The 71276-nt window shown below is 40.4% G+C and overlaps 2 protein-coding genes across 2 annotated transcripts; one reads left to right on the plus strand and one right to left on the minus strand.

The window, feature by feature from the left end:
• The first annotated feature begins 23981 nt into the window (after positions 1–23981).
• Positions 23982–30693, plus strand: ccnh (cyclin H). The gene is made up of 10 exons (XM_042487578.1): positions 23982–24177; positions 24278–24402; positions 24510–24632; positions 24722–24795; positions 25584–25797; positions 25940–26103; positions 27046–27116; positions 27248–27353; positions 29582–29645; positions 29749–30693. Exons 2-10 carry the CDS (start codon positions 24286–24288, stop codon positions 29773–29775), a joined length of 960 nt encoding a protein of 319 aa, XP_042343512.1. The 5' UTR covers positions 23982–24177; positions 24278–24285; the 3' UTR covers positions 29776–30693.
• rasa1a (RAS p21 protein activator (GTPase activating protein) 1a) lies at positions 30330–58926 on the minus strand. The gene is made up of 25 exons (XM_042487576.1): positions 57682–58926; positions 43619–43771; positions 41689–41824; positions 40666–40736; positions 39820–39937; positions 39499–39530; positions 38281–38333; positions 37933–38083; positions 37696–37774; positions 37266–37389; positions 36956–37112; positions 36691–36778; positions 36211–36291; positions 35266–35423; positions 35061–35137; positions 34765–34937; positions 34499–34658; positions 33581–33723; positions 32946–33061; positions 32714–32800; positions 32510–32577; positions 32333–32421; positions 32099–32176; positions 31233–31367; positions 30330–31133 (listed from the first exon to the last, which is right to left on the minus strand). Exons 1-25 carry the CDS (start codon positions 58230–58232, stop codon positions 31050–31052), a joined length of 3162 nt encoding a protein of 1053 aa, XP_042343510.1. The 5' UTR covers positions 58233–58926; the 3' UTR covers positions 30330–31049.
• Positions 58927–71276: the final 12350 nt, after the last annotated feature.

Below are 71276 nucleotides of genomic sequence, written 5' to 3' on the forward strand. Positions count from 1 at the left end.
AATTTTAAGTCTGACAAGTTGGTCTAATCTAGACTGGTTTTATATTTAATGGTTGAAATAACACAAACAGTTATGTAGCGGCATTAAAATTGCACAGTGTGAGATAAGTTTAAATCACTTTGCCTGTGTGGTCACTTTACCTAATGACTTTCCTCTTCTAAAAGCCAGTATGCCAGCTATTCTAACAAAGTGCAAAGCTCACTTCATACAATGCAATGGTTAAGTGCCAACTGAAGCGACTGCAGCTGCTGCAACTAAAATCCCATTTTAATATGTCATTCTCAAATAAATTCTTAGAAGTTATAAGATAAAATTACATTATAGGATTTGTGGCAGATATTTTCTTTAGTATTGCTTGCATATATTGCATGTAGGAACTTCACAATGTTATAATAGTGACATGCCTAATGTACCATAAATGCAATATGCATTGGAAATTTAAAAGTGGAAAGTTAACACCTCCGTCATAATTTACAAGAGGAATCTGAGAGTTCTGTGGCCTGCATGCAAAAACTCTTAAATTATAGACACACTAAAAATGAACACAAATCAACCAAAAAAAAAGAAGCAAAATCTACTAAATTATAACAAAACAGATGTTAAAGCTGCATTAACTTAACCTAAAAGAGAGTTTCCTTAGCATGGTGCAGAAAAAAGAAAAGAAAGGAAAAAACACATCTCAACCAACAGCTGTGCCCTCTTCTATACAATACAGGGAAAAAGCTTTTAAGGGAATAAGGAGCAAAGCCAGAGTGACATAACCTAGAGGAAAACTGAACACCTTGACCGACATTAGAGGACCCAAACTGAGTTGACCTTTTTCTGCTGCTGGTGTTGAGTTCATGATACAGTGATGAAAATCTGTCTCAAAAGCTTTTGAAACAACTGGGTTTTTGAATTTTATAACTGACCAGCTGACCAACAATCAATGCAAAATGGGATACTTTATTAACTTTGCAATGTACCAGTAGCCACTTGCCTACGAGTACTGACCACACAATCTTGGAGCCACTGGCTATCTTTGTGACGATCATTTAGCCTTTGGGGGCAAAGGTCAATATTTCCAAGGTTCTAGTGTATTGCCAGCAGACATCCAAACAATGGACATAAATAGACAGGTTATAGAGTTGGAGTTTAGAGATGACATGTATGTCTGGATTGTTTCAATAGTTGCTAGCAAATAAAGCCAATAAAAAGCCAAATCATTGTCGGACAGTCACTGATGAGTTCTGAGATTGCTTTTCGACAAATACATTCTGCCTCTTTTGCTCTCTGCATGGACTGTTTACCTGCATGCAACCAAAGTCCACTCAAACTTGATTAATCAACTCAAACTGCAGACTACAACAGGAGGTTTCCTACAGATTCTGTATTCATATACAGCTATCTGTTTACAGAGATTATAAACTACTAATTACCAAAATGATTTAGCACATCAAGGACAGTTTACTTCTAAAATGTAGCATAATGTCATGGGTCAAAGCATGGACAGATTGCTGAACAGGCCTACCAGGCACAGGGGCCCAGAGTGTGAGGAGCTCCCCTGGCCGTCACCTGTAAATTGTCACTCACATTAACATGCACTGACCAGGAGGAGACTCAAAATGACCACAAAGACATGCAGGGAAACTGCACAGAGACACAAATTTACTAGAAAAAGTGGCAAAACAAAAAAACACAACACGACCAAAAAAAACAAAATTATCCCAAAGAGACACAAAAATGACCACAAGTAGATGCAAAAGTACCGCAAACAAATTTACCATAGCCAAACAGCAAAAAAAAAAAGACAAAAAATAAAATCCACCACTGCGTTTTGTTTCTATGTCGGAAAGGTGGTGGGCCTTTTTCATGTGCACGGGGGCCCATTGTCTCATAATCCACTCATTGGTCTAAGAAAAAATTCCAGATTCCTTCTTGTTTTCAAGTTTACAGTCAAACGTGATGCCTTTAACTGCCAAAAACACACAAAATCTGGTTATTTGTCTTCCCTCATTGCTGTATGCATATTTTCCTTGCTACAGTAGCTTCGGATGAGTTCTGATGATGTAATTACACAAACTTATGCTGAATATAATAACGTAATCCCGTCCCATTGTTTGGTATAAAAATATATTATCCAACAAACCATTCTGATGTCAGGGCTGTAATGTTAGCTTACAATCTGTCCCCTTGTTGAAGGTGACTAATTGTGTACAGCTCTTGATTGTTCTCTGTGTGTGTGTGTGTATATATATTTCCGAGGTAACTGTAATTATTGGTTGTTAAGTAACTGTAATTGACAGACCATCTTTTTCCTCTGTTTATATAAGTTTTGAGACGGAGCTGTTTTGAACGTAAATGTGATTGCCATGCATTAACATGAGCGTAACAAATAAAAATGAAATGAAATAATATCACAATCAGTGAAGATCTTGGGTTGAGCACATAAAATATGTAATGTAAACTGTTACACGGGCTAGCATGCTATAATACAGTTAAAGCGACTACACAGTTCAACCATCAGTTTTGGGCCTTGTCTGTGTGTGTTTGTGTGCATGTTTAAGAGAAAGCATGCTCATGTGCTTCAATGCATCTTTGTGTTTCTGACTTTACAAAAGGGAAGTAAATTGGAGCAATCTAGATGCCGACATCGTTGCTTTAGGAGGCAAGGCACATCAAAAATATATATTTTGTCAGTAACATCCTTGCCTAAATCTCCTGGTGTTCCATTACCCAGTGATAGAAATCCTAGTGGGAAACTACAGCCAACTTGGATGCCCCCCTTCCCCTCTGTACAACAAAGCATCTTGGACTAGAGAAATACTGCTGGAAACCTTTGAGGTTGGATTGAATGAATGAAAAAAAGAGAAAATGTCACCAATTCCATCTTCGAAGATTTCAGATAGAGAGTCTGACAATGAAAGTACATCAAAGGGAAATGCAGACCCCACAGTCTTCAAAAGGCACCGTGAGCTGCACATTCAGGGTTATTAAATAGTTGAATATTGACAGGGTTTTTCCTATTTGAGGTGAACGACACCTCAGCTATCTCCACAGATCCAACAGGACCAGAGAGATGGCGAGCACCGCCGAGCGCTCTCCACCTCCCAGCCATTCACAGCAGCCATAATTGACAGGCGAAACCCTACAACGGCTTTTTTTTTCTCCACTCCTCTCACCTCCTCGCCGCTAACTTTGCCCACTGGACCGAGCTGTTGCTGAGCCAATCAGAGGAGGTTTTGTTTGCTGAACTCCCATACGTCCTTCAGCACTTTGGCCCCATTCATCTCACCAAACAATCCCCCTAAGAATTTAACTGGTGGGCAAACACACAGCACATGGGTAATGACGGGGGCACCTTGGCTGTCTGTGTGAATATTTACCCTGTCATCAAAGGAGGGGCATGCATATAAATCTACGCCTGCACTCCCAAGTTCAGGTTCAGGCTTCTGGAGTGCAGGAGGCGAGGAGAGAAAGACAGCAAGTGACTAGTCCTCAGATCTAACGGCCTATGGAATGTGATGGAGCCTTAAACCTATGGAATATGATAGAAAATTAGCTTGCTTTGTAACTCTGCAGGCACGCAGAGGTTGTTTAAAATGTCAGATCTATGAATAAATACATTTGAAAATAAAATGGCACCCTCCCACGCACCAGGACTACTCAACAAGAGATGTGTGGAAATGCTGTAGTGCATCCAAAGCACTTCTACTTTTTTTCCAGATCTAAAGGTTTTGTGCCCTCTCTCCCGCAATGAAATTGGAACAAAGTTTGGTTTGGAGTTTCGTAAAAAGTTGTGACCTTTTTTTTTACCACAGTATTCTATTCTGTTGTTTAACACCTGATAAACCGTCCCTATTCCATTGTTCAACACCTGATAAACTCGATCCGTAAGGGCCAGGAAACAATTCTGCTTAAGAGAGAAGCAAGAAAATAGCTGCAATCAGCCGCTAGATTGCAATGTTTTGTCTGCGATTTGGAAGAGTGGAGAGATTCTATCAGGCTAGTCCTTGTGGCTGATATGCTACTGGTAATACGTTCAGCCCAGGTAAACTTACAATGGGATGAATAGACATTTTATTTAAACTTTCATATATAGCACTCAACAGCTGGCATGGTCTATCGGAGACAAACAAACCGTGCTTTTGCATTTTTTTCCATGTGTAAAAATCACTGCCACAGTTTTCTTTTTTCCCCCCCTCAACCTTGGGCAGATTGTAGCTTTATGCCTACTTTGTGTTATTGAGAAAAACATGAAGTGAATGCAGCTAATTAATAAGGAAAGATGATTACCGGGGAAAAAATTAAATTATTTATTTCAGAAAAAAGCACAAATCAAAGTTCAGGTGTGTGGATTTTGTTTATATTCATCACACTCCCTCAGGATGACTTCAAAATATTTAACGATGTGAGGGGCACACAGTGAATCTTTAATGCATTAAACAAAATGGCTGCCATTCGTCACCACACATGCAGGCTGCACCAAGAGGAGAGGAACAGCACAGATCCTCTGTATGCACTGTACACCAGAGACCGTTTCTCCCTCAAGATCCTCCGCTGCTTCTATCTTTGCTCTCCACAGGAGCAGTGGTGCTGTGTGCGTGTGTGTGTGTGTGTGTGTGTGTGTGTGTGTGTGTGTGTGAGCTAGGGTGGATAGGGTCTTTTTCTACCATCATCTCTCAAAGCTAGCGAGCACGCACCTCTTCTCAGATCAACAAAGCCCTAGTCACACATTACTGTACACGTCGATTCCACAGCAAAAACTCCTGAAAACCTGTCAGAGACCCTGAAGATACGAGCAGGCTAACATTAAAAAAGGATGACCTTATTATAAGTAGGGAACGTCGGTTATATTTTTTCTGGCATGTAGACAGAGAAAAGGTGATAATGGCAGGATGATATGTTTTATTTATTCATTTTGCTGATGTCTATATATTATTCAATAGCTCAGTGTGTTAGCTTCAAATGACATCCTAGGACTACAAGAGGCAAAATGTAAATGCATATCTACTAAGTGGGGAAAGGTGTAAGGAGGAAAGAACTTGTGTGTTAATATTGCAAGATCATGCTATGGTATGAATAAACATATGGAGCATTTACTGAACTAAAACAAACAAAGCAGAATTTTAAACTGTAATCAAAATATTGTACAAAATTTTAAAAGTCTTTGATTTATATGGAATTTATGGCCATTTGTTCCCATTTTCTAATCTGAATGATAGAAACACCTGTGATCACTCCAACAGTCTGACTATAGTGATTAAATCAGTTAATAAAACATGTTTTATTAAAGAAATTACCATTTATAATACTGTCATTCCGTGTCACAATGCAAATATTTTATCCTGTGACCTCTTAAATTAGTTCTCAATTACAGAATGTTAATCCAATTTATTATTCAAGATATTTTACTTAAACCTTTTTGTGCTTTTTTTCAACATTACATTGTTATTCATTTAGAAATAATCAGCAATTACGTGACAATCCTGACTACCTGTCAGTGGCAGCTTTAATCATTATTGAAACATCATCCCATATTTTGTGATCACACACCTTGGTGATTTTTTTTACAACACTAGTTACTGCTGTTGCCCTAAAATCACCATGACATTATTTAACTTCCTTACCCATCATCACAATTAAAAAAAAACAGAGAACAGAATTTAGCTTACATGTAAAATAATAATTTGATCCTCACACACACCTGCTGAGTTGTGTAGTCTCTCTCTCTCTCTCTCACACACACACACAAACACACACACACACACACACACACACACACACATGCACAGACAAAGCCCTTTGTGCTGTCTTCCACACCAGCACTCCTCCAGGGGCCAATACTGTGCTCCAAAGCCCTTTAGAGGGGCAGCAAGCCGGAAAATGACCCCATGCTGTCCCCGCTCGCCTCAGCCCCGCCTGGTTACGCCCGTTTCCCAGGGACCCGCTGAGGGTCCAATGCCCCTAGGCCTCCCTCTCACGCCACACTACCTCCCAGGGCCAAACGTTAACGGGGGCTCCTCACTGCGGACAATGGCAGCCGGGAAACGTGGGAAAGAAATGTCACAAGGCTCTCTGACAACCAAGGTTCGACCCCCTGACCTCCAGGGCTGGTCCCACTGGGCCTCTTTATGTAAACACAGGGTGTCCAAACAAATCAAACCCTGTGTTAATCAGATTCATAACCCATGTGAGAAGATGTAAAGAAGCTGAAGTGTGGAAGCTTAAGATTTGAACGGGTAGCTTCTCACTCATTAGAGTAAAGATATTTTCTTGCATGGTTCTATATTTCTAAAAATTGCTTTCATTTATTTATATGCTAAAAATGGCTTCTAATAAACTTTATTATTTGGATCAGTTATACAAGATTATTCTTTAAATAAACATTAATTCATACACTTGACCAGTAAAGGCTTAAATAGTCTGTCTCTCTACTCTGTCTGTCTTTAATGGAGTCATTAACAGGGTGAGGACAAAGACTGGCCAAGCGTCTTCTGTTTGAACTCCCCATCGCCTTGTAAACAGTCCTGGTCACTTAACCTCTGACCTTTTGGCAGTGTCTCCTCTCAATCCGTCCACTGCCTCTCTCCATATGGGAGATGTAGGTCAAATGAGGATATGGTCAGCCACGCCGCGCCCTCCAAGGGGTCAGGGGGGTTTGCAGAATGGAGTAGACACGGACAGGGTGGTTCCTGAGCAACGGCAGGGGGACAAGTTATTGTGGGGCAGGGGGTTAACGAGGGAATGATAGGCACTGAGCAATACTGGACTCAACCAATGACTCCTTGGCTATTTTTTAGGGATTAATGTAGGTGGCAGTCGTGTTTAGGTTCAAACTATTTTTTCAGCTTTTTTACTGGTTTGTGTGAAATATTAGATTGCTTAAATTGAAGGACACCAGCATTAAAATCTATTTATATTTTAATGGTCCAAAATTATTTGCATACTGTCCTACTTTTTCTGAACAATGGGGTGTTATGCTAATTAGTTAAGAAATTGTGGTATAGCAGACAAAATATTCATCTTGACAAGTGATGCCTTTAAATGACTTGGACAACGACCTGAGCTCCCAGTAAACTGGGCCTCGTATAAGTCGTCTTCTTCACGGGTCACATAATTATAGTGATGGGCAGCGAGGCAGCTGGTCATCCTATTTACAAACAATAGTGCCTAATCTGTTTGCTCAAGGCACTTGACAAGGTCCCACTGATGACCTCATTGGTACAAGAGCACATGTGTGGGTCAGACCACTGTGGTCACTCGAGGTCAGAGTTCGCAAAGCAAACACCACGGCCTCATTCCCAGGAGACTCTTGCTGAAGGATTCCTGCACTAGTTAGTAGACATCATTAGAGACTTAGGCCGGACAAGTGAAGGATTAATGACCCTTGACATGAGCCGCTACCTTGCGGTCAGACATATGAGTATAAAAAGCAAGGCAAATACACTGACTTTTGAAGCAAGGAAGAATAAGAACACATTGAATTCCCAATCCAACACCTGCCTAGATAAAGGTTCATGATAGTAAGCATTATAGTTTGAAAAGAGGAGGAAAAATATGCACGGGAAGTCATTAACAATGCAGAACTGTAAGTGGGAAACCATAATTAACTCTCTAGATGGGGTCTTTAGAGGGACAGTCTTTGAGGATTGCATTTTGCAGCGTTGAACTCAAGGTTAACTATTCAGCATGGAAATAGGGGGCCAGAGGTGCAGCATTTCCTGACCACGAGCTACATCCAGAATTAGCATGTTAATATGTGTTTTGTATCCATATGAGCATTTGCATGGCAGTTTTCATATGAATTAGCACAGACTCGATCGGACTACATTATCCATCCAAAAGCATCATAACCACAACTTCTTGCGCAACAGCTTCCCCACTGCCCTTCCCCCAGCTCTTTCCAGCTTCCATCTCCTCCTCCTCATCATCACCACCATCATCGCCATCATCACCACCACCATGACCGCATACAAACCCCACACTCACACAACTGTGCTATTTATATGAGTATAGATGAGATGCTGCATTGTCCCACGTCTCCTTGTAACCCCCATGATCATAAATCTGCTGCATGGCCTGTGATCGTTTATGAGCACTTTACATGAAGATCACTCTCACAAACAACGCCCTTCAGCCAGTAATGAAAGCCAAACGTCAAAGTTGAAGATCAATGTCAGGTTACGAGATCCGTGACAGGGACTGCTTATATGTATATAACACCATATGTAGAGGGGATCTCCAAACGGATGTGAATGACGAGCAATGTGAGATACAGAGGGATCCATCATGACCCGGGGCATTTTATTCTATATGACACTTAAATAGGGACATGTGAGCACCTTTTTTTTTAACTGAACTTTGTCCATCAAACTGCCATAAAAAACAGAGATTGTTGAGTGTGAAAGTTCATTCTTGACCTTGACAAGATGTTTTACAAAATTGCCTTAAGGTCTTCTTTGTACATTTTTTTTATCCAGATAATTTAACAATGTATAAAATGGCATTGCAAGTTTCAAAGAGCAAATGCATGTCCAGAACATGGTATTATTCTATATCTTTTTGAAGCCACAGGCCAACTGACAATGAACTGAATTACCAGATTGGGACTTGCTTTTAGCCAATAGCTGAGGTCAAGGGTTAACTGACTGAGGTCAAAGAGTCATGAACTTTTGTCTAGGGACTTCTCAAATCAATGAACGGGTGTTGAACATTTGTACTCATAATGGGGGAATGATTAGAGGAAGGACAAGTGTCAGAGGGGTTGATTGGTCTGTGGTCAACGCCGCTGAAAACGCAATCGTAAAAAAGACAACAAAAAATTTAAGTGTGTTTATAAAAGCAAACAAACTGGACATTTCTTTAACTCTACAAGATACATTCACCAAAAAAAGGTATTTTAACTGAGAAGTCAAAGTACACCACTGAAAACCCAACAACTTTAACATCAAAATACACTGTTTGTAACTGCCCTGCATCAAACTTACAAATGTTGTTGGATGTGATGATTCACAAAATAAAATAGAATTTTAAGCTTTGGTTTAGCCACAAAGTAACTTGGTTTGCGTTACAGAAAAATCATAGTTTGGGTTAAATAAGATTTAATGCTGCATTCAATTAAGATCATGTTCACAAGAAAAGACTAATGAACACCTCTCCTGTTGTGATATTCAAGATGTTGTAAAAAGAAATCTTCTGAGAGCTCCAGTTTCATGACTTTGTGTAAAAGACTTCCAATATGAGCTCATGATTTCCATTTGAACACATTATTCGTCAATGTTTGGGAAACATCGTGGTTTGAGTTCAAATTACTACTATGTATCAGGTAGGGGACCTCCCTTGTTATGGTTACAATAAGTACCACTTAGTTAAAGTTATAGGGAATGATCATGGTCATGGTTTAAAACAGAAAACATTGACTTGCAATTTGAAATGGGAAACAAATTATGGTCTCCCGTGTGAAAGTCTGTTTGGTTAACCGATCCATCGACCCTGATCACCTTCCTATGTTGACCTGTCTCTTTGATGACGATATCTGAAGGCAAACAAATCACCTCTTGCCTAAATGACTGATCTTGACATATTTCTTGGGCTAACAAACTTGAAAAAAAAAACACTGCAGAAAAAAACCTTCAACATTTATCAAAGCAATACCTGTTCCACTTTTTCTCCCTCCCTCCAACCTTGAATGCCTGGTGTTAACCTGATGCTGGGACCAGACTCCACCCTGGCTGTGCCCTGGCAGGTGCCAGCTCAGATAAGTACCCCACTTTCAGCCTGGGCCACAGATTAAAACACATCTCCCCTTTGCCCACTTTCATCTATGGCCAACTGTCCAGCCAAGCATACCCTATGCCTCCTCACCCCTGCCTCCTCTTATCCTCTTCCTCCTCCTGCCTCTGCTCTCTCTCTCATGCAGGGGACCGAGAGTGGCATGCAGGGACAAACCTGAGACTTAAAAAAAAAAATAGAGAGAAGAAAACAGGAGGGGAAGGACATTGAGGGGTGGGGATGGTGAGGAAGAAAGGAGGCGAGGAGAAAAAGAGAAACGCACATTGTACTTTTCAAATGGATGGGAAATGATTCGCTGGGATTTGCTGACAATTATACGGTGGGGTTTAATCAATTCGGACAATTCACAGCGTGGAGAGGGCTGATCCCCCAATACAAAGGAACAGACCGTGGGAGGGCGGTACCTGAGAAAGCGCCGGCCTGGTGTAAGTAACATGAGGCAACACTCCCCTCCCAACACATTGCACTGCAGCATATGGCCCCTCTCTGAACTTATTAGCTGGAGGATTAAGGCCAATCGCAGAGACCCAATGGCCTGTGGCTGCCTCTGTTGCACCCTCCCTCACCCCTCTTCACCCCCAGGAATGAGGCTGACTGACAAGGGGCATTGTGTTGGGCACCTAGATTGCCACACCCCTCACTTACTCTGTCATGCGGTGCTGTTTGATGAGGTTATTTGGTAGAGAGAACAGGATCTGACCATTAACCTTACAGCCACAGAACGCAGTGTACATACGCGTAGATAATTACTGCCTCATGTTATATCAGAACAGCTCCCTTCAAATATGTCTACATCAAAATTTTTCATAAGATAATTTTAGCCTTTTCCCTTGACCACCTTCAAATTAGCAAACTGCCCAACTATGGAGTGGATTAAAAGCACCTGAATGTGAACACACAGATTAGCCCTGTAGATATGAAGTCTAATTAGCATCTCATTGCAACTCGACATGCGAGCTCAACATGAGTGCAGACACGCTGAGAGAAAAGGCTCCATTGGCCAGGGGTTGATTATAGGTCCATTATGCACACAGTACTTAGTGATGGGCTGAGAGCAGGAATTAAGAGCTTGATGGCTACTGCGAGGGGACCTGGGCTGAAGTACAGGGGTGTTAGTAGTCAACAGGGTCTCTGGTCTACAGGAGGCCAAGACTGGGGGGAGGCTATACAGTAGTCTCTGGCCTTCCTGAGTATTCATGAAGAGAGATTTGACAAGAGAGGAGCCCCCTATTTAAGCCCTCATTTGATCCGGCAAGCGGCAGGTGATCCTCTACCTCTTTTTGTGTCAAACCACGGGGGTTTGTCGACCCCTCGTGACCTGTCTTACCTGGCGCCCTTCAGGACACCTCATTTAGAGAAGAAGAGAGAGGCTAATTCAGTCCTGGGTATCCACCCATCGCGGAGCTCCACCTGGCCACTGGGTTGCAGGGTCAGCTCCACACTGAGACAGCGGGGGTGCTTCAGGCCTGCTCTGCTAATCCGCTCATATACTGGTAGCTGCTGGAGAACCTAAAGGCTAGAGAAGAAACGGAGAAGCCATCTTCCTGGTTCTTTTAGACAGGATTATATGCCCAGCAGGTGTTGGTCTTCAGGGGCGAGGACTCACGCTTGGAGATCATGAAGGCATTTCTGAGATGAAGGCCCGCTTCCCTCCTGAGACCACCTGTGACCCATGACCTCGCATCGGTAGCGCACATCAACAACTTATGCTGACAAGCGCGATGTGTTTACTGGAGGTACAGAGTTGACAATGTGCAATTGTGCTATTGTGGAAAGCCTCTTCTTCGGTTTATGGTTCCCTCCAAGTGAGTGCTTGTTTGTTTGTTTGCTTTCAAGAAGGAGTTCTCGTTAGGCGAGAGCCGAGCAGTTGATCTTTAATGAGAGGGGAAATCCTCTCCCCCTTCTCCCTGCAAGATGGTTTGCTATACCTTATCTTGAACCCCCCCATCCCCACCCCCTTGTTAGCTTTCATGTGTGTCTCGTCATTCTGGGGTGAGTGACTGCTCCTCAGAGAGACTGTGGCTTTCAGAACCAATGATTAATGCTCTTTGAGGATGGGGGGGGGGGCACTTCTGCACCTCACCTTCTTTACATACAAAGCAAAAGACCCCGCTTTTCCCTACACAAACAGTGATGCCACAGAGAAAGAGTTGGTTAGAGAAACACACACAGGATGCCTGTGCTTCATAGACACACATATAAGTGGGCGTCCTAATAGTCAAATCTTTTTCTCCACCCACCTCTCCCCAATCAACGTTTCTGCACTTTGTATCTCACCTTTTCTGACACTCTCTCACCTCTGAGAAACACCCCGCAAGCCTGGCCTCTCTCATCAAAAGTTTTGCTCACAACAAAATTAGCCATGGTATGGGCTAAAGTGCCTATTTTTAAAGAGTGTATATATCCAGCGCTTAACAGACATAAGATAAAGATGTAAGGTGGGATCAAACCATTAAACAAAAAACACACGATTGCATCTGGATTTCTCGTGATTTCTTTCATTTACTGAATGCCAATAAAATAATCCAAAAGCTTATCAGTGATCACCACTAAATGCTTCTAATGCTCCAGGGCATTTAGCAGAGGCTATTAGATAAAACCTAGAGTAGCATCAATGCAAGGGCAACTGTTAACATTTCAGATTAGCTCCGTGCTGAACCTCGGGGTTCATTTGGCTGCATTTGCTTCCATTATCGACTGAATAAGCAGATCCGGCTGGCGGAGATCCATTTCTCTCCACACACCGTAGCACTCTATCTCCGTCTGAGCCCACTCAAATCACGTTAGCCAGTCAAATCAGGTTAGCTGCTCTTAAGCGTCAAACGTACTTTTAATTCAAAGCATCACTTCATCGACACCAGACTTGTTGGCATGCCAGAGCCTGAGTTGTCAGTGCCTCTGCACTGATCCACATCCACCGGGGTCAGACGGATCAGGATACTGAGCCAGTCTTTGCAAGTCTGTGTGTGTGTGTGTGTGTTTGTGTGCGGGTGGGGGAGCAGGGGGAAGTGAGGTATTTTAGGGTTGGATGAGAAGAGTTACTGACAATCTAGCAGTCCCTCACACTGACATGTGTGTTTGATGGTACACACAGCCCGTCGTCAGCCTCCCTGACCCAGTGCTGACACCGAGGGTCGAGTGTGTGACAACGTGCTGCTGTTTGTGCTGCTGAGGACCACAGTTTGTTGAGGGTGGGTTGGCGGGGGCAAGGCTGAGGCTGGGGGTCGGAGCTGAGGACAAGGGTTGTGTCAAGACTGCCAGTCTTTGTGGTTATTGTAGAGCATGGAAATACACCCACTAAAGTTTGTTTGATTTTTTTCTCCAGCATCTTGATTTAACATTGATTTTCAGGTTTATCCCAGAAAACACATAAATCCAAACAGTGTATAAAAATCTTGACATTTTTAAGTAAATATGCACATTTTGTTTTTGTACAAAAAAAGGGAAAAAGAATGCCATATTTGGAATTAGAGAGTGTCTTTTTAGGACTATACAGATTCGTTTTATCCATACGTCACTCATCATGTGCACTTTGTGACTCTTGTGGTCATTTATTTCTGACCTACTACAAATCCACATGAAAAGCGGAGTTGTTGGCAGCGGTAACACTGTGTCATATCTATAATAAATCAGCAGGGTGAATGCAGAACAGCAGTGCTACAGAAACAGTATTTCACAGCTTTTCACTCCGAGGGCTTGGTGTAGACATTGTTAAGAGTCCGACTACGAACCAAGCCGGATTTATCAACAGACCCCTGCTCTTATCCCACAAGCTGCCTGCCAGGTATGGTTAATGTCCATTTCTATAAGCAAAAAGGGTTCCACAGAGCAAAGAGATGTACAAGGTGCAAATGAAAGAGAGATAGACTCTGTGTCAAAAGTTGAATTTTCTCTTTTCATGTGCCTGAGGCCACACTTGCATCATGTAAGACTAAATAAGACTCCCTGACCATAGAGGAAATAGAAAATCACAGTGAATAGGCTGAGCTGCAAAGGCTTTAAGTGGTAAGAATAAAAGCAAAACTCCTATAACTGTATTTACAAACATATTGCGCTGTGTGCTTTCTCACCATATTAAAGATATTTATGATTCCTGAAGAATCTCTGATGATTTCACTGTCTTAGACATTTCACTAATATCTTGCTAATGTCTTTTCATCATTTCTTTGATTCAGCAGAGGCCATTACACACCATACACATGGAACAATTATGCTCTTGAAAATAAGTGAGACTGCAGGTCGTTCTGACTCATGTATATGCTGCCGCGAGGTGGAGTCAGGTAGTCTGATTGTCTGAGGCTAATAACAGTAGAGTGGGAGGAAGAGGTGCACAGAGGAGAAGTTAAAAAGGCTATAAGGCTTACAGTGGGTGTAGGCGGACGTCTGGGGCTAAACGTGTGTGTGTGTGTTTGCGTGAGAGCACAGTGTAAGTGTAGGCACAGTGTGATACGCTAACCCTATTCTGATAAATGTGTGGGATGTGAGGATCGTTGTGGAGCCCCAGAGCCAATCTGCCCAAGACCCTCACTGTAGCCTGAGGGCCTCCTCAGTGCCTTCCTCTACCTGCCTGTCTCTATTTTCCACTCTGCTGTTATTCAAACACTCCAGCATTGACTGAATAAAAATGTTTTACTTGTACTTTCAAGTGTGTAAATTTGTAATTTTCTTGTAGGAAATTCCACAGCTTAAACTGTGCAATTTTTCACCCAAATTACTCTGAAAATTGGCCTGAAATATTAAACAATAAATACATAATTTGCTCCTTTTTGACTCAGTTAACTACAGCCAAGGATCAAATTCACACCAAACTGACTATTCTTGAAAAGGTAAACCCAGTCAACATTTTTTAAACAAGACTTTTCCAACCCATTATTACCATTATCCTGATGGAGTCCATCATTAAGAGCGGCCCACATTAAGGCAAACGCACAATGCCCTCCTCTGTTGAAGCTGTGAATTAGCTGCTTCGTTACAGCATGCGCACGCACACACACACACACACACACACACACACACACACACACACACACACACACACACACACACACACACACACACACACAAGCCTCATGACAATCACTCTGCAGCAACACTGTATTAACTGCGCTGAGCATCAGCAAATAGACATTACAAACTGTGTGAAATATAGATGACACAAACACTTTGTAAATGTAATTTTTTTGCATTTGAACTGATGAGTGGTGCAATATACAGAGCCGGAATCAAATAAAGATTGCACGAGTGGAAGACGGGAGTGATGCAGAATCAGTGCGTGTGATGGAGCTGAGCAGCAGACAGAATAAGGTGGTTTTGATCAGGAATTTCTCTGGGATAATTGTCAGGATCTGCTGTTTGGAAGATGACTGACAAAAGGGAAAATATGACAGTGGAATTTGTTGAGGAAACATGAAAATGTGTCACACATCCGTCAAACAAAGAAATGCAATATTTATGTATTCTTGAAGAATCTCTCTCTCTCTCTCTCTCTCTCTCTCTCTCTAGACACACACACACACACAGACACACACATGCATATTGTTAAAGTCTTCCCAGCGACTTCGCTACAAATCATTTCCCATGTCGTCATGCGTCTCCATAAAAGGATTAACATGCAAAAAAGGCTGTTTACATAACAATGACAAGAGTGTTTAAAAATACACACTTCAAAACATGATTATGATAAGCATGTGAAAGTTTTAAGAGACCCTCAAGCATATGTGGAAAACCACTTTTATCTTTTACTACCTGTAATGCTACTGATGATTAAAGGACTACGAAAACATACCAACCACTTGAAATAATGATGGTTATTTAATTTTAACATTTGCATGTCAATATGTCCTTGATTCATTTTTGTCTCCACTTTTATCTATTTTTTCTTTATTATTATTATTATTATTAGAGTATAGAGTGTGCATATATGAAGCAAAACTAAAAGAAATAATGTATATAGAAAAAACAAACAAAAAAATTAAAATAGAGAGACCAGCCAAATCCTAAGAGTTAGTTGGCAGGACAACACCACAAAATAAATAATAGGATATGAGATAGGGTAGTAAGTTTTTAATATTATCCAATGTGTGTATTTATTCAATTTTATGCCAAGGCTTTTGTCACATAACACACAAACACGCACTTGCACATATAAACTAACAAACATATTACAAGCCATTGCAACTGAAATTAACAAGAAAGAAAAGAAAAGAAAAGAAAAGAAAAGAAAAGAAAAGAAAGTTGCTGTTTCTTTGTTTGTTTGTTTGTTTGATTTTTTCAAGTAAGCCCGTTGATTAATTAGAGCTATCTGCCCGTGGACCTCCTGGTATAGTTAGACAACCTCTCCTCCCTCACTGCTCCCTCTTTCTCCAACACACTCACTCACAAACACACACCGACTAACTACCTACTAAGAAAACAAAACCCCACTTATCATTTGAAGCCTGTGCTTTGTAGGTGGGGCCCAGTCATTATCAGACCTCAGCAGTGTAGGTTTTTGTTGGTTTTAGCTCTGCATCCTCAATCAATCGCTAACAGGAAGAACTCTAATCAGGGTTTTAATGCAGCTGTACAAGAGGTGGGCCGGCCCATTGTCTAGGTCTGAAAAGGTTGATCGGAGGGGAGTCCTCTCGCGTTTCTTTACATTCACCTGCTGGGCCCTATTGGGTCTCTTTCTGAAAGAAAAGGACAAGGGAAATGAAGAAAGAACACAGTGTGTCCGCTCAACCAGCCTATGGGTTAATCAAGGAGCTACTTGTCATCTCCACAGAGCCTCACAGTTCTGGCCGTTAAGCTCTCCCTGTCTCTTTCCCATGCCAATTCAGACACACTGAGGAGCTGGGACAAGATGAACAACAGCGGGCCATAACACAACCATGAGCTAATGATATGCTACTCTAAAATGAATGTATGAAGCACGAGGAGGGGTGTGGGAAAGGAGGACAGAGAGGAAAAACTTTATGAATCACAGTAGAATCCAATTTTGAAAGTCTGAATGAATGCAAAAAAAAAAGAAAATTAAATCTGAAATTGATCTGAAAATATTGTACTGCAGGAAAATGTGTTTCTTCAGAAACTTATCTTATTTAATACAAACACTAGTTACATGCAAAGACACACAGTAGGCCTGCTCAAACTGCAGGGGAGAATCCACATAGAGGTTGCGAAATCACTGATGCAATGTAACACACGCACACACACACAATTTTCCTCTTTATTAAGGTAATATTGCTCACACTGCAGCCTTGTGCATACACAAATTGGAGCAGGAAATAAAAATTCCAATACCTCTTTCAAAGATTTAACAAATACACAACTTGCTAAGGTGACATAAGTTCACACCTCATCAGGACCTGGGATTTCTAGAAAAATCTCAAAGGAATTATAATACAGTTTATCAAGAAGATGCTGTTTGCAAAGTTGCAGTCGGGCAAAATTTGCTCAGTTTCAAAGCCTTTTAAATGATGCTCTTACCCCATCTAGTGAAAAGAGAGAGCAATTCCCATCATCAATACAAGTGCGTGTGTGAGTGTGAGTATGTGTGTTTGTGTGTTTCTCTTAAATAAATGTCTGAAGACGCCCTAAGAAACAGAATTAAAAGAGAAAATCAAAGTGTTAACATATTCAAAATGTGATGTAAGTGCAGGAGCGGGCCTTATTTGGAGATTAAGTAAAATAAAAATAAGAAAAACATAAAAATGTATTCGTAATATTATCTTTATATTAATTATTTATTTGCTTTCACTTAATATTCCTCACACAAAGACCACAAGAGGGCATTATTTAATCAGGGCATTGTGGAAAAAAATCTATTACAGATTACACCGAAGTAGAAAAAATCTAGAGCTTTAATATAGATGAAGAATAAAACAGAAAGCCTGGAGCATTTCAAATGACATGAAATAATTTCCAAAATTATAATAACAATAGTAATAAGAATTGTTATTATTAGTAGTAGTATGTGTAATTTAACATTAACATTTATGGAATAGCTATAAAAGCTATTTCAAAAAACACCGTGAATTTAAAATTACAATTACAACATCTCCTTTGTGGAAGAAAGGGTTTACAGAAATAAATTACAGAGTCATACCAGTAACATATAACAAAAGTATCAATTGTTGACAGTAAAATGTATGCATTTAGATATTTTCTCCTGCCATACATTTGATAAGATGAGGTTTAACTGAGCCAAGGCTCGAATCAATTTTGTATCAACATGCTTTCTGGAAAAAGTTCAGCCCGACGTTTATGACATTTCCAGGATAAAACGCGTGCAATTTGTGGAGCACAGAGGGTGCTTTGGAATTATGCGTGTACTTTAAACGTCAGATTTGTCAGAGACAATGAAGTCTGGTGACTAATGGCTGATCCACCTGACAGGGCTTTTTGTTGAAGTCCACAGGAAGTCCACAGGAAGCCTTCAGTGCTCTGCAGCAGGGATTGATGCACTTATAAGAATGCTCTCCAACAAAAGGGATGGCGGCAATTAGGAAAACAAAGGAGAGGAGGGTGCCAGTGATTATAGTTGGAGCACTTCAACAGCCAACACCCAGCTTTTACACTGTCAATTAGAGAAACAATGAAGGGCTTCTGAAAATATACCTTTGAATGGATAATATTTGTGAAATATGTTGTTTTTTTTATTTAAACCCCTGTGATTATAGTTGGAGAAAATATGAATAAAAACATTATTCATTTAAAAAGATGTATTTGTGTGTGATTACTGTGTCAGAATTCCTGTTATTTTTTTATAAGGCACACAAGAAAGACATATTTGGCATTTTTTTCCTTTGTCTGTTATTATATCTGTCTGTCACTATATTTGGTTTTATTTCCTGAAATAAACGAGGCATGAAAACGGCAAACCTGTCTGAGTAGAAAATTGAAAATGAACATCGTGTTTAATTCATAATAACTGCGTTTAGGCTCACTTGAGCGTGCTCAATTAACAAAATTCTAAATGAGAAAAATACGCTGCATGCACATGCCGATTCAATTTTATTCACTTGAGTTTTTACAAGCTACATTTAAAGGCTTATGTTGGCTGATTTGCGGCGTTTGAGTGCTGATTTTGACAGGCACTCACTGCAGAAGGTCAGCAATTCACCTGTAAATCCAGAAATTACCCTGCCTAATTTTTGCTGTCCTTCAGGTGCAGCCTGACAGCTTCCTTTGCATTTTAATGCAGACAACCTGATTATTAAATCTTAGAGGGCCTTTTTTTGTGTCTGAAATAAATGATTTGGGTTGCTGGGCAACCTGACTTGATCAAACACGATTCCCCTCCCCCCGTTTTCAAGCTCATAATTCTTCATCTGTATTCAGGCATCTAGTTCTTAATTAGATTAAGATGCAAAAACCCCCACTGCGTGCAAATTCACACTGATGTACAAATCTCTCTCTCACATCACTCACATACACACACACACACACACAGACAGACACACACACACATACACACACGCGCACACGCGCACACACACACACACGCGCGCTTGATATAGCTTTGCTTTAGTGATGTACACACCCATTTAAAAATATAGCAAGCGGGCCGAAAGGGGTTATTTTATTTGCAATCACAGTAATTTCTAATGAAACTGAAAAATATTTGTAAAAAGACGAATGCATCTATTTTAAACATATAAACCAAAATGTTTAATTTCATGGTGAGATTAATTACTTTCAATTGTAAACTTTTACTTTTGCAGCTCTGATGGACATTATATAAATATGAAACAAACAATTATAGAAAATAAAGGGGAAAAAAATCTGCCACACAGATGCACAACACAATCTACAGCCCAAATAGAAGCACACATCCATGCTCGAATACGCAAACACACTGCAGCTCTTTAGTAAGAAAAAGAGAACAGTGCCAACAGACGGTGCCATACATTACTCTACCACCACACTACACATGCACTCATTTCACCCAAATGGCCCGGCTATACGGAAAGGTGAGGACATTGCACGTTGATATAAAGGGTCATTTGGAGGACTTGTTGGAGCTTCGCACTGTGAAGGATTGGATTTTCACCAGAATGGCTGCGCTTTAACATCACTCTATCTGCCCTTCTCTGCATTTCACTCAAAGCTAAAGGTGCTCAGAATGATGAAGTACGCTGTGTGTTTTTCAGTCTGCCTGTGATTTAAAACCTGGCGACCATTCATAAATGAGCAGGAGTTACTTTGTTTTCTAAATAAAACATTTCTAAACTCACCGAGGGGAAAAAAAAAAAAAAAAATCAGGAACACTTTTGTTTGCATTTGTCTTCAAGGTAAAGTTAAATGGATCATTAAATTTCACTCGATTCGCACTGGTCTTACTGTGGAGGAAGAAGTTGTACGCATATAGCAAACCAAGGACAGTTGGATTTGCCATAAAGAGCATGCCATTTTTGCTGTCCCTGGAGCTATGGCTTTGATTGAATCCTGAAATGAGTTGAAATGTCACAAATCCCTACCAATATGCTCGAAATGAAAATTGGCCTTGGGGTTTTAAGGTTCCCATTAAGAGTGTGCTTAACACGTTCTGTTAAGTGTAGTTGGAGTGCATCAAAAATACAACATCATTACATGTCTCTGCACACTCAAACAAAATGTCCCGAAAATTCCTCGATGTTGAGGGAGTCTCTGTGGTGAAGTGCAAGAGAGCAAAGGGTCGGGCCTCCACAGCACTGAAGCCGGAGAAAAGCCAAGGGGCAGGTGGGTTCAAAAACTAAACCTGGTGATATTTGAGCAAAACAGGAGCAATTATCATGTCAAACAGGCACCGAAAAAGCTTGGCAAATCCTGCATTTCTCTGCTGAATGTTTGTGAAGTGGGGAAAAAAAATCTGAACTCAAACTGGAGCACAAAAGATGTCTGAGCACATGTAAAACTGTCTTTTATCACCAGCTTCCTTTATATACATTACAATACATCTGGCTACTTTTATGTCAAATTACTGATACCTTCTGCAATGTTTTTTTAGTTTAGTTTTTTTTTTTTTTTTTTTTAATAATAAACTCTTCCTCTACATCGGCATCTCCTGTCAGGCTGCTAATGCCTGTCTCGCTCTGGATGCACTGATTTGATACAACCGTTCTCCTTCCTCTCTTTCCCTCATCTCTCAGGTAGCCGTATTTTCAGGAAACAGGAAAATGACTCTCCTCGCTGCTTAGTATTCATGTCACGTAAAGTGGGTCTGTGTTCCTCATTTAGTTCTGTACTGTACAGCTGGGGAGCTGTCCGGCGCACGGCGGCAGTATGCAAATGACTCTGGATTTGAATGGAGATGGAGGTAGACACAAAGCTCAATTAGAGACAGAGAGGGAGAGAGAGATGGTGGGGGAGCTTTGAGTGTCTGGAGGGGGAGGGGATAAAAAAAAAAAAAAAACCCTTGGCTGCTTAATGCCAACCTGAGGAAACCAATGTACGGACACATTCAAAACACAAAGGCACACACGGATGTGAATGCACTTAAATAGCCGGGCAGATTTCTAAAATTCTTGAGACAGGCAGCTGATCTCTGAGGGGGGGCTCAGACAGCTCAGCTCTGTGATGCGTTTCGGTCACACCAATCACACCGAGGAGATCCACCATCATCCATATCACACATATCATCAAAACAAAGAGGTATCAGGCAAGCACAGGTGCACTTCCTCTTTTGTTAAAAGCTCAAACAGAGACTCTCCCATGCGGCAAAGGCGGCCATTTTGTTCTTGGGTGTTAGCCGATGCCCAGCAGCAGTGCAAATCACCTGACCCAGCGCCTGCATGAGTGTCCTTGGAGGAGTCTCTGACATCAGCACTGCCACCCCTGGTTGCCACAGCAACCACAGCACATTTGAGTGTGTGAGGGGGGGGGTGTAGGGCGTTTGAGCTGGGTGGAGGGCAGAATAATTAATATGCACATATAGGGAGTTTGAATCAGGATTTAATTGTATTTGTTGGCGTGTGAAGCCGAAATGGATTGAACGCTACAGCAAAAAAAACGAGGAATATCAGAGAAAGTGGGAAAGAGATTAAGCGGGCTCATTGGTCAGAGAAATCATTTGCATCGTTGTCAAGGTTATTTCCAAATTATTTCCTTTCATACAAGAAAGTAACTTTAGAGATGAGACGGTGGGGAGGTGGGCCACGTTGTGGGGATTATCCTGCTCCTCCTCCTCCTCTAGATTCTCCTCCTCCACAACATTATCATCATGAATAGTTTACAAAGCTGCAAAAGCCAAGGTGACGCTTCACACAGCATCAATCCGTCGGTCAACGTCTGACTTTGTGTCCATAAATTGCAATAATTTCTAGAAAGGTTTTCATATGCAGCTGAGAAATAACAGAGTGCAGACTTGGCTCTGGGTGGATGAGACTAACTTGATCAGGGAGGCTCAAAGATCATTCAGCTGATCTGGTGATGCCGCAAAGTTTGATTTCCCACAAAACACCGCCTGTCACATTATATTGGCACAACCTTTAGTCACAGAGACACACATTTTTGTCTTTCCTCCACACCACCTCACACACTCATATTAGAGAGTTTTACCTGCTGCCTCTGTGTCAATAGCATCCAAACTGTAAGTAAAGAGACTGCAGGGTGCATTGACTGCGTCTCATTACTGCCAGAAGTAGAAACAAAAAATTCAACAGCAGTGTAAAAAAAAAAAAATACACAGGCCTGTGTTTTAGGATATTCTAACACAAGATAAAAAGACAAAAATAAGTCATCTACACCACACTGCGGATTTATGCGAAACAGCAGAGGGAAAGGTGTTTGGTTAGACTGACAACACAGACGTACATGCACACAGTCACTCACGCACGCACGCAAGCATAATACGCCCTATCAGCGCGCGCACACACACACGGGCGCACATAGGCTACAGTAAACGTTGCAATGGTCTCATCAATAATGCATCGGCACTTCATGTTTATGCAATTTACAGGGCAAGACCGAGCGATGGATACTGTAGATGTGAGCCCGGCGCACACTGAACGTATAGCGTTTTACAAGCCTATCACAGTCGCAGCTCAGGCATTAAAGTTAAAATCTTTTCCGCCTGTAGAGAAAGAGATTAAGATAATAAAACAGTCCTCAGCACATACCTGTTAAAGCATTATTTTTCTTTGATTCTGGTTTATGCAGGCTTGAAGGGCTTCATGATAACACCGCACTAAGGAAATAAAACTGTAGCTGTGGTGATATGCAAATTAACGGCTCCCGCCGAATGCAAGGGCATTTATTATTCATAAATTACTCATGTTTATGCAAATTACGGTATACGGAAACACTGGTGGGGGTTGAGTGGCTCCGTCTAAACATACTGTGTGATTCAATTTCTGTTATGCTCTTCCATCTAAAATGATCCAAATCCAGGAATTTGACCAACATGGTTATGAAGCAGCTCAGTTATTCTGAAGTTTCACCCAGGTAGTCATGTGAGCTGACGGTGGGAAATAAGGGAAGTGGAAGGAACTGTGCAAATCAAATGTGGGGGAAATCTTGAAAACCTGTATGGGCAGTTAGTGTAACACACCACACAATGTAGACCTATATTTCTGTACAAACCCCTTTTTTTATATTTGTTTTACACGTATGTCCTCCTATGTAGATGAGGCTCTGCATAAGCAAGTATTTTTTTTTATTAAAAAAACTATATTTTTTGCTCCTATATGTGGATAAACCACTATGCAGAGGTGGCTCTGTATAAGCAGAGTATTGATTTTTTTTTTATTTTAATTGATCAGTTAGGTCTATGTAGATATATGTGGATAAACATTTATTTATTTATTTCATTGAATTTCTCGAACTGATTGATTTCTCTGCATAAGTGATGAAGCCTATATTTTTATGTTTTATTTATTTTTTAAATGGGTAACGTTGTATATTAGGCAACTGAAATGGGTTTGGAATCTGTAGTTGGCTTAATAGTGATGAAGACAACAATTAGTATTTTTAAATGAATGCAGTGCCATGTCATAACTTATTAAAATGGGTATGGTAATTAAATCATATTAAATTAATGCCACGTGATCTAAATGCAGCCACCCACCGCTTTCATGAGATACTTTATCCCACGAAAATAAGAAAAGAAAACTTTATATAATAGTTCTTCAGTGTGTGTGAGTGTGTGTGTGAGAGAAAGAGCGCCGATAAACACATTTTTGTTGCGCACCGTGACTGTAGCCTACATTACGGTAGTAGCGCCGCGCGTCATCAAGTGGCGACAACGTTAACGCAAAAGAGTGGCGACGAGCATCTAATTCATTTTTGTGCTGGATTTTGTATTTTTTGAGTAATTTTTAAGTTCCACGAGGAATTAAAGAAGCTTTTTTTGTACACAGTCACTCTTGCCATCTCACTAAATTGTCGTCTTCTTCCGCGGTAACCGGTTTTGAATGGACTACCCTTTATAAAGTCCCAAATAAAGTAAGTTAACTGATGCTAGTATAAGCTTTTCCTCGTTATTTTTTGACACTCTTCTTGTTTTTCGCTCCGTATTTGACAGTTTTGCGTCCCTGTCCCACAGACGCCGCCATGTTTCACAACAGCTCACAGGGAAAATACTGGATTTTCAAAAGTGAAGACGAAGTTGAGCAGAAAAGATACAAGGCCAACCACAAATTCCGAAACAAGATACTAGAAAGTGGGAAGGTGAGCGAGAATAATCAAATCTACCGCCAAACAAGCACAGGAGTGGACTGTGTGAGAGTTTACTTCACCTGCTGCCGTGTCTCTGTCTCTGTCTCTGTCTGAATCAGCCCGCAGTCAGTGAGTCCAGGTTCCTGGAGCGACACGAGGAAGAGGTTTTATTCCGACACTACGAGAGGAGGATGCTGGACTTCTGCAACGCTTTCAAGCCCGCCATGCCAAAGTCTGTGGTGGTATGTGTGTGCTGTCTTTTCACCTGCGTGGAAACAGCGTGACCTCACTGCCGGTACATATCTGACCCAAGTGTGTCTCACCTGTGCAGGGTACGGCTCTCATGTACTTCAGAAGATTTTACTTGAACAACTCCATCATGGAGTACCACCCCAGGATTATCATGTGAGTACTTCTGATCGGCCATATTTCATTTTTGGAATATGTTCTTTTTTATTTATTTATTTATTTGTTTGTTTTGAATGTCCAAATAATCCTACCTTTTGATAACAATGGTAAGCTAACAATAGAAAACTCTGAAGCTCAATATCTTAAAACTGCCCCAAATACACATGGAGCCTTATTCTACAATTCTACAATTTCATTTAGCAGACGCTTTTATCCAAAGCGACGTACAACATAAGCAAGAATTTAGACTTAAGGAAAAAACCCCTAGTAAGTGCAAAAAGTGCTTCAGGTGTGATTGGTCACAGGTATTGCCGTCTAGTGGCAGAAGAAGTCCCCACCCCTTCTTTTTTTTTTATTTTTTGGAAACCAAAGTAATAACCACCATCATAATTCTATGATGGTGTAATGTGTTTGTGGCAACATCTGCAAAAGTGGTTTTAGCTTTACACACATTTACTGTATGTAGCTTTTAGCCAACAAAAATACTTAACTGCACATGCAAGTTGAGTGATATTATTCGGCGAAATAAGTTGGTTTAACTCTTAACGTGACACGCACTTTAATGAAGTTCATACTCGTTGACTGAAGTTTTCTGAAAATGTTCCTTTCTTTGGCTTATTGTCGATAAAAGAGTGATGTTTACCATTTAGACAGGATTACATTTGCCTTATGTCATTTTAATCATCAGCTGTTGCAAATATACACATCAGCAAAACTGCTGAAAAGCATGTCGCTCAGCCTTGTTCTGACCAGTCTACACAACCTTTTCACACTTCCTGTTTTAGGCTGACGTGTGCATACCTGTCCTGTAAAGTGGATGAGTTCAACGTGTCCAGCACCCAGTTTGTGGGTAACCTTCTGCAGGAGACCCCCGATGGGCAGGAAAGGGTTCTGGAGCAGATTCTGGAGTACGAGCTGCTGCTGATCCAACAACTCAACTTTCACCTGGTCGTCCACAACCCCTACAGACCCATGGAGGGTCTGCTCATCGACCTCAAGGTAAGCGGATCCCCGAGAGATCTGAATATTGCTCTTGTACTCATAAACTGTCACAGCGCTAACCTAGCTCACTTATGTAGTAGTCCGGATTATTTGTCCTGTCTCAATGAACCATCGCCTTTTCGCACATTTCATCTCTCAGACAAGATACCCCACGCTGGAGAACCCAGAGTCGCTGAGGAAGAGTGCCGATGACTTTCTGACACAGGCAGCCATGACAGACGCAGGACTGCTGTTTCCTCCGTCTCAGATCGCTTTAACTGCTATTTTGAATAGCGCCTCAAGAGCCGGACTCAGCATGGAGAGGTGGGTCCTTAGGCAAGAAAAACAAAAACAAAAACCTTAAAGGAATACTTGATATCAATTATTGGCAATGCATTGTATTGAATTTGTGAAGAAAATGTTTTTCTCACAAGCCTCTAGTGGACAAAGACAAAATTTGGAGGATATTCTTAATGAAGTCACAGGAGGCCGCATTTAACTGTAGCAAAACTCACGCAACTGGTGCAGTATAATCCATGTCATTTATCCAATCATATGCTCAGTACTTCCCAAACATGTGTTTTTGCTAAAAACTTACTATTTAAAGTTGAACTGAAAGCAAAACTTATCCACGCTTTCTCTAAAGTCAGACTCCACTGACAAAAAACAGTAGTTTAACCTCACCTGTGACAGGAGCTGCTGGTCTACCTCAATCAGTTAGCTTGTGTTGTGTGACGTTAATGTCATAAAACGTTAATTGGGATTCATAAAAATCACACAATAATACAAAGCTAACACAAAGAGGAGGCAGAAGAAGACTAGCAGCTTCTCGTGTTCAAGAGGTAAGATTGCTGTTTTTGTCACTGGAGTCTGGCTTTGAAGAGAGTATAGATAAGTTTTACTTTCAGTTCAATTTTAAATACTCAGGCCGAAAATTCATGTGTTTGGGAAGTACTGAGCATACCACTGGATAAATGACACTTAGATCATACTGCACGAGTTATGTGCCTTTTTGTAATTAGATGTTTTGATACAGTTTTGCTGTTGTCAAAAGCGGACCCCTTTAAATGCAGTTTGTCAAGAATTATTTGAGTTTTTGGATTCTTCTTTCATAGTGGAGGCGTGCACAAAAATGAAAGTTTTCTTCACAAATTCAGTGTAGCATTGGGGGAAAAACTGATATTAAAGTAGTAATTTTGGGGGGTGAAGTATTCTATTAAATGGAAATTTTACTGAAGAAAAACGTTTGTTGTTTTGAATACTTAGCTACCTGACTGAATGTTTGCGACTGAAAGAGGACAAAGAGACTCTCTCAAAGATGTATGACTCAATGAGACGTAAGTGAGCTGCACCTTCAACTTGACACCACAAGATGGTGATAGTGAGCTGTTTTAGGCTTCACTGTAGTGCGCAATACAGAAAGCGTCTGAGTCTGAGATTTAAGTAAATGTTTCCTGTTTTCATCCAGGGATGAAAACCCTCCTAAAGAAGTATGAACTTCCCAAACCAGAGGAGGTGAACGCTTACAAAAAGAAGTTGGAGAGGATCCATGTTGAATTTGCCAGTACAAGCAAGTAAGGAGATGAGTCATCTGCTTTTGTTTTCTTTGTTTTCTGTTTCCAGTGATCACAGAAATCAACATAGTGTCACACTATATAATATGAAAAGGCATAATATGTGACTTAATTGTGGATTTGAGACACCATAGTGAATATTTTTTGTTTTTTTAATCTAGTTCCTATATTAAGACATATCAAGTGTAATATAAATTTGAGCACATTTTTAGCTTCAACATTTAATTTAGTTAGATACAAAATTTACTATGTTGCAGTGCATTGGTGCTGGTATCAGAGATGCTGTTACTATCCCCCAAACCCAAGTAAACAACTCAAGTTTTCCGTTGTCATACGTAGTAACAGTTTTATTTTAGCCAGGTTGTCGTATCTAAGATGCAAAAAGGTTCAAGGTTCAGTATCAGGTAGAAAAATAAAAAGGAACACATTATCAGCTGTATGAAATACAGAAAGGAAGTACAACAGCACGCCACATTCCTACCTACATCATCCATACCATGTAGCACAGCTCATCTTCTTGGTATCGTTGATGAGGAGACTTTTCGGCTCATTCGAAATCACGCATCTGTCGCCAGCGGTCTGTTAACACTTGGTGAGGTTGGTGAGGTCCGTGGTATCTTTAAGTGCAACTACAGTAAACAGTTTGGTAAACTTGAGCTATGACAGGCACAGATTCAGACTCTGCAGCTGCTTGAGTCATCAGGAGGCACAGCGGGCCGACCCTTTATGACTTTGAAGTTGATAAATCTGTGCATGGCATGACTTCTCACGATGAATCTATAGGAAAACAGTCGGTGCAGATGGAGGTGTACTGAAACGTCACCCGTGATGGCAGGAGAGCAAGAGAGAGACTGCAAAATGCATGAAAGCTTTTGTTCACACCCCAAGGCTTAGAGGGAGTTCAGGTGATGTTTGTTAGAGCAGCATATATGTAGGCCCACACACTAATAGCAGGATCCATTCGGGGTTAACACATGCACAGGACAGGTTACAGATATCTCCTACAAATCTATCTTTCAGCTCTGGTCAGCTAGATCATACACAAACACCTTTTACTTCTATACAAGCCTAAGTATATAATATCAACAAACAAAGCAGCATATAAAAATGTAACAAGTGGTGCTGCTTGGTAGTTCATACACAAAGACGATGGACGTCGTTAATGGTTTTGAAGGAAGAGCTTGTAAAATCCGGTGGCGTGGGTGAGCGGATGGTGTGTAGAAAGGGAGTTAAGGCTTGTGTCATCTTGGAGAGAGGTGCTGTGTTTAAATTCCCTGATGACAGCAGAAAACGCTACTTCAATGCTTTGGATTGCCTCCCCTGTAATCCTCGCAAAGTTTTGTCCAAGGAAAGGATCGGCTGATCAGGGCGCCATGTTTGTCTGGTTTCCATATCGATCAGCAACCAGTCAAACTGAGGGAGAGGCAGGCATACCAGGATCAAGGAAGTTCAGACATTTCTGCAGTTGACTGTATCTCAGGTCCAGTGTTCATAGAAATCATCTCCTCAAGGTCTTCGGCGACAAGGCTTCTTGTCAAATTTCAATCAGTTCAACACGTCGTCGTGTCTGAAGCATTTTGGGAAGGGCTTTGGAAGGACAGTATTCAGATATGCAGCAAGTGGTTTCCCGTGGAGAAGAGCCATATTGTGTTTGAACTGCCAGGAATTTAGGCCACATGCTTATAAATACAAACTGACTTAAGTCTTCAGTCGGACACCTCACGGGAGGAGGCCTCGCTTTGGCTGGCTGGCTGTGTGGTCTGAATACCACACTTTGATTCTCGGGTGGAAATCTGTAAAACTCACATTACCTGGATGGCAGCAGCCAGTGACATGATGGTGCACTCTGTCCTGTAAGATAAAGTGGACATGTTTGTGAAAGGCACATGCTTGGAGAATCACTTAATTTTTCGTTTGTATTAAAATGCGCATCAGTTTTTCTGTAAATATTCACACACAGTGTGAATAATTCTAAATGAAGTTACATAACGCTTGACAATGAAGAGACATGAGGAAACTACGACTACTAATGGTGATCATGAAGGCGTAGTGGAAACTAGATGCCACATTATTCACCTAAATGAGGGTTGAAAATGGACTTTGTCACAAACGTTGAATGTAAGGAACAGAGTTCACCAACAGTTATGGCTTGCAAGGATAATTCTGACTGAAATATTCACCAGCATATTTTTGAAATGCTCAAAAGTGAAATTACTTTTGCATTGCAGCAAACGAAAGAGAGGGTATGAAGAAGATGGCCATGTATCAAAAGAACCACGTCTGGCAGAAGAGGTGAGACAGTATTTTGCAATACAGCCCCACATTCAAAAAACCTAGTTAAGCTACAAATTTCTTGTAAAAATCCCTCTAATATGAACCTTTTTTTTAATTGCAGGACTGGACTGACGAAGACCAGTTATGAGCATTTACCCCCAAATGGTTCTGGATCCAAACAAAGTTTAACAAAACAAAGTTGTTGTATTAGTTAATTCCAATATTAAACTTGCTGGATGATGGCGTTATAGAAAGCACAGGGTGTCACAGACAGTTTGCTTCAGTGTAAATGTTATATTTACATTCCTACAAGACACTATCAAATCTTGTGTTTGCCTTTGTTCTGCAGTAAGAATAAAGATATTTTTCTACATTTTGTGTCTATATGTTTCTGCATGTTAAAAAACAGAATATAATGTTTATTACACATGATACTGTGTGCATGTTTCTCCACCTTTGTCAGGGGACAATGAATGACTCCATAATCTACTTTACAAAAACTGTTTAATAAGTGCATGCATGTCTGATACAGTCTGTACTATTCAAAAAAATTATTTACTGCTGTAAACACTTTCATTTTACTTGGTTTCTCTGATTAAGTGTCTTGTCTGGCATTGAGAAGTTGCAAAAAAGACTTAACCAAATAATCAAAAAATAGCTGATACAATATGAGGAAAAGAAATTCAGCTCATCTCACTTATATACTCATGATTCCAGCAAGAGAATTTATTCTTAATATAAAATAACCATACTTTTCTGAAAGACTTTGTTCCAATCTAGAAAACAAAGAAAGAAAAAAAGAACAAATAGTCAGAAATGCTAGTTTCAGCACTTTGCGGATATTGTCACAACCTTAAAATAAATCAGTCAATTACAGTATAAAAAGCATTATCGCTCATAATCCAGTTACAAGAAAAGGGGACTGAGAGAACTAGCTTCTTCATGTCAGTTTCCTCATATTGAGCAGGAGGGAGGGGGATACACTTTGGCAACCTGTGCTATCAAAACACATAGTGGGTACAAAGAAACCTCTTGAAATCTTAATATTTGGCCCTCATGATGAAGGTAATGAAATGTACCCGAGTCAGAATCGTGAACACAGTTTATGAGGGAAAATATGTTTCCTGTGCATACAGCTGTCAGTCAGTGGTGCAAGTTTCTTTTTTCTTTTTCTTTTTTAATTTATGTTTTTAAGTACTGCGTTGGTTGTTGTACTCAGCTGCTGTTGTTGCATAGCTCTCTTGTGGTGAACCGGACAAGATGGCAGGTGGGTGGGTATGGGCGGGACTACTGGAGGACATGATGGAGGGGTTGCCATGGTGATGAGGGTAGAGCATGCTAGGTCTCCCCTGCGCTGCACTCCGGTGGTGGAGGAGACTTGACGGAAGGATGGGAAGATGAGAGGAGAGGAGGAGTGCAGTACTACCTGTTGCTGTTGGACATGGCATACTGAGCCTGCTTCTGCTGGAGGAGCTCTGTGATGGCCAGCAGCTTTTTCAACACATGCTGCAGACAGGAAACAAGAATTACATAAATCTTCCAAAAAGGGGGATAGCATTAATCATCCTGTGCATGCATGGCTGTGCATGTCATCAGCGTTCTGACCTGCTGCGCTCCCCTCTCGTTGCTCAACGTCCGGAGCTCGTCTGAGTGTGTGGCACAGACCTCATGCAGCGCAGCCAGGTCCCGGGACAGGTCTGTCTTTAAGTGCTCTGTGGTTTCAGGGAGGTCAGGGACATTCTACGAACACAGTGGACAATTTTATAAGACTGTGAAGTTTAGTCAGCAGTCAGGGTTGGCAAAGAAGACAAAGGGCATTTACATATTAGGTATGATTAATTCATACCGCGCATGAGTACATTTGCCCCCCTCTCTCTACTCCCCCGCTGCTCAGCTGTCACATTAGTAACGTTCCATAACAGAGGTACACTTGTGTTATCATCGATGTGACATTTTTGTTGTGCTACAGTGTAGAAAAGGGCACCACACACAGAGGGACACTTATGCCCCGGGGACCAGCCAAGCATCGAGGCAAAACTCTGCTCCTGGCCAAATGTGGAGCTTCTGTGGTCGGTTGTGAAGCTCTCCACCTCCAACCAGAGCTCTAACTATAGGTCGAAGATGGCAGCAAAGCCAGATCTGGGTCTCTCTGCAATGGGCTGCACTGCCATCTGATTAAATTTAAATTGTTCATAACAGGTTAAAAACTCCTTCTGGTCGTCTTCAATAGTAGTCTGTGTTTTAGTACAGATGGTAATGCGTACTGTATCGGAGTACACATGAGGCATGTTTTTTTAAGTGGAATCATGCACGGTTCAGCATACCATGCCCGGGTACGGCACAGTATTCACATTAATCAGATGAACTGGACTTTGTGATCAAGTGTATTCAGATCTAGGCCCGGTCCCTGATGTAAAAGCTCTCTGAGAGACTTCTGATGATTTGATCAAACTGCAAAGAATGTTACTCACCCCCAACTCGTCCAGAAACATGATCATCCTGTGCTTGTTGTTTTTGATGAAAGGGTTCACACCCTCCATATAGGGTTCCTGTTTGAGATTAATTTTTTTTTTTTTTTTAGAATGAGTCTATTATAACTTACAGGAGACATAACAAACAGTAGTGCAAATTACTCATCTGATGTAAAGCCACTGTCAAAATTGTATTCCTACTGCATGATATTGCTACAAGTATATTATTCATACCTTAGCACCAAATTCAACCAGGTTGGCCAGGTTCTGGACAGATTTTGCCACCAGGGTGAGGGTCCTGCCTGCTGCTGATGATGGAGGGTCTGTGAGAAGACATGGAAGTACAAAACAAACATTGTAACAGGCCACGTGGCAAACCAGGATTTTGAGGGCTTCTGACTGGATGCTCACCAGAAATTATGTTGAACAATCGGGGATTGAGGATGGCAGGACAGATCAGTCTTAGAAAGACAAAGCCACTGGAAGAACAGAACAGAAGTCCAGGTTAGACAGAATAAAAACGAACACTTGATAAAGATAAAGATACAGATAAAGCTGACAGCTTTTTTTATGCTCAAAAGAATTATGTCCAACATTGACTTTTTGTGTGTTTACCTTACAACCCTTGTCCGCATTGTGGTGTTGGTGGGCCATTTCTGCTGCACAGACTTCTGCAGACAGCCATAGATGAACCTCAAAGTCCTGGATGGATCATCACAGAGAAACAATGACTGTATTGGCTTTATTTGACTTTTGGCTTTATCTTTGTGTTCCAACAGTCTGTTAAAATGATTCACCAACATAAAAGGACAAAACTGTGTGTGGGTAAATGTGTGTTCGTTCTTACGGTGGGAGGATCTCAGCAGCCATGAAGATCTTCTCTACCAGCTCAGACAGGATGTTGAGGAGATGAGCAAGGTTCAGATTCACATCTTCATTCTTTTCCAGTTTGGAGGGGTTCAGCTTAAAACAAGTAAAAAAGAAAGAGAGAGAGATGGGAGGGTAAATAGGAAAAACAAATTAGAAGGAATTCAAATTCACAATCAATGAGATAAGAAACTATTATTCTACAGTAATCGGCATTTTGATACATTCTGTGTATCTGGTGGAAATTGGTCAGCCACTAGTAAGTGCATTTGTGATATTTCCCATTTTTGACACAGGAGAAGTGAAGAACAACAAAATAGCTCATGCCCTGACTAGACATTCATCTCAATGGGTGTATGAACTCTATAAGAACTGCAGTGTTTTGAAATATTTATTGCAACTAAGGCTCACACAGCAGCCTTGAGACCTCAGCTTAGTTGATGCTGTGTCACTGTTTTTCTTTGCATCAACGTTGCAGACCTGCAGAGCGACTGCACTGATATGATATAAATGCCATGTATTGAATGTGGTACCACAGATATGCGCAGGGGGAAATAACTTAGATACTTGTACTGCCGTGTGTAAAGAGAGAAAAACCCTTTTGTAGGCCTTTACCTCACAGGACTGCTTGCTCTCCATGATCTTGAGGATGGTGTCTTTGAGAGCGTGGTGAACAAATGGCGTGGCCGTGGCCTTCATGTACTGCTCCATCAGTGTGCTGGCCAGTGTGGTCGCTCTGAATAATGTTGTGGCTTCATCTGGCAGAAGTGCACAAGCAAAGAAGGTTATGCAAGTGTATAAGCGCATGGTTTTGCATATTTTTGAGCTGAAGCACCTCAATGAGAAAATCAAAAAACAATAAAACTGAGCCCTTTGAAACACAGTGCTGAGGTGTTGATACGGGATTGAAGGTTTCAGCGACCATTTACAGTACATTTACCGGTCCATTTTCATGGACAAAAGTTCAAAGCTTTTCCATGACTTTTCAAGGACATTAAATAGAAAATCCATCTCCTACTTGCACATGGTTTTCAAACATATCACTCTAGTTTATTCAAACTGTTCCAGCTAGCTGGCACGCATAGAGGGAGACACAGAACGGAGGGAGAAAATGAAGCGTGTGTAAGGGTAAACTAAAAGTCACATTAACTCATATTAGAGCTACTAAGTTGCATCATGGAAGCTTCAGAAAATAAATTGTCTGTTACGTTACATTACATATACTATTCATGGAAGATAACTTACAGTTTCATTACACTCAACAAAAATTTCATCATGTTTCAAACATTTTCAATAAAATTGCTAATTCTTTAACTTTTCCAGGACTGGAAAATGTGATTGTGAAATTTCATCCTCTTTTCATCATCTCCAGGTTTTCCGTGGAGGAGTTACACATAAACATTATCATTTTATTTAACATTAACATAATGTGGGTTCCTAAAGGAAAATATAAGCATATCAAAATAATGCAGCAATGCTTTTTGTTTGTTTTGAATTCTTTGAAATTATTATTAGTATTGCTTTCTTTCTTACCCTCCATGTTAATCTCTCTGTCGTTGAGTGTCCTGAGTAGAGGGGCTTCAGCCTTCTCATGTCTAAAGATCCGCAGAAGGAGGCTTGCCAATAAGGTGCGGTCCTGACCACACACATGGGCCAGAGCGTAGATGACATGGAACTCTTTCTGCAAGATCATCTGCAGAGGACACAAGACAATGATATCGTTGTCATTTTAACTGAATAACAGAGAAGCAGACAGGGGGCAGAAGTTGCAATCAAAACCACTTTTTGGCTGATCAGACCTCTTTAAATTCGCTGTATTCCTCTTCGGGCATGATCTTCTCCATGGAGTAGCGGGCACGTACACGTAAAGAGCCTGGCTCAATGCCCTTCAGAGGCACGTGGGAGCTGAGAGGGAACCACTCATCAATCATCTGGCCTTTCTGCAGACGGTTCAGCTGGCAACGCATGAACACTGAGGGGGAGAGAGATTGAGGCATGAAAAGGTGGAAGAAATGTCAAACAAACAAAAGGTGATGAGGTTAGTGCAGAGACTTACAGAGATTACTTTTGTTTTAAAATTTACAGATGTACTTACAGATGTCACTTTCTTTGCTCTTTTTTGTTTTGTTGCTCAGGCTGATTTCAAATCGGTTGATTTCACTCGACAAGTCACTAAAACAACAGATAAATATATTTTAGAATTGTGTAAACAATTTGAGAAGAATAAAATGTAAATGGAGCAAGAGCTGCGGGAGAATCCAAGGGAGGAAAATATGCATTCAGATATGTGACAGACTCACTCAAAGATGAACTCCTCAGTGAAGACGGGGTTCTGCCCCTCTCTCGGGTGCGTCTTAGCCACCTGGACACTGTTCAGGTAGATGTTACAGTAAGGGTTGGTGAAATACTTCACTGGCAGCTTGTGGGCCTCCTCCACATACAGCACCAGGCTGCTCACCTAAAGAAAAAAACAACAGGATTCAGCACACAAAACACATACATATGCATAACACAGCATACTGTATATACATATGAATTGCATTTTCAACATTATGAACTGAAATATATATTTTATAAATGAATACCAACAATGAAGAGAACATTTCAGAGAATGAAACATCTCAAGAGGACAGCAAGAGACCACCCACTCCTGATGACGCACCATCCCACCTCTGCAGAAAATGTGATCTTTCCGGTTCACAATACTTTTACATGAGTGTGCTTACATGGAAATGAATAACACATTAAAGAGGCTTATCACTGTCACTGCATTTAGAACAGGGGGGCAGTGAATGAAGATTTGCAGCCTCTTATACTACTGAAACACAAAGCTATATTTCTTCATGGCTCCAGAACTGAGACACCGGTGCTGCTGCCGTTGTTTGTATTAATGGTAGGTCACTCGTCTGTGCAGGTAATTGGCGGGACTCAATAACCAGCATGAGATGTATACATGCAGCAGTATGCTGATGATGTCTTTCAGACTATTCTGCTCTACTCAAACTCAAATTTGAGAAGCACCAAGTATGAAAATGGACAAGTCTGCCAAGGAAGGTCCCTTAGTCTCTTATTGTGTGTTTAAATAAATGCACTTAGCCACTAAATTTGATTAATTCTGACCTTCAATTTTTACAATTAGTCAATCCTGGGGGTTTTACACCTGAGTGATAAATACCTTTTTACTGGCTTGTTGAATTTGATCATCGGCTGCTTTACTTAGTCTACATGGCTGATGGTATATGTACCTGTCTAAGCCTCTTGTTGGAGGTTGGCTGAGTGGTTTTCCTTAAGTTACTGCAGAAGGTTTGAAGGCATTTCATCCAATCCTGCAAACACAGAACACTGTCAGAACATTTGTAAAACACAGCTGTGATGGGATTTGTCTCCGTTAGAACTCACAGCACTGTAAACTGTTCACATACTTTGAAATTATTTGTTTTCTGAAAAATAAAATGATTAGCTCTTCGTCACATGGAGAGATCCTGATTACCACTTCATTTAACTATACAATAGTGCTCTGTATTTGAAACAGAATCAGTTCAGGCTTGATTTTTTTTCTAAATCACAGAAACAGTTTACAGCATTTCATTTCATTTTTGAGACAGAGCACACAGTAGTCACTAGGTTTTTGGACTGGACATGAGGACAAACAAGATGTGCATGTAATTTTACCCTGTTTGATGAGACAGATACCAGTGACAGGGCAAGGGTGACCCTGTTATTACCTGTGCCTGCTCTGGAGCTTCCCCCGCAAAGTAGAATATGTACTGTTCCTCACTAAAGTGCTGGACGACAATCTGGAAACAGTGTGGCCTGAAAGAAGTAAAAAAACAGAAGAGAAGAATGGTAAGTACTTTGTAATGTATGATACATCATTTTAAAGAAATTGCTTTTATGTGGTGTCTGGGCAACTGATCACTCAGAGCTGAGATACAGCACTCCCTGACAATTTTACAGAATTGGACCAAGAACACAACTTTGACATATCACCTGCCAAACAGACTGTCATGGACGCCATACACGGAGCACACACTTAGGTCTATCAGCCCTTTGGGTTTGGTGGCTCTCTTCTCACTCTCAAAGTAGATTAGCTGGGCATCGTTACCCTCCAAGATGAAGTAAAGGTTCTTCCATCGTTTACCTTTGCCTGAAGATGAGAGGAACCGACAAACAATTTATAAAAATTGGAGATCCTAGCTGACTTAAACACAAGACAGGACTGACAAATATTGTGCATTATAGAACAGGTGCCACTAAAAATCTCTAATAAAATGCTATACAAGAAAGATGTTACATATACCTTTGTTAAACTGGAGGTAGCCTTTCTTGACAATGTTTTTGTAGAAAGCGTCTTTTGTTTTCCGCCTGATAGTGTTATAAATTTCTCTCCCATCCACTGTGTCACTGAGAACTTGTTCTTGGTGCTGTGGTAAATACATAAAAAAATCCAGCCATTACACAACCATCAAATGAAAAGACTAGCTTACATTACAATATTTTTTGTTAATTAAGTGCTGCAGCAGAGATGTTTTAGATTTTGTAGAAACAAAATGTCATCAAGAACTAGTGCTGACATCAATATCTAGATACTTTGCATGCCAGTATAGGTGTGCACAATGTGAACATTTAAGTTTTATAAAAACCCCTTGTGAATTGTTAAGAACCATCCCATTAACTGAAAAATATAACTTCAAACTGGCTCAATAATACCTATAAACATTTGTACGTACCTGTACTGAAACTGGCTCTTTCAGGTTGTAGCCCTCAACAATCTGCTCTTTCTTGTAATGATCGATAATGTCATCAACACTGCCAGTGAGAAGAAACAAGATGCAGCATATCAGTAACTGTCAAAATACACAATACAAGCTGGCTACAATTTCAAAAATGCTGCAATTAGTGTATAGTTTATCTTGATATTATTCTGTTATAACGACCACTAGAGGCATGCACATTGCCATACATACCTGTTGTAGTACCTCCCCCCCATCATGTACTGATTGTTAGGGGTAGGGGAGATCTTAAACCTTTGGATGTTTTCATTGGTGCGAAAAAAGAGGGAGTAGTCCCCAGGTGTGTTGTCTGATGGTCGGACGAGAAAACTGCACACCTGGCCAACTATGAAATGAGATGCAGGGAGTCGGGGCAAAAAATTTAAAGCGTGGGAGTAAGAGAAAGGTCTCAGTGCATGCTCAGCATTATATTTTGATAAACAGACTCAAGTGTTCACAACATATTTCTGTCAAATAGAATGCCTTTAATTAGATGGACATTATTAATCACTTGTGACATCATCATGCAAAGAGAAATGGTACCTGTCATCAGCAGGTTGTAGGCCTCTTGTTTGGTGATCTTTCCGTGATACCAGCTGTTCAGTTAAAAAACAAGAGCAACCAAAGAGAAGGTGCAAGCAATAGAGTTAGCTCAATCAACAAAATGCAGATGTTCGGTAGAGCCTACGGCTGCAACAACATATCTAAATACAGAAATCTTAAATTAATGACTGTTGGGGATATATATTTGAATAAAATTATATACTGATATTCGCAAAATTAGTTAGGGTCTATGTATTGCCAAAAGGAATTTAAAAAGCTTCCATCTGACCACTTTTTAACTTAACTTCTATTCTCACACAGGGCCAGTGGGCATGTAGCATGCTCAAGGCTGAGTCACTAACTCGATCAAACTTGAAGACTTGCCAAAGCTTAACGACGTGATAGCTGAGGAGACAGTAATGACACATACTGTCTCCAATGTACTGTCATGCTATGCTGAAGGACAAAACAAACCAGCTTGTGTAAATGGAGGCAAACAAAGAGGCTAAACTAACAGGGTGGATATTACCCTGTGATAACATGTTGTCTAAACCAATGGTTCCCTACTGGTCCGGCCACGGGGTCCAGCCTTTGTCCTTAGTCATTAGTTCAAGGTCCACACATTAAATAAATTACCACATATTTAATTTTATTTCACAAAATGTACACAACACCCAGGCTTAGAACACAATGAAATGAAACATACTGCAAGAATAAAGTGCAATTACTTAAAACTTAGTAAATAAATAGCCCTGCAACCAAGGAAGTACATATTATTGCTTCAAGATCAGTGATGCAAAATCGCTGCAACCCTAGCCTATGAAAAGCTGTTCATAGGCCAAATTATACCAAGAACAGGGCAATAAAAGAGCAGCTGAACAGCAGGAAAAAAGCACTTCAAAATAAAAGCCCTGTGTCAGAAATTTTAAATAAAGTGTGTTTTTTACAAACTTGACATGTTTGGGAGTCACTTGCAGTCCTTTTAATAATGGACCCACGACCCACTTTTGGACCAACCAGTTAGGGAACCACTGGTCTAAACATATCAGGGAAGCATCCACCTCCACAACATAACATTGAGTTAGAAGTTGCTGCATCATAGAGAATCATAACTAATGGGAAAAGTATGCATGTGAACTTTTACACCCTGCGTTGAAAGCTTGCACTTGATCAAGTAGTTGACACTAAGAAAGGTGAGATCTGTGGAAAACAACTTACGCTTTTCCCTCATGTGGATCCTCCTCCCGCCCCTGAAAAAAATATCAGAATCAGAAATCTGTCAAGACATCGCTAACAGACCAAAGACTGCAGTTTTTGTGACATCTATGGATCGTGTATTGCATTCATATATATCACTACCCTTGGTGCTATGTTAACCAATCTTTGGTACATATTGTAGTTACATCACGCTGGTTTCTTTTGATCCACACTCCAATTTACTTTAGGATACCACAGTTCATTTTGTGTTTAATCCAGATAATAGTCTTTGGTACACATCTTCTAAAAAAATGATAAAGCTTTATCTTAAGCTGTACTTACCACTTCCTCTACCAGATCCTCCACAATGAGGCCCTGCTCCTCTGTGCGAACATTGGTCACCCACATCCAGCCATCATCCAGTTCATTGTGAACAATAAACATGTCCCCTTTCAGGAAGCTGAAGATACAAGCAAATCAAAATGGACATTTAAATATTGTCAAGATTGTCTAAAAGTCTAAAATAAAAACTTGTTATAATTTGACACCATCTCTCTCTATTACACTTTTGCTTTGTCAAGGCATTATCATGTGAATAACGTGAAGGAAATTTGGGATCAGCAGATCTATAACTTAAATTTTCCAGCTGAAGAAACCGAAACCGTTTGTCTCATAATTTGGTGTATATAGTAATAGCAGAGCATTACCAGCAGGGGTCTCCTCTGACTGATAACATTTGAAGTAAATATTGCATGTCTATCTCCTCAGTTAAGCTAGTGGCTGGCTGGCAGACTCAGGGTTGAGGTTGACTTTAGACAGATGTTTATCAGATTTAGGAAATCAGGGATAGCTGGGATCATCAGTTAGTGTGCCTACTGCAGCTTAATGATAGGGACAAGACTGTTTTTCATTAACAAGTCAGATGATGTGCTTTCCAGGCTGCTGTGATGGGAAGAGCAGCCCTGTGACAGGCCAAGAAAAAAAATTAAAGGGAAACTAAGCTAGTATTATAATCAAGTACTGTATTTTTAAGCCCAGAAAATAATCAATGCTCATCTGTGATCCAAAGATTATGTATCATATTTACTGGAGTGCTTTTAGGAAAGCAACTGGTTGGATATAAAAATGTCACACTTCATGTATAAGACAAGGGAAGTCTCTTTTGTACAGTAATACACAGACACATACCTGATCTCATCAGTATCTGGCACTTTGGTGTATGGAAGTATGGCCCTGACTCTCCTCCTGTCTTCTACAGGCTGTGGAAACAAGCACACAAAGAATAAAACTCTCATTCTTAGCCATGACCTTCCAAAGCCACATTCATGTTAAACCCCCCAATTATTCCACAAAATCAAGTATTCTACTACAACTCCCACTGGGACATATCACACTCTGCTAAAAAAAAGGTAATTAGCATTAGTCTGAGCTTTGCCTTAAACAGTTCTGAATACTGCCTGAAGGCAAAGGAAAAGGGGGAAAAAAACAAGGAAACGAGGTTGACTTCAAGTTAACTCGAAAATGTACATTTTTCCCCCACTCATCTTTTAATTCTCAAGCATTTTATTAGGTTAAAGACTTTTACCAGACTACATTTCAGGAGATTGGGTTTCCTTTTGCATACCTTACTGATGATTGTCACTGTATTTGCATGACTTTGGCATATTTAAAAAGTTTTGAATTCAGTTTTGATCTCTGGGGACAGTTCTTTCCTATTCCATTCAAAACAGCATAAAAGACTAATTCACTTCAGTCAGGGAGATTTAATGCTGGAAACAAGAATCTGCCAACTGCACTTTGATCAAAATACTATTATCAGCTATAAGCAAAGTCTATTTTCAAAGAAGCAAATCCACTTCATGGTTTAATCCAACAGAAAAACAAATCAAAACAAGGTGCCCCTGACATTATGTAGAACTTTGAAATAAAACAGAAAGTGAATATTTAATATTATACAATTTCAGGTCACATCTGATACCCCTCTGGCTCATAATATTTAGACAAGGCATATTTCACTATATTTATTTTTAAAAAAACAACTACAAGAGGAGAAAAGCAAATATCAAGTAATGTCATGTGACACAAGCAATGAAAAGAAGTATTAAATAACGTAAAATTGTAAGGCAATGCTTCAAAATTTAAAATATAATGGATACAATCATTAAAAAGTATTTTGTAATGTACTGCATGGAGCAATGGAGTCAGTCTCACCTCTGGGGGCGCCACTGGCGATAGCAGTTTCTCTCCTTTTAGCAGGCAAGACACATAGCTGTAGTAACCGATCAGGTCTGATAGAGAAGAGAACCGCCGCCCACCAATGTAATAGTCCCCACACATGGCAATTATCCTGCCGAGAGAAAACACAACAATGATAGAAGTCAGCACAGGTTTTTTATAGACACAAGCCAATCGCTGTGCAGTGAGTGAAATGGAAAAGGTTCATTTCTGATACATTTGATAGTAAAATAATCTGGACTGAGTCCTGCTACACTGCAGATGAAAAGAACGTATGAACTAAAATATAACATAAATAAACAGCTGGACTGTAATCCTTAAATATCAGAAAATATTAAATATCTATCTAAATATCTATACAAGAGGAATTTTAGACAGTGAAAGAAAGAGATATTGGCCTGTTGAATCCAGCTATCATGATCATGACATTTGTAATTTGTGACTGAAAATCACTGCAGTTGTTGACTACAATGGTTTGGTGAAAGTCCCGCTCTAAACCATTTCCCATTGCAGAGTCACTAATCCTAATTCTCTGCTCATCAGTTGAGTGGATCTCTGATTGAGGGTTTATAATATACGCATTGTGCGATTACTCATTTGCTGCATGCACAATGAAAGGACATCAACCTTTTAAAACGTAGGTGTCACGCAATTAACCTTATGTCCATGACTTCCTTACAGAGGGGCTACTTTCTTCCAGCATCAATGACATAATGGCTCCACAATAAACCAATGTGAGTAAAGGAGATGATGTCACTGATACGTAATTAGAGAAGTGCATTTTCTGGAGAAAATGTCTGTGATTTCTCAGAGTACAAACCTTTTCCTTTCTAAGGTACAAAATTAGAGCCAACAGGGAAAACATGAGCAGTAGTGTAGAAATACTATAATATGCTATAAAATTACAAACAGGGTCATCAAAAAATAAAACAAGCGTTAGGAAGAAAGAACCTAAACATTTGAGGGAAATATGTGCTTGTGCAGTCAGGGGTAGTATGATTTAGAAACGAGGTGGGAGAGTGTGACCAAATCAGCACAACACTGCCACGTTAACTTATACTTAGTATTAAATATATACCAAGGAATGCAAATATCTGGCTGCTACCTTTTATTGTGAAACATTATTCTGACGAGTCATCTTTTTGATTTCTTATTACATCCCCTCTTTCAGTAAGCCACTCTAAAAAGCATTTACAATATGTTTTAAGTAGAGGATGTTGCATATTTTGCCCTTATTTGGATTAAGAAAGAGCATATCTTCACCATTTATACCTGAGCTGCAGGGTATATGTATCCTCATAGTGAGTATAACATCTCCACTGGGGGGAGGATGAATAACAATGCCTAATCTGCTTTGTTTTAGTGACTATAAGGTTGTTAAATACTCCGGGGTATTGTTGCTAGAAAAGTGTGCTGCCTTCATTCTTTTGCTTCATGGAGCATAGGGGTGTGACAGTTTGTGTCGAACCTAAATATTTTTACTATTCCACCCACAAAGATCTCTTAGTTGTAAGGTGTTAGCATTGCCATGCTAAACAGCTAACTCTGTGGGAGCTTATGATAACACAAATGATTCCTCGAAGACCCTCCCATTTTATGTTAATCCAATGTTTGGGATCATTTAGGTTTCCCAGTAAATTATAGCAATAATGAATAAATAAAAACAGTTTTACTGGAAAACATTTCATCAGCACCGTGTTTGAGGTCAAATCAAGTCAGGTGAGGTTACATATCTGAAAACAGCTACTAAAAATACGCTAAATAATTTGCAACAGTACAGCCTGAATGTGTCAATGCAAAAACCTTCTTCTCCCTTAGGTATTGAAGTAGGCTCTTGCTGCTGAGTCAGACCGGGCCCATCACTGACATTTAATTATTCCTGCTTGTGGCATTTACCCCGTCATACCTGAAATGGTTGACCACGTTGGTCACACTGAGGAAAGACAGGACAAAGGAACCGGGCCGGCGGTCACTCTCCCTGATGAGGTAGCTGCCAGGGTTCCGGGCCTGGCGCAGCCGCTCCTCAGCGATGGTTCGGTCTAGCTTGCCATGGTACCACCTGAAACAAAAAGACAAGGAAGAAATATTTAGGGGAGGGGGGCAGTAGCTGGTACACGCACACACACACAAAAACACATCTGAATGTATTGCTATGAAATGGTGAATTTTTTGTGACAAGGCAAACTATGTTGAGATGCAACTTAAAGGAACTGTGTTACTTGATGTGTTAGCAGGGAAGTACACATTTCTGTTGAGCAGTAAATACACCGTAAATTCACCTGCTTGACTAATCAAATTTAATGGAGCACTGGGCAAAATGGCTAAAAATGTTAACACGATATTTTTTTTTAATTCATATGATGCTTTAGTTAATACACTACGTGTCATTTCTGTTAAATTTATCAAAATTACAACAAAAGAAACCACTTATAAACAAACACAAGAGTTGTGGCAATACCACCTCCTGAGGTAAACATAATGAGAGGGATGTGATTTATTGTTTGAGACCAATAGACTACAGAAACATGCCAGTAAGGCATTTTAATCAGAAAAAAATTGCCTAATACATAATACTTTTAAGAGGATGATGTAACACTTTAAGGACACAGTGCCTCTCTTAGCAAACATCTAATTATAGAACGACACATTTTTTTAAAAAAAAATCTTCACAGTCTAGTTTTGGGAAATAAATCCAAACAAAAACTATGAGTTTGCAATCGCAAAACTTGAATTGTAAAAGAGATAAAACGAGCACCTTCATCAGCATGCCTGGTGTCATGTCTTGTACTTAATAAATCTCTACTTTAACCACAAGAACATCATGCTTCCTTTCATTTTCAAAACAATTCTGAACTCTTGCTTAAGAAAATGAGTAAATAAGTAAATGACTGATAAAAACATTATTGATAGAATAATTGAAAATGAAATCAGTATTTGATCTGAAGCTCAAATAAATTTTACTACCTACTTTCATAAGAGTACAAACCTGGACAGAATCCGGAGGTCATGTATTCTTAAAACAAATGAAAATCCAAAAGCTTTTATTTTTGAGTTTCCACCACACCATTTAAGTCTTGCTGCTTGCTGAATTAAACAGAAGCCTTAGGTACAACACTGGTTAAAATTTCAGCAGGTGAGGCTGAACTTGACTGGGCTATGCCAGCTGGGGTAAAAAATTAACACGCTTTTCCAAATTTAGGCCACTGGTGCCTCTCGGAGCGGAAGGCAGTGACTGGAAAAACATCCAGCGGTGAGAAGATGAATGAGGCACCGCAGTAGCTCTTTTCACAGGAGACCTAAAGGGCTCCCATCTGGTTTAGGTGAGTAGAGGTCTCTACTTGTAAGGAAAACGCAATGAAGTCTGCTATCATGGAGTAAGCTGGAGAGGGCTTGCCAAAGAGGAGAGGGAGAGCTAAGTGTCCATGAGGGGGCTTTGGGGGGATTTGGGTGATAAGAGTATTGAGGAGGGTGATCGAGAGCACTTGGAGAGTAGGCCCAAGCATCCCTTAGAGGACTGGGGAAGCTGGGGGAAATAACGCTGAAGGAGAATAGAAGAGTGAAGAGGAAAGGTAGATGGCTGTGAAAGAAGAACGACAGGAAGAAAAACTGGGCACACAAAGTCAAACTAGCTAGTTTCCAATCATTTCAACATAGTATGTTTTAAGTAATTAATGCCCCTACAAACATATTAACATTACTCATTAAGGTTCCTATAGCTTCATCTCTTTGGTTTACAATCAGAGGTGGGAAATATTGTGCATTTCTGACCTGTTTTCAGGACAATTTTGTGCCTCTCTATCTGCATGTGAGATTCCACCACTTGGATTCCCACCATGATGAGTATAAGAAAAGGAATTTATTAAATTATTATTATTATAACAAAAAAAAGATGTTACCAATTATTTTGAGATTTTACAATGCAATATCAGAGAAAGAGTTCATACAATCCTACTTCCAATGTCTGAGTATTTTTAAGACTTTTGAGAGATTAATTTAAGTCAATTTAATACCAATTTATTTTCAGATTAATGAATTCAAGAAGAAGACTTTTTATGGATTAATGAGAACCCTGCCATTATATCATATTTGGAGACTCCTATCTCACACAGCATGATAAACCTACACATTCTCTATATAATGACATTAAAAACCAAATAAAAGATACTTGGGATACAAATGCTTACTGCCACTGTTCTTTTGAGCAACTCCGAAATCGACTAGCACCAGTTCATAATATTTTTGGATTAGTGTGTGCTATATCTAACAGGCACATTCAAGATTACTCACCAATAAATGTAAAATAAATTTTAAAAAAAACATCATGAAAACAACGTCTAAACCTGTGCCAGATATTTGGATGTTTTCCTTAACTTTGAAATTCAGTCTATTAAATGACTACAGCTATCCATATGTAGATAAATCTGCAGCCTCCAGTTGAATCCTGTGCCTAAGCCTCCTTTCAAACTTTTTCATTAAAACACTACTGTGTCACATTTATAGATATAACCATTTGTAATATTAAGTACAATAGAATTACTACATGACTGAAATAGCATCCAATTCATATGATCACATAAACTGCTTCACTCAAAAAAAATGTTATTATTTGTTTATATCATTGTACTAATGGGCTTGAAACAGAGAAATCTGCCGCTCTGCAGTTTTTGACCTGTTGTTGAGATCCATAACTGGGATTGGGATGTTGGGATGTTTCAGAGTGAAGAGACCAATGATGTGACAGTCTGAGAAGGTTTTCACTAATAACCTCAACTTTCAATCTATTTTCACTTTCACCAACACCCTTTGCACTTTGCACACGCATAAACCAAAGCAGCAAGTGCGCTGGTGGGCTGATGATATCATCAGTGACAGCAGGTCCTGGCCAAACTCCAGTAAAACTGTGGCTTGGTCAACTAGTTCAATCATAATATAGTTGAAATTTCTTCAGCTATCGTGTTGCAACATTATGGAGGGAAGCGGCAAAATGTTGATTCAAACTGATGAACACCCTGAGGATGTGCATCGTGCTGCCAGACTGCCTGCTGCTGTTGCTGTGGGTTAGTCTGTGGTACACACGTCCAAGAACTGCATCAGCTAACCTATTTTGGGCTGTCTAAAGTTGCAGGCGAAAATTTAAAAATAATAACATATGCCCTTTACTATAAAACAAGAAGAGCTATCCACCAAACATAGTTTGACCAAGTCACATCAAGTGGAAAATCTGTGTGTTAACTTTCAAACAGCGGGGTTTTAAGACTGTAAGGAACCCAACAGAGTAGAGGGCAGAGGTGTGAAATATCTTACACTGTTGTTTTTGAATCAGCCCTCTCACTGTAGTACTTGTGCATTTACATCTTTGGTCTAAAAAATAGCTAAATGTTAATCTTAAAAATGGTTAACCAATAAAAATTCACTACTGGCTTTATTCTACAAAACCAAACAGAGCACTGATAATATGTCTCAAGCTACCTAGCATGTCTGAAAGAATGGGTCACTAACACATGATTATTTTTGTCAACCAACAACCATACGCATTGGGCCTAGACACACCTTTATTATTTATATTTATTATTATATTTCATCACAAATATGCTGAAAGAGTGAAAGGTTTCTAACAGGAAGTGTGGACTCGATTACCACTCCACAATTTATCCATGTTGAAGGCAGAAGAAACTCCAAATCTAGATTACAGAGGCATTAATTGTATCGGTACCTTTACATTGAGCTCCTAGAAATACATCATAACTTTGCTCAATTGCTGTTTCTTCAGTTTAACGTTCTCATCTCTAAATGCCTGTTTATAATAGTTTCACACAAAACTGAATTTTTAAAATATGGAGTACTGATGTTCCCTGAATGTTGCCTTTGATAAACAACAGAGAAGTGATTAATAACCTTGGTAGAGTTGATAGACCTGACCTCCGTACACAGCTGAACAATACAGGGGTTCTTACAGCAGAAAACTCTCCATTTTGACTGTTTTTCCTCTATAGAAATTCAAAGCAATTTATTCCAAGTTTAGATGAAAAGGGATATTTGTTTGCATAATGCATTTCAGTCAGAACACAATATAAAACAGTGCTTTGTTTTAGTGCAAGATGCACAGAGGGCTTCGCTGTTGGTGTTTTGTGAAGCTCTGCAACAGGTAAGTTTCAATTAAATGTTAAATTGTGGAGGCAGTATATTTGTTTGTCACCTACTATATTTTACTGTTATACCGCTCTGGCTTTGGGCAGGCGAGTAACAATAAACAGCTTGTTGGCATCGCTTAATTACTGAATACCACTCTGACTTTATGCCTAAAATAAACACAGAGTAAAATACAGCCCTTGTTAGGCTGTTCACCAGATTGCTGAATCAAGCAGGTGCATAAAAGCCAGTCTTGTTTCTTATGTGTATTTTTATTCAGTCGCTACTGATTTTCAGTATTCAGCACAAACAAACTCTCCTGGTTTATGTGCTGGGCGAGGCTGCTTTGGTGTATTTCTGTTTATGGTTGCTGTTCCTCGCAAAGCATACATTTTATAGCTACAGTATTTCTTTTTTGCTTCACCGTTGTATGTTATGTTTCCTGTGTTGCCATAGAAACCTCAGCCATGAGTATTTTTTGTTGCACAGTGCCTTGAGGTCATCTGCATTATTTACATATATTTAATTTACTGCACAACTAATACACACACCCCAGTAGTCTGGTATCTGTAGTTTCAGAGGAGAGTCGGAATAAAATGAGCTGTTTTTAAAAAGTGCTTAAAAAGGTGTGGTACTTTAGATGCACTGTCTGTCATACGGACCTATAGATTTGGAGAAAGCAATTTAGATTTAAGTTTCCTATAGCTCTATGAATGAGCTCTATTATTATTTCTTAAATTACAATGTCCATGACAACAAGGGACATGAGTGAGAAAACTAGGCGGGAAGGGTGCTATGATAAACAGGCTATGAGCATAAGCCATGACAGTGGTAATATGATACAGTGCTACTATCAACCTGAGGAATGCCCTGTCATGTCAGTACATGAACTGCGAGCAGCACAGTGACGTCCTGGTTCGCTCCACTACTGACGTTCAACTCAAGATAAGACAATCACCTCTGAAAACAGTTCCCCGGCAGTCAACTGAAACAGGATAACCGAGACAAATTAATAGATAGAAAGTCTGAACAGATTTTTATGTATGGTGTTTTGGCAACTCACTAACCTATCACAACTATCTGTTAATGACACCATACCAAAATATGCTTCAAACTGCTGAGGAAAGTGAACAGGAGGAGAACAACAATGCCATCTTTCACTACTCCAATACCCATATCCTGGACGTCAGTCTCACACAAGACACCTATTTAGTCACTTCATTATGAGACAAGCGCCAAAAGCAATCTCTTCAGCTGTGTTCATGAGCCTACAAGTTACTAGGTTAAGTTAAATACATAGTTCAGCTAATTGTGTCATGCTGTCAAGAACAATATTACTGTGCGTTGCAGAAATTGAACATGCCCGAGCTTAGTGAGCTTGGGCTAGATGCCAGAAGGCTCAAGCAAGCATGGTCTCATGGTTTATTGTGTATACAATCCTTCTGGCTATATTTTTAAGGCTGAATGCCTTAAAAATATTGCATCATGAAAGCTCTGACAAGACTGGAGTTACACACTGTTTGTAGGTTATACCTGTGGTGCTTAGCTGCTGTTTTCTTATAGTTTATAGCTTTTGATCTGGAAAGAACAACCAGTGGCACCATGAAGCCACAGAAAGCACATGGAGTGAACAGTGTAGTTTTTTTCTTCCAAGTGGAATTTTACAGAATATATTACAAATTACAGAATATATGTACAATTCTCTGAGAGAAACTGCACAAAGATGGGCAATATAAAAATTTTGCAGGACAGGACATGACAATACTTTTCGATGAGAAGAAGAGAGGGATTATTTCCACATATTAATTAAGTAAAAAACTATGTTTGAATGATTTTAAAAAATCTTTTTCAATCGTACAATTCTTTAACTGGACTGTTTTATTTTAAACGTCAAATGGAACATAACTAGCCTAACTTTTGCTATAACCAGGGTGGGAAATCAACTTTTTTATTCTCCTGCCTCAGTCAGCCACTTGTATATTTCATTAGCGTTTGGCTGGTAGCTGGTGCAAATTTCCAACCTTGGCTATGACTACACAAAGTGAATGTGAGGGCACTGACCAAAATCATTCAAGCCTAACTATTCTTTAAAAAGTAATGACACCCAGAGTATGTTAAGTAGAACTTCACCATTAAATAAACATTCGCTGATGGATAACTAGAGCAGTTGGACATCATGTTTTTGTAAACTACTGTAAATACTGAAATTAATTCAAGGAAAGCAAAGATTCTATTTGTACCCATCCACTTTGAACACTGCTTTATTTTTACCACATTCTAGAAATATCAGACAAACTGTTTTGTTTTTTTTTTTGTTTGTTTGGTTTTTCCAGGGGCAATAAGACTAACAGGACAGCCACAGGTTGCTGTGACTTAAGTGAGTTGGACCTTGTCTCTCTATCAGTCTGTCTCATTAAGCTCTTTTGTGAGCTCTTTTGCTCCGGCTCATGTCTCTCCTCTTCATATTCTTCTGCCTTGATGGATGCAGCTGTACTCAAACATCTCCACAGACGTACTGTCAGCCCTAATCAGTGTCAAAATGAATGAAACATTGCATTACTGTACATAAGAAATGCACCTCAGTGGAACTGGCGGCTTTCTATAGGAGGTACCGAGTACAACATGTTTTCTACACACGAGTTTAATGCTCAGTAAACGCCGCATTTACATTTTTAAATAGAGCCAGTATATTCCTTTAGGTTGTCTTGACATGAAATATTATCATGCCTGTTACATAAATTTAATATGACATTTCCCTACTTCCAAGTGTCAGGTCTGTGAATTATTTAATTAGACAGAACTGTTAGATTCCATTATGGTGTAAGTGTTTGGCTATCCAGTAAAGACTTTTTCAAAGCCAAACTTAAAGGACACAAAAAATATTGGTCAGATGATCACAGTTGGCTGAGAGACCTTCTCATATAAAATAAAGTCCCTGCATAATTTTGAATAAATGAACGAGCTGATTTTCCTTTTAACACACAATATTTTAAACAACTACAATCAAAATGAAATCCTAAAATTAGGAGGAAAAAAAAATCATAAGCAGGAGCTTGCAACTGTTTGTACCAGCACATTTTGGGGATGGGAGATAAGAGTTGCGGGGTGATTTGATGCCCCACTTACGCCAGATTCGCCCTCTGCTGCATCTCCCTCCTGTCTCTTGGTCTCACAAGGTACACTCACTCCACTGATATTGCTGCTGGCCAGGCAAAAACTGTGAGCTTCGATGTGGAAAGCAGAGCAAAGGTAGCTGTAAATCCGCACAAGGCATGATGATGTGACCCTGTTGCCACCCTGATACAGTCATCTTCCTTCTCTTGTGTCAGTTAGCAACATCCACAGAAGCAAGATAACCAGGCGGACACAGAGATGCAGACTGACAACCCACATGCATTTAGTTGCACTGACTAAATTGAGGAAAATTGGAGGACCATGTCAGGTTCCATTATCCTTTAGACGCTGTTCTAGGATAGTTGATCTCTCAGGAACTGAGGCAAACTAGTCCTGTCCTCTTTGCTCCCACTTCATCCTGCTCTGACTTTCTTGTCCCCTCCCCTCTTTCTCTCTCATAAAGCCACGCATCATGAGCATGCTGCCTATTGGTTTTTGAAGCAGTGGGACAGCGAGGGCAGGGAGTGGCATCTCACTGAATGAATACACATTCATGTGCTGCCCATGAACACTCAAATACACATTAGAGGAAACGTAACATAACCTTGTGACCTTTACTGGTCTTGCAGAGTAATTTATATACACCTGCCTTCAACCATGCTTAAATATTAAACACACAATGATGAGACCCTTGCTCACCCTCAAAATTTTTAACTGGTTTCAACCCCAAACCAAGCATTTTTTCAGTAAATGAACAAACGCCAGAGCTTTTAATGTAAACACAGCATGGCCCAAGCACTAACCAAGCAGCCAAACAACTATTATGTAAATTGTGATTCCTTAACCATTTACTCATGTTAGTGTGCTCAAGTTTCCACAAAGGAAAGGAAAAAAAGTGGAGGGCTGGTGAGACCTGACAGCAGCTGTTAATTGGTTTTCTTCTGAATTGCACACGATGAACTGCCACAGCTTGTTACCTCAGTCAGGGCAGGAGAATGACAGCACCGAGGGGCACACTTAAAACGTACAGATTGAGAGATGGAAAAGGCCTATCCATGCATCTTAAGCCTTGCTCAGCCTGAATGCAAACAAACCATCATGATTTTAATGCCCAGCCAGAGACATTGGGACCAAGGCTGACATCTCAGCTTTCCTGCTGTGAATCAGCCTCCCTGAAATAACATCATTACATCAGTGATAGGCTTCACAGCCATCTACCCATACAGTATTCCTCCTGTGTTTTTGATTTCTACAGACGGAGGCGTCCAGTTCAGAACATTCTCTTCCTGCAGAATTTAAGCCATAATTTCTTGTCACGCATCCACAAGACACAAAGTGCATCTAAATGTGCTACACTAGCTTTTACTTGTGTTGCTGCTCTAATGTAAAAGTAACAATGCAGTGACAACTGTTAAAATACACCTTTATCATACTTGTTTGTGAACCCATGCCTGTTGTGCTAGTCCTATTGTACTTGGGCTTGACCTGGCTGTAACATTTTCTATTAAAAGAACCAAACCGATTCAGCACACCTAACTAATTTGAAAAGTCATTCAAGTCAAGAAGTCCCGGGTGTTGTCAAACACAACTGAAATGCTCCTGAGAATCCTGTTAAGGTCACAATGAGTTGCTCAGAAGTCTTAAAAACAGGATGTAGGAGAGAAAAGGCAGGGCAGTGTGGGTATTAGAAGGGCATGACAGGACATTGCATAACACAATGAAAATGCATGGAAACCATAGGATTTGCCTTATCAATGCACAAAAAATAGCTTACACTTATAGAAGTGTGATTGCTATTTCAATCAATGGGTCTAGTAAGTCTAGCCAACCCTTAGCATGTGCATCCCTCACTATCGCCTCATTCCCACTAAAACCAAACCTGCAAACACCCGCTAACATCTGGCTTTTTAATGCAATGGGAATGCGTTCAATTGGCATTCACACCTGGGTCAAATGACTCTGCAGCAGTAACAGGTATTTATTGCCTCCGGCTCTGATCTGCATTGATGGGAACACAAAACCCAGGTGAACGCACTAATTTCAGCTCCCTAACCAGTGAAATGCAGTGACATGTCGCCACTAATTACCCTTTGTCTCCACCTAAGCAACGCTAAACCACTGATCCAAATTAGTCTGCACCAGGTTTTAAAGTCAGACTGAATAAGTAAGAGATATATAAAAAGAAGAGACCATCGTTAAGTTTCCATAGACCTCTGTCCATGCTGTCTCCTCCTGTTTATCTGGTCTCCGGTCCTTCTGTGACGTCACACGGACACACTGAAACAAAACCCCATACACACACAAAAGCCTAAAGCCTATGGGAGAGGGGTATATAACGGTTGGAAGTATAAGAGGGCAGTTGTGCAACAAGATGCAACAAGATGCAAACACAGTTTCATAGATGCAGTAGTCTATGTACCTTTCCAGCTAGGAGTACTGCAGTAATTTTAAAAATGTTCAGCAAAAAACTGTGCTGGGCTCAACAGTCATCAACACTCAGTAACGACTGATCAAATCCCGTTAAAAAGGCCCTGCTTTGTTATAAAAGTGGTGCAACATATTGGTTCATGAGAACAATCTCCATCAGAGAATAACTTTGTTAAGCTACGTGACATTTTCCTTGTGCCATTTCACAATTCCACTGTCTCTGCCTCCCTACACATAGGGCAATTAGGTAGTGTCGGTACTCAATTAACAAGGCAGTTAAGAGTTGTTTCCACAGCCAAGTGCTAAAATCATTCATACAGCCGCTGATCTTCAAATCCAATTTTCCTTTCCTCTTCTACTCCTTCCTCCTACCACCACCTCCTCGGGGAAACCCTTTGTGATTTGAAATCCTCGCTAATCTTCGTGGAAACTCAAAATCAACGACTCATTTCCCAACGTGCTGTTTGTTTAAGCTCATGCACTGAGCCGGAGGTTTTCTAATGGCAGCAGGAACGCACACTGTTAGGGCCACCTGACATCTTCGCTCCTGCCCCTTAGTTAAGCAATCATCAGTGTGAAATTCTTATGGCATTGCTGCCGCCATTGTTTATGAATGACACACTGTTGTACAGAGGTGTGAATGAATGCGACTGCTGTTTGTCTCTCTCTCACTCACGCGAACATTTTCACTCTACCGCACTCTGCAAATGTGCCAAGTTTAGCTTCCACAGACACTGTGCAACACACAGTGGGACCACTTCCAACAGTGTGGAAGTTTTCCACCATCACTCTTCCAACATGCACTTTGCAGGCTGCTAACATAACTCTGAGGAATACAAGATCAGTCTTGGAGCCCGATTACAGAAGGCGTACACAGCTAGCTACACAGCTGAAGGGAACAGGGTGAAATTCAGAATCATTCAGGGAAGTCAGCTGTGAATTTAACACCCATTGCTGCCAATGGACAATTTGCCACTGGCATATGCTATTATAAGCACAATGGAGGAAATAAAGCTCCTTCAAAACAAGACAAATTTATGCATCTTGTCTTACACATAGACTGGATGTTCACATACACAATGTGACACATGATAACATGATTTTATGCCAGAAAATGTGTTCATGACTTTGAGTTTATTGCCTCCAGGCCAAATCTAAAGCTATGTCTATGCCTGAGACACATTTGCTTGAAACCCTGTACATTAGATCACCCATCATCCATAGAAGAGCACCAATGGATGAGACAGTAACCTCGCAGAGAGTCAACATCTCATCTCTGTCAGCGAATCAGTGGCACATCCTGAAAGAGAAGACAGACCCTTGCCTTAACTGGGTCATCATTACAATGGAATGGCAGCACCATATAACTCCTCTGTTCTTGAGAGGTTTCCACTGCAAGACAAGAGAATGAATGAGGGCTGTGTGTCTAGCTACTAGAAGAGCCTGTGTCTGGCCTTTCCTATGTTACCTTTGACAGGTGATGTGATGTGCACACTATGGCTGCCCCTTGAAAGTCAGAGATTCGAATAATCAAGTCAGATTGTGCTGTGCAGTGTGCTTCTGGGGATGTTTTGGTACCCAGATTTTGCTGTGGAGTGAGTGCTTTTGACTTTCTTGCTACTCTTTGGAGCTGCAGACATGCAGGCAGTGCATAGACAGCAGCACAGAGGATGAGAGAGGAGAGACCCTCTTCTCAGTAGTGGTGAACTTGCAGCTCACAACATCTTAATATGATACAGTCTCTGGCTTTTGTTTGACATCTGTTGTCGGCAAAAAATGTTGTTGCACATTTACGGCCCGTTGTTAGTGCCGTTAGTTTGTTTACTATCTGACGTGAATGCTGCTGTTAGAGCAGCAGTTTCTTGCCACTATCCTTCAACAGATCTAAATTCAGGTGGGTCATCATACATTTCACAATACCTATTGGGAAACTGTAAGCTAATAATAACCATAAACTTTAAAGAAATGTGGTCCAGCTTTCCGGTGCATTCATCACTACTATAAGCAATTCACCAAAACCACAAACCCAATATAGAGGAAAAGCTTGTGTTGCATATGTGCCTTGCACAACTTGGTTGAGTAAAGCATCTCAGGGAAGGCATGAGTAAGAGAGTGAGTGGATTCATTTTGACTCTCACCAGCATGCGATATTATGTGTGATAGTGAATGTGGCAAATAAACATTTGACTACAAGACTCTCATTGTGAAACAAGCTAGACCAAAGAAAATCAATGCCATTCATGCACAAGTGACAACTGTTCCGCTGCCTCACTGGCAACCCCGCAAGTTGATAAACTGGAATCCAAGTGCAAACACATGAGGAAGTCTGTATTCCCCTGGCAAAACTACCACTTCCACAGTAGCACTATATGTGAAAACTTGGATTCGAGCATAGTTAATTTCATTTAGGGTTGTTCATTACCAGTATGGGCAAGACTGGTGAAATGCTGGCCTTCCCCTTCTTCTGTATTCTGACAGGGAGATATAGAGTGGCTCCTAAAATAAGAGCTGAATCCACACTCCAGGCCCAGTCACTTCCATATCTTACAGTATGAGGGCCAGAAATGACAAAGCTCAGCAGTTCTCTAATGAGACTGTAACAAATGGGAGGGCCGTATTTAGGTTATTACAACACCAGCACACACACGCGTTTGGACATGTGCTTTTGTGCATGCCTGATAAAGTCATAAAAAATGCCTATAATTAGAGATGCAATTCTGGAATACAAAGCACAGGATGCATTTTCCATGCTACAAAAAAAAGACAGATAACATACTCTGTTTTATGCTTGACACTATTTTATGCTTGCTTCACTTAATCACAAAAAAAATATTATATTTCACACACATAATGTTTGTTTAGTCTGAGGACTGCACATTTTTATCTCCAAACCCATTCTTATTTCCCATGTAGCATGAAAGAGCATAAAACTTCAATTAAAATAATTAGGCAACTACTTCAGTGACATACTAAAAACAGGTGTTTTGTGGGACTGCAGTGTACTGTACCAATCACAAGTCAGCCATAAATTACTTGATTAACCTCTTAATTACTAATGTAAATGAATAGTTGCTTAACCACTGACAAAACTAAGAGTTTAATTAATTAAGAATCTGACAGGAGCTTGACTCAAGCTAAACTCAGTTCAGCATATCAGAGCCCATAATGCTGGCATGACACAACTGTTTTTTGATACAAAAGGAAAGGCACATATTAAAATGTTGCTTACCTAGATAACACGCACTGACCTCACTCAGACTGAGATGGGTGCTTGTAAGCTGCAACTCTAAATCATTCAGTTCAGCTGCATACTCTTGCCTTTCATTCTTGGTAAAACTATTCTGCCGATTGTTTCTTTTTTTGCTTGTTTTTTTTTTTTTTTGCTTTGATAATAGAGCATCATGCACTTCTGGACAATCAATACACCATTTACATTGGATAAATTATTGATCAATACTGTGGTAATTGTCAATTTACAGAAATGGCTAAAACTGGCAAGCTTATTGCATTAAATGTCCCTTTAAGGTTATTAATATTAACTCTCAAAATATGCATATGGACACAAATGCAGTGCTGCTAGCTTCATCTTGAATAGGAGTATAACAATTTGATTCAACAACAATTTGACTTATTTTGGCTGTTCTCAAAGCTCAATGTATCATCGAATTGAACATTCTGCTACCAATTCAACTCACTCTGAAAAATGTAAATATTTCAGAATAAAACAACTTCAACAGGCTAGAGTTGCAAGTTTAAAGTGTGACTTCCCTTTTCACTTGGCATGTCTTGAACTCTCTTGGACAGACAATGTGAGATTTTCAATACTTACATTCTGGTGTATTTACACCAGGTTGCATTCGAGATATGTCCAAAGCTTAATATTGATTGTTTGGGCTACCTTTTGTTATTATTGTACGATTCCATGTTTCACTTTAAATATTGACTCTGAAGCCATTTACTTGCATTGTGCATGTTCACTGTATTCTTTATTTATATCTTTGTAAGGAGACTGAGAAATAAATATTTGTATATCCTCATAAGAACTTTGCTAAAACAACATATCGATGGTAGCCTAGGACCTTTGCACAGTACTGTAGTACTGATTGTGGGATGTACATGTAGATCATAACAGATGATAGCTGTGAGTAGTCAGTATTGAATCTGCAGGAGTTAAATTCACACCTCAAAGTGCATGACAGCAGGAAGGAAGTGAACCCAACAAAAAGTACAGGATGCTTGAAAATGTTGATTTCTAGGTGTCAATGAAGAAGCCCTAATTTTCACTGGTAGTATACTTACTGGTTGGTGGGAGGTGCAGAGAGGGGGAACACCACTTCTTCTTCCTCGTATTCCGGTCCATCCTGCATGTCGCTTTCGTCCATGGTGCCACCGAGCACCCCGCAGCCTGGAGGGGGAGGAGGAGGTGGTGGCAGTGGGGGGAAGTCAGTGGGCCCATCCGGGCCTGTTGATGTGGGTGAAATCCGACTAGATGGACCCTCCGAAGTGGGAGAGCAGCAAATGCTGCCCCCAGTCCCTGAGCTTGTTCCTTGGAAAACTGAATGTCCACCTCCTGCTCCGCCACTCCCTATTGCGGAAAGCGCTGGTCCGGTCATATCCCCACCAACGTTAGACATGGGATAGGTCATGCTCGTGTCGGGAAGTGAGTCCGGAAAGGTATTTGAATGTTGGCGGAGGGCTGGTGCTGGTCCTTGTCCCAAATCAGTGACTCGCACTCTGCTCGACTTGGGATAGTAGGGGAAAGGGGCCGTCTCCGGGCCTCCTCCGCCTGCCACCCCTGTCCCTGTCGTGACCGAGCCCGTATCCTCACTGCTGACCTCCGTAGCCATCATATTAGGACAATTCGTAGAGGGGAAAAAGTCCAGAAGGGAACCTGCCCTTCCCCTCCGTTCTTACAATACTCCTTCAGTGTTTGGGCTCTGGGGAAACAACACCAAAAGTTTCTCAAAACGCGTTTAGCTAGCCAGCTAATGTTAGCCGACAAGCTAACTTAGCTCACTTGGCCACACTAACGGGCGTTAGCTTCGCCTCGCATTCGCTAGCTGCCAAGCTAACGCTAGCGGGATGGCTAGCAGCTTCGAGACACTTGATGAGTTCTTGCTCGCTATGTCTTCATTGTTTCCTGAGTTTAAAGTTCACACAGAAACGCTGTCTTAAAACTAACATCTAAATGCTTGAAACAGAATATAAATTTACCAATATTTCCTGTTATTTTGTTCGGACTTCACCCTCCGCACCGGGCAGACCACTTGTCGGGGAGTGTTGTTTTATTGTCACTGTTGTGTGTAACCCCCGTCTTTTTTCCAGTGTTGTTGTTTTCTTTGCTTGTGAGTTTCCAGCCGTCTCGGGTAGAGTCCACAAACGTCCCAGCCTTATCGCCTAAATCCCCGGAGCGGTGTGTTGTCCTGTGCGAACTACCATGTCGTGAAGCAAAGTAAATTATTCTTGCGTATACAGGCTAAGTTCGCCTTTATTTCTGGGTTTCAGGGCTGGTGGCTTGCCCGCTGCTGCGCTGCTTTCTCTCCCCTCCCTCTCCCACTCCTCTCTCCAGTCAGCGAGCAGACACAGCCAAGTGAGCACAGAGCGGCACCGCTTCAATCCATGACATCCTCAATCAGTGCTCTGAGAAATGGGACTTGTATCTAATACATCCATGACTTGTATCCTTGATGTAATAATGTCCCCATTGCTCATAATACAGCTTCATACTGTTATTTTTTTTTTTTTGTCAGAGGGTAAGAGATTAGGGAGAAAACAGATCTGGAGCTGTTGGGCTTTAGACAGACAGCACATTTATCAAAAACAGGCTTCTTGAAACTTGGCTACTTGGATATTTTCCTTGTGTCTATAGCCTATGATGTTATGTTGAATATGCTACCCTATACACACAGTATATATTGATACCTTTGATCATTGCCTTTAACAATAAACCCCACTGTCACTCTTTTTGGTAGGTCGAATTTTTGGTGGAATTGTGACATAAGGTCAAAAGGGAGGCTATTACTATAAGGGGTTTATTTCCTCATTTCTTCATTTTTGCCCCCCCCCCCCCCCCAAAAAAAAGAAAAATCATAGCTGTAAAACAACATCATCAAAATTCCATAAAACATGCAACAGGAAAAGAAAAATGTGCATGTGAAATTATGTGGAAGTGAAATAAATTGTGCAATAAATATGCTCACATTAGCCCAAATCTGTGATAAAACATACTATCCCAATTGCTCAAATTTACCAAAAAACCCCAAAAAGGTTTGGGTCAGTGTACACAACAAGGTATGTCACGCCTCCTTGGAGCATGATATATAATAATAATAAAAAAATAATAATAATTATGATGATAATATATCAATAATAATAATAATAATAATAATAATAACCTGCTTTCCTCTGCACAAGGATAGGTAACGCACCCTCAGGGTAATTCACCCTTAATTTGCAATTTTGTAATCTTGTTGACTGTACTCTTTGTGCTGCTTCAATCTAAAGATCCCTCCTTTTGGTTGATCAAGCTTTTTAGTGTACTGAATTGTCATCATTTAGTTTTCCTGGCGTGGCACTTTACATAGTATTCTTTCTTTGTGTCTGACTGCTGATGACTAAATGAAGTATGCACATGGTCTGGTGAGAGTTTTTAATTACCACTTTGACACACTGCTGAAGACAGTCTGAATATAGCTCTGGCTTTGTGACAGAAAGTTTATCTTTGTCTATTTTAGCTAGACTGAGAAATTCATTTTGTTAGACTGGCGCAGAGTGGTTTCAAACAATGCAGTCAGAAAGCAGCCTATAAGGACAGTGATAGCTTTACATTTTCTGTGGGTGTTTATCCTCATATGGGATATCTATTACACAGTATACATAGTTGTCTAGTTGTTGGACGGTGTAACAAGCCAATTGTCCTAAACATGTGGGCAAGGCAACCAAGGTTTTTTTTTGTTTTGTTTGTTTCAAGCCAAATATTTCCCTGGCCAAGTCAGATAATGTCCCCAATACAACTGAACACCAGACTGAAGACAAAAATGCCCCTGAAGACAAACAAGAAGTGGATATGGCTGCAGTGCAGGCCTGGCAGAGCATTACCAGTAAAGATAAGAAATGTCTGCTGATGTCTTTTGTTAGTCGGCTTTGTTATAGCAACCACTAAATAAGTGTGAGTGCAGTTTTCACCTACCATCTGACCACACGAGATATTTATTTTTAGCTGACCTGTGCATGGTGCACTTCAGCATAGAGTGAGCAGTGATCAGAAGCAACATTAACCATCAGGTGTTACATGGCACATGACATCTCTTTGGCACGTTTAAAGGTTTTTTGTATTTTATTTATAAATTGTAAATAAAGTTTTCATATTTAGAATATAGTTTAACAACAACATTTAAAATTGCACAGTTGCCTTAAAAATGAACGAAAGGGAAAGTTTATTTAGGGGATACATCAGCAAAATCAGTGGCCATAAACTAACACCATCAAGGCATTGCACACTCGCTCTTTTATATAAATTCTGATCTGGGAAAGCCTTAAATACCTGGTTAAATATTTAAAATTTCATTTTGCAGGCTGGGTTAATTTTGAGCTTCAGTAAGTTGGCCATGGGTTAAACTTGACCTGATGTTGAGAGCAGTAGGCCACTGTTGGTCTTCACTCACCATCTCCAGTCCTGCCCCCGGTGCAGCTGCCATCTCCATTCCACCTCACACTGATCCTTCTCAGAGCAACTGGCACTGTAAAAAAAAAGAAAAAAAAAGACAGAAAGATGTGTGGCTATCCTCCTTCATGTTCTCATTGGTTGCTGGAGTTTTATTCTGTCTAAATCTTTTTCTCAAATTAAGAACCCTTGTATTTCTGTTCTCTTCTTTGATTGGATCCTGTCAAGACAGACAGAAAAATGAGGATTTTCAAGCTCTCATGACAAATGGCTCCTACACGCGCTATTACAGAGGCATTCAGGACAGGGTGTAAAAAATGCCATTCACCGGGAGCACACCTTGCAATCCCATGGGTCACTCAGGGAGCTGATGCCTATGTTCTCTGCTACAGTGCAGGCTTCCCCTAAGTCCTGTGACACAGAAGGTCAGTGAACTGTGAAATCTAAAGGCTGACATTGACTTGACATGTAACCATAAAAGCTACTCTACTTGAAACACACAAATGCTCAGTTGCAAACACGCAAACAAACATACACCATAGTCGTAGTCGTACACCCAGGCATCTTCATTAAGCATGCAGGGCACTCCGGTGTGAGTGGGCTCTTGAGGTGGCACAACAACCTGCTCTCAAGACACCATTGCACCTGCATTTACTGTGAGACCATACAGTACCTTAGGTTTAATTGCTGCTAGGTCCAGTAGTATCCAGACCTCATATGGCCTTATTTAGAGGGCTGAGATCATCCTCTGTCCCTGTCTGACAGTGAATGTATCCTGTGGCTACTATACCATACTGAGTGTAATGAGATTGCAGACAGGATGTGGCTAATCGCCTTTACCTGGTAGACAGACGATTCAAGAAGGTCAGCTTCATACCTGCTGAGAGGTGGAGTTACCATTAAGCATTGGCCCTGTGTGTGTGTAAGAAAAAGGAGATTTCATGTAGAGGTTAACATATCATTCTCTTTCTTGCAAATCTATATATAGACATAAGACTCAACCTGAAATTACTTCATCTGATGTCTTAGAATACAATTTCTTAGATTGGTTTTCATTTCATATTACCCACATTTACTGTTCTTTTTTTACTGACTTGCAATGTAGATAAAATAAATTCCTGCCAGTCCAATAATTAACTTATTGTTTCAGCTGTACTTGTACTACAATTTCATTTGCTTTGTACGCAAAGATCTTGATTTGTGAAGCTATGAGTAACTCCAGCTGTCAGATAAATGTAGTGAAGTACATTATTTCCCTCCAAGATGTAGTGGAATAAGAAGGCTAAAGTGGCATGAGGCCAAACTAAAAATTCAAAGTACATGCCCAGTACATTTTTTTCAAAGATGGTCTCCATCACTGAGGGTCGTTCTCATCACCCTAATGTTTGTTAAAGTGTTTGTTTTTTTTATAATAATTTTGGTTTTAATGAGTTACTGATATATACAAAAGGGGGATTTTCCGGCATGACTGACAGCTGTGACAGCCAATCTGCACGCTCACATTCAATGGAGCTGCTCGCAATTGGTCGGATGGTGTTTTTGCTGGAACTTCCCCACTGCCGATATTGCTACTGCACAGAATCCTGCTCTTAATGACTCTTCCTACATAAATATGGGGTACATACATACAGTTAACACAGACAATAAAAAAACCACAGGTTGCTTTTTCCCCCTTTCTCCCCGACGTTGGTACCAGACCTGACAGAACAGTGACATTAAATAGGCGAACCAAGTCCAAAATCTCACCTCAAGGGTTTAACCCATGTGCACATGTGTATTCTGGGATTTTGTCTGTATCTGTGTACACCTTCATGTCTTTGTCTTCATTTCTATTTCTCTTCATGTGTGTTAGAATGGGAGCTGGGCCATGGCTGATGGTCTGCCAAAGGGAGAAAGAGTGTGTGAAGGAGAGCGGCAGGCCAGCCTGGCTGTTCTGCTCTGTTTCACCATAACTGCGTTGTCAGATTTGAGGATGGGCACTGATTTGAGTACCACGGGGGAGCCTGACTGGGTGTCAACTAAGGGCCCTCATCCATATTAATAATCATATTATCATAATGCTTCATTGCCCTCAAAGGCAGCACATGGGAAGATCTCCACCCTCCTACGCCTTTAAAGACAATGACTTTTTTTTGCATTCACAGACATGTTTCCTGTGATATGAGGCAGTGGTGTCCTGTTTTTCAATATAATTAAATATAAGCTCCCTTGCTTGCATTGATAAATGTGATTAAATGATCTATTTCAGGTGGTCATCGGTTCTTGATTGTGACAGTCTGAGCGACAAGGTATTATTTTCTTTCTTCTCATTTATGACAGTGAAGTGGGCAGACATCTTGAAGCAACTGAGGTTCGAGCGTGTGTCAGTCGTCTTTCATCCTGTGTGGTTAGGATGTGAGTAAAAGTCATACATTAGAAACTGTAACACAGCAGTGAGCATCACAGGCTATACATGCACGTAGACTTCCTTTCTCAGTCTCTCTTTCTGGCATCATTCTCACACAGACCACAAACACACACAAAATGCAGCTTCAGCTAAATATTCATAATCTGTGTCACCTAGATAACTCCTCAGTGTCTAATTTAAGTGCTACAGTGGGGAGTGTCGGAGGTGAGGTACGAATATTAACACATATGTTCCAAGTTCCTGGGTCAGTGCACAAGCCTGCTTGCCTCTTCTTCCTCGAGTCAAGAACAGGATGCTTGCAGGCACGTGAGAATTTGTGTGAATAAATCACCAGATTAACATAAAAGTTTAAATAAGGGAGTGAGTGACACATGGATGGATAGCGTGAGCAAAGGTCCACAGGAGTCATGGGCTTGGTTTTCCAACATTCCTTTCATGGGATTCATGAAACCTTCCAATGCCATGTCCAATGTCAACCACATACTTAAAGTTTAATATCATATGTGAATTATCAATGAGAATTTCAAGATGTGACATGAAACCTCAAGTTATCTTCTTAAAATAACTCCAATGAGCATGTTTCTGAGAATATGTCTCAATCTCATCCGTGCTCGGATGTACAGCAGTCTTTGCTAATAATACCCATACATCTGCGCACAGTAAAATCTGTTTCAGTAATCTATAAATTATGTTTTGGAATATGTTTTGTCCATATCCAGGGCATTTAAGATTCATGTTGTCAGTGCACTGCATCATGATATTTTTTCCTCTAACTTTCTGTTGCTAGTTCCAGTTTTGTTTTGTTTTTTTCTGTGACATTTAATCTGGTCTGTTTGGTATACTAACAATTCACATGACTTCAGTTCCTCCTTCGCACAAGATGGGTATTATGCAGTAGGTCTGTCTCTGAGCAGATCTGGTGTGTGTGTATGTATGAGGTGACATTTTATTAAGTGTCGTGGTGCATGTAAAACAGAGAGCGTGAAAGAGACAGAAGTATGAGGCCTGCTTCATATTTGTGTCTGCGTGTGCAGCACACGCTTGCATTTGTTTTCCTGCCTGCACACTTGTCTTGTAATATTCTAATTGGTGCCGGATGAGACTTCTGCTGGCATTGCCTCAATATGTGCAATATGTGCCCACCCTACCTCCGTGTGTCAGTGAGTTACGAATGTGTTGAGCAGGCCACAGCACAGTCTGCTGTTCTACACCTCCTGCAGTCCCCAAAGGGAGTTGGAGAAGGCAGATGGGGAGGCCACTGTGGTGCTTTATTAGCGGATAGCTGCAGGTTGTGTGTGCGTGTGTGTGTGTGTGTGTGTGTGTGCACACAATTAATGCATCAACTTGATCACAAAACAGTATGAAAGAGCAGAAATAAAGACTTGATAAATACCGCAGAAGATCAAGTCCTACATGACTGGTTTACTATTTTCCACAACAATAGACACCAGAAGACTCGACTCTGCCACTCACAGTAGCAGCCAGTGGCGCTCGGACCAGGAAAGCTCTCCTAATTTTTCTGTGGTGCAGGGGGCTGTTTTCCACTTTCTTTTTTCAGAGGGCAAGCGGGGGAGTTTGCAGCTGCCACTCGAATGCACATATGGGCAGAGTGGTGGTGAGATGGGGGTGGGGGGGACAGAGAGCACATGGCCCCCTCAGTCACACTTTCACAGAGGGATAGTGAAAATAAGCAGCTCTTTGCATGCACAAATTTTCAATTTGTGATACAAGGATAACTTTAACAAAAGAGACTAAGAGTAGAATTCCCAATTTCATAAACACCATATTTGACTACCAGAGCTACTTGAACATGATCTGAACTCAAGGTTGCAGCACTGTTTTGGGGAAAATCAACATTGGTGCTATTGCGGTGTTCTTATTATTTATCTCATATTTACTGACAGCATCAGCAATGGCTTTTCAATATTTCTCAAGTAAAAGCAACGTATCACATCACCAGATAGCACCAACAAAGCTGCAAGCAAGAAACACACACACACACACACACACACACACACACACACACACACACACACACACACACACACACAATCTTATACTTCTATCTTTATGAGGACTCCTACTGTCAACGTGCATTCCCAGCCCCTAACCTTAACCATGGCTACTAAATACCTAACCTCAACCCTTAATCCTAATGAAACTTGAACCTTAAAACCAAAGCCACAAACAGGCTTGTGAGAAAAGTGAGGATCGGCCAAAATGTCCTCACCCTCCAAAAATGTCCTTCCATGTTGGACCATGTTTTGGTCCACACTATGTAGCAAGTACAACCCTCATGGAGTAAAAAGGGTCAACTGGGACATATCAGTTCCAGTTCGGGAAAGATCACAAGTCTCTTGCCATTCATATATGTATTTAGACCTGATAAGTGTATTATTTTATATGCTGTATACATAAAAAGTGAATATGTAAATACATTTGCATGCCACTGCTTCACAAAATGTTTCAAGCTATAAATGTAAATTTGGGAACAACTGAAATGATTGTGTAAATGTCAAACTTGAGCATTGCCTAAATCTAAATTGTGCATTGTAGTGCCATGTCATATTGTTTGAAAAGATGCTTGCCCAGATGGGCTCTGGAGGGAATTAAGAGCACTCAAGCACAAGTAGAATGACAACTGATACTCCACAGACAGACTACTATTACAACTAATGGACTGCATCAATAAGAGAAGATACATTCAGCTTGAGGTTAAACCCCCCCAACATATTTTACAGATTCAAGTTAATAAGCCTAATTTACTTGGCACCCATTCAGATATACGAAGCTCACAACTTCCCATTTTATATGACAAGCCAATTCCACTTGTTCTGAGGATTAATATTTGCAGACGGAAAAAAGAGCCTGAATATAAAAGGGGGAAAGTGAAGGATGAAGACCTTCCACGATATGAAAATGCACTGTGTGGCTCAGCGCCCATGTTTGAGGTTGATGATCAGATGATATCACCCTGGCACCAATGGTCTGGGCGGTTCCTTTTCCCGTCTGGGGTTGCCATGAGAGATGGACAGCAGCTCCCAGGGGGCCAATGAAAGGGGTTGTTATTAGAGGCACTTCCTGTAAAAAGTTACTTACAAATATCAGACTCATAAAACACGCAAGTGTGTGTCAGGGTGTGTGTGTGAGAGAGAGAAGGACATAAAAGCATGGTCTTATCCAACAAATATTCATTGTATCTGAGGCATTACACAAATAAATTCGCACTAATCCACATCAGGGGTTAATCCTGAGACAAATGCATGATTATGAACAAACAACATGCATCGTACAATGAAAAACCTACTGTATAATAACATATATGCAGGAAATCCATCATCCATCAAAATTCACCATCTACATCTGTGACCTCAATACCCATTAGTCAAATTGTATCACTTTACTGAAAAAGGAAGGGTATTGCCTGAGTCTTTTATTGCCCATAGCTACTGTGTATTGGTTTGCTGCATCAGGTGATGAGTCACAGCCTAAATGAGGTTATCCCATCTATCCGGACATGCAGGCTGACACCAGAAGCTACTCAATGCCCAACCTATTTGAGCAACAGCTGAGACATCACACACCCCGCTAAATGTCCAATGAATGCATGACATCATCTTCTCGCTGGAGTTTTATATGCATCAGTATTAATGTCTCTCCGGCTAAATTAAGACTGCTGTTGTGCACTTTCAGAAATTTCTCTTCTCTCATTTCAGTCTCCTAAGAGAATTCCTGTCATTACTGTTGTCTCTTTCTCTTTCTATGTCTTTTCCAACAAAATATTTTCCCTTTGCTCTCTTATCTCTCCCTCTCTGTCCCTGTGTGTCCTTTCCTCCCTGCCTCACCTCCCTCCAGCCCCCCAGGCTGCGGCATGTGCGTTGCAATCTGCAGCCCCAATGCTCTGCTGTCTCCCCAGGCTTCCCCATCACCCTTTACCCTCCCCCTTGTGCTTTTAGGCCCCTCTCTTTAATTCATGAGCTTCCTGTGGCTCCTGTCATGTCTCATCGGGGCCACAGGAAGGCATGGTGTAAATAATGGAGCATCCCCAAAGACATGTTCAATGCTGACTGTCACAGCAGCATGCCATGTGCTCCCATGAAGACGACAGGACAACAGTCAGCGATCCTGTGCCTCTCTAACACATATGTCATGCTCATAACATTATTTTTACACATATGGTGAATACAAAGTGTAGGGCTGCTGGCATGCGTAAGCACATAGTGAGTTGATGTGCCACATTTCGTCTCTTAGGTGTTTTGCACTTTGCAGAATATACATGAATATTAAAATGTGAAGAAATTTTTATCAAGTTTTAACATTGCCCTGATAAAACATATTTTCTACTTCAAATTTCAAATAGCCAACATTTATAGATTCCTCTTTGTGTATTCATTGTACTTGTTTTATTTCAATAGCCTGACATGATTGCAGACGCTATGTTCCCCATAAAACAAGCTGAGTCTCATTTATCAAACAAGCATCGCATTCTCCCGCTGCATAATCTTTACCATTGATCACCTCTGGGTGTTTTATCGGCATTATTCACAGCAGAGGTGGTTTTTCGAAGCACCATCCCATCAGCGATCTTCTGTGGAATCCTTCCTCAAACCTCCATAACAGGATGCTCAGATCAATACTGTTGTGAGACAAAATGAGAAATCAGGGCAGTGGTAAGGAGCCATGGCCCTCACTTAATTCTCACAGGGGCAGTCTTTAGAGACAAAGTCTTTAAAATGATCTGCTTGTTAAGCATAGCTTAGCAATTCCTCAAACACAACAAAGATCCCTTTGTCCTACTCAAATATCTACCCTCAGGATATCTGTTCTGTGTACATCAATAAAGAATGGATCAGGACAGGGGACTGAGCCTGGATAGGACTGTAAAGCTTCAGGTTCCAAACATAGTGTACTTGTAATTTGCCTTCTTTTCTTTGCAACATCATCACTCACCCTGCAGGGTTTCTCCATTATCAGTTTTCAGGGCGTCAGGCATGTTTATGACTCACTATAAATTGGGTAAACAAGCCAGTAATGTAACCGGGGTTCGGTGCTGTGATGTACAGATAGAAACTGAGTCAGCTATGGAATAAAAATATGGTGGAGCAAACTCGTTTTTCACATTTGCAGGGGGTGAATGTTTCCTTTTTAAAACAGTGGTCATATTCACCCAGTGAGGCTGTTATTTTCACTGTCTCACTCGCACACAATATGCAGACAGGATGACACAATCTGGGGTAATGAATGCAATGACTGCTTCCTAACAGTAATGTTTTCCCACAGAGCTCAAATGATATCAGAATAAAGTGTCTTGTTGCCCAAAATGAATGTGTTTCCGTATGTGTCAGAGAGAAAGAGAGAGAGACAGTGGGACAGAGATGTAAATGTCACGGCAGTTGATCACATCAACATAGGAAATCTCTTAGGGGTAAGAGCCTGCCACACGCCATGTCCTTATTGATCTGTGCTATGTTCAGCAAATCTGCTACTTAGCGTGACTGTGCCTCACCATCACCTGTATAACCCCCCACTGTTCAGCACTGAGGTGTATGTTGTTTAATTCTGCTTGATCTGGCTCCCTGTGGCTGTTGATACAGGTCATTTGTTACGCACTGTAATGTTTGTCGCATGTGTGTGTGAATTTTCAACAATATAATATCATTATTATGACATGCAGAAGGCCAGATAACACCTTCAACTTTGTTTCCCTAAAAATATATAATATAATTGATTAAATTGGTTGTGTTGAAGACCACATTTATTGAGACTGCTTGGGAAATTTAGCACATTTGTCAGGTAAACATTCATTCTGTAAACTCTACTACATCATAGTGACAAAAAAGGGTTTCAAGATTAGTAATGTTATTAACACCAAAAATACTACCCTCACTATGTTGTGTGACTTAGAAAGTCACACAACACAGTAACATTGGATTTTTTTGTCCCTTTTTAAGTGGCAGGAGTGAAGATTTGTTATCCTCAACATGGCTTCAGAATGAAGAAGAAAACTGGAGAACAGTTAGATATAAAAAAGGATGTAGGTGTCTAAGATTATTTTTTTCCCTTGACAACTTTCATGTTTGTCCAAAATGATGTACAGACTTTTATGCATTATATCATCTGAAATAGCTTGACAAAATTAAACATATACATAGCTGTTGTAAATGGGGGAAAAGAAGGATGCCCCCAGTGCCTCAGGTTTACAATGTCTGACACTATTGTTAGACCATTAAAGAACAGTTGTACCACACCCCTCACTCAAAAGTGGGTGTAGATAATTGATAGATTGATGGATATTAAATATCAACAAAAGAAACTAAATCATCATTAAACCTTAATGTTTTGTTTGGGTCCTGGAGGTCTCAGGCTGTCTTTAAAGTAAAACCTCAAATAATATGCTTAGTGTTGTTCTATCAACTTTATACTTCATGACTTTTTTAAATTAAACAAGAATAGCTTAAAATATTAATTTGATCTGATTGCATGCATCAGAAGGTAGAAAAAGAAATGGAAAATTAATTAATTCTATATGCATATTTTGTTATCCCTGACATGCAAGCCCAGTGGTAAGAGGAAGGGTTCAGCATTTTTCTATATGATTGCTAACGGGGGGAACAACATGCAGGACAAAATTGTTTGATTTAGCAGTTTAGTGTGAGTCTGTGGGACCCCAAGGAATAAAGTCATAAACCTAATGTAAACAAAACACAAGGGTTAAATTACTTTGCATAAGTATGGCAAAGACCACTGATTTAGAAGCTAAGTACCAAAAAATAAAAACTCTGAACTGTAGCCCATTCCTAGCGTTGCTTTACCAAAGCTGCAGGGGCAGGAAACAGGAGGAGGGCACTTTATTATCAAGAGACCTCCACATGCCAAGAGATGCCATTTACACACCTGGTGGGACATCATGATGGTATCTGTTACTGTAATAAACTCACACAATCAATCTGGCAGCAACATTCTGTTTGATCACTGTAGCTGTGGCAGCCTATATAAAAAACAAATAGCCTATATACCACTCCAGTTTCCTTGTGAATCTCTTTATATCATCCATTGGCTCGATAACAAGCAAATTATCCAGCTGAAAAAAAGTACATTCTAGCATGAATAATGCAAAACAAATTTAGCTTATGAAATAGATTGCATTATAAATCAGCAGAGTGCTTGGCGGCAAGAGGTGAGTGTCTGCTATCTATCTGGCATAATCCGCTCCCTGGAATGGATGTCGTGAAAAGTGTGTTACTTACAATGTGATGAAGTTGGGTCTCGACAGAGCAACTCCCGTGGGCTGCCTGGAGTAACACTGCTGTAGGAGGCTTTGTTTTGTGTTAAGTGGAAGAGCGATGGTGGATTAGACACTACAGTGAAAAATAAGGGCACTGCAGGTGGGGAAATCTAGGACAAGCCATTAGATGAGGAAGGATATTCATCTTTAGCACTTAATCCATGTGTTCCAGTAGAAGCAGGCTAGAAATATCTTTATTTCTTCTGCTATTTTGTTTCTCTTGCCAATATTATATTTCCTGACCCAAATAATAACATGGTTTTTACTAACAAGACCATGCTACATATATGGTAGAAAAGTAGTTTTGTTGCCTGATGATGGGGAAATGATGGGGAGAGGGTCGAGTTCGATAGGATGACNGCGAATTATTTATTTGCAGACGCAAATAATGACATGGTTTTTACTAACAAGGCCATGCTACATATATGGTAGAAAAGTAGTTTTGTTGCCTGATGATGGGGAAATGATGGGGAGAGGGTCGAGTTCGATAGGATGACAGGGGTTGAGGGAAAAGATAAGATGAGGGACTTTGGCCAGAA

This window comes from Plectropomus leopardus, chromosome 6 (assembly GCF_008729295.1).
Source record: "Plectropomus leopardus isolate mb chromosome 6, YSFRI_Pleo_2.0, whole genome shotgun sequence".
In the NCBI taxonomy this organism is placed as follows: Eukaryota; Metazoa; Chordata; class Actinopteri; order Perciformes; family Serranidae; genus Plectropomus; species Plectropomus leopardus.

Bases quoted from the DNA above. Each gene is read 5' to 3' on its own strand.
- rasa1a (XM_042487576.1), bottom strand. From the start codon at position 58,232: ATGATGGCTACGGAGGTCAGCAGTGAGGATACGGGCTCGGTCACGACA. The intron at 39,938-40,665 runs GTATGTGTCTGT...TTGTATCTTCAG, and splicing joins CCAGATACTGATGAGATCAG to CTTCCTGAAAGGGGACATGT. The intron at 39,531-39,819 runs GTAAGTACAGCT...TATTTTTTTCAG, and splicing joins AGGATCTGGTAGAGGAAGTG to GGGCGGGAGGAGGATCCACA.
- ccnh (XM_042487578.1), top strand. From the start codon at position 24,286: ATGTTTCACAACAGCTCACAGGGAAAATACTGGATTTTCAAAAGTGAA. The intron at 24,796-25,583 runs GTGAGTACTTCT...TTCCTGTTTTAG, and splicing joins TACCACCCCAGGATTATCAT to GCTGACGTGTGCATACCTGT. The intron at 29,646-29,748 runs GTGAGACAGTAT...TTTTAATTGCAG, and splicing joins AACCACGTCTGGCAGAAGAG to GACTGGACTGACGAAGACCA.